Source organism: Tyto alba, unplaced genomic scaffold (genome assembly GCF_018691265.1).
Source record: "Tyto alba isolate M040663 unplaced genomic scaffold, T.alba_DEE_v4.0 Super-Scaffold_2, whole genome shotgun sequence".
NCBI classification, from domain to species: domain Eukaryota; kingdom Metazoa; phylum Chordata; class Aves; order Strigiformes; family Tytonidae; genus Tyto; species Tyto alba.
The window spans coordinates 18,261,563-18,333,651 of NW_024881282.1; the positions used below are offsets into that span (position 1 = coordinate 18,261,563).

At 41.3% G+C, this 72,089-nt stretch overlaps 1 protein-coding gene across 1 annotated transcript; it reads left to right on the forward strand.

Annotated features, from left to right (window-relative positions):
* Positions 1 to 25,672: 25,672 nt before the first annotated feature.
* Positions 25,673 to 32,174, forward strand: CUNH11orf87 (chromosome unknown C11orf87 homolog). The gene is made up of 2 exons (XM_032991080.2): positions 25,673 to 25,797; positions 26,199 to 32,174. Exon 2 carries the CDS (start codon positions 26,347 to 26,349, stop codon positions 26,821 to 26,823), a length of 477 nt encoding a protein of 158 aa, XP_032846971.1. The 5' UTR covers positions 25,673 to 25,797; positions 26,199 to 26,346; the 3' UTR covers positions 26,824 to 32,174.
* Positions 32,175 to 72,089: the final 39,915 nt, after the last annotated feature.

The window sequence follows — 72,089 nt, forward strand, 5'->3', positions numbered from 1 at the left end:
GCTTTTATTTTATATTAATAAAAGCTGCAAAGAGCCCTCTTCCCTCCCAGGTGGGAGATGCATTTTCTGCCTGACAAGCTGCAGCGATGTTTGAGAACAAAATGGCTGCAGTGTCTGTGCTTGGGTAAAAAAGCTTGGGAACAGAAATGTAAGTATACGGGCATCAAAAGCTTCGCAGCATTCCTGAGCATCATCCACCACATGGGTCTCTGACATGTAAAACAGTGTAATTCTGTTTATGAGAGACAGAGGAAATTATTCTGCTGCTAATTTTCTCTACATGAAGCCAGGTAATTGGCTGAATGTAAAAGAAGTTGTGCACAATACAGTAAAGGCAATTTGCTGTGTAATTTGTAGCACAATGATTTGACTCTTAAAAAGAAAACTGCTATTTGTTTTACCAAGTGCCTTGTACGTATGACAGAAACTAGAGGGATTTGTGATCTGTTATATGTAGAAAATGTCCTCTTGGAAAGAGCCCCACAAAGTGAAATCTGTCTCAGAATTAAATGAAATATCTCACATAGAAAATCTGACGCTCTCATGTGAAGTATTTCTTTACGTCCCACTGTACTCTGTGATCTGCAGTGACTTCACAGGCAGTGCTCCCAGGGATGGAAGCCTGCACAGCAAACTGTTAAACAAGCTTTTGAATTTTCAAACATGACAACCTACTTTCAGTTTCTTGGCCTAGCACAGAGAAAGGAAAATGGAGAGTGCAAAATCCAGTATCCTAGAACCACTTCTTAGCTACTTTTCCCTCTCTCTTTATCTATGTACAAATAAAACATAACTTATCCTGCAAACAGCAGAAGTATGCAGATACCAACTGGAGTGTTTCTGCTCAAGGCAGTAGACCTTACCATGAGCCGTCTGTTCATTAGATGGAATTCTCTCTCTCAGCTGAATTAAGTACTGCACATAAATACAGGCACACTACAGTGTTACTTAGTGCTTGTGCTGGCGTGGGTGGTGTTCTGCTGGTTCTGGTGGTCACTGGGAGCACAAAGAGTGATTTCTCTCCAGGCTGTTTCAGCACCCCAAGCTGAGATGCTCACACAGATGTCCCATATGGCTCCTAGACTCCTAAACAGAACCTAAACTCATTTTCTCTATTTTTTTTTTTTTCTTTTGATTTGCCCACAGACAACTACATTTTCAGGTCACAGGTAGCTCCTGGAAGTTGTTTCTGTGCAGGCTGCCTTTACCATAACATTTTCCTTAGAAACTTCACTATGTTGTCACTCCCTCTCTCATAATTTCTGTGACTTTTTTCTTGTAGCAGACATTAGGAATTGTTTTATCATATGCTTCTGTTCCTCCAAGTCTTTCTTGAGAAAGGATGTGTTACAGGAATTTTCTCTCCTCAAATTGTTGTACCTTTGTAACTTTAAGATCAATCAGTGAGTTTTCATGGTGCAGAAGTTTCCCTAGGATATTCCCAAGCAGTTTGAGACGTGCTTTACTTGTTACCATGAGATTGCACGTGTGCTCATCAAACTTTCCCTCTGCATTTTCAAAGGAAAATATTCAATTTTTACCATGAGCATGATTTTCCAGTGTATTGGTCTGTTCCACAGCAGATGTCCTTTCAGCAAGTTTGCTCCAAGTGCTGTGGAAGAAGTTTGTGGAAGCATCTTTTGCTCTACTATTTCTCTGATGTCACTGTAAACTTTTACTGCCATTTTGAGAGTGATTGTGTCCTTCACATTTTCAAAGTACTGATTCAGATCTAAACCTTGGTATCACTCATGATGGTTTTGTTCAGTCCTTGGAAAGGTGCTGTGATTTTTGCAGTAATATGAACATAAATATCGAACTGACCAATTTTTTCAGAGGTTTATACTTCTAACTATTTTATTAATTACTCTTACAATGAAAGTTTGGTCTGATGGCTTCTTTTTCTGAGATGTGATTAAAACCAGATATTTCGTACTGATTTGTATTTTATGTTGTTCCATTCTACCTTTTACTCTCATTTCTTGTGAGAACTGACCTAAGTTGAGAAGAGCTTATGGCCATAAATTGCAATTCTTAGCAAATTTGATATTTGACATGAAACTGTCTCCTCACTCTTCTGCAAATCACTTATTTGCCTCAGGTCTTGCAAAAAATCAACTCTATTAACGTCTTCCACTTATCTGGGTCTCTGCCTGCCTCTTGTTCCAAGTCATTGTATATCACTTGCTCCAATACTTTATATGTTTACAATGCCCACTGGAATGGAAAACCAGACAAGACATTGTAAACTAAATAGTTTCGTAATTAACACATTTAATCTAAAACACCCCAGCATCTCAGCCTGGGGTCGGGGGAAGAAAGAGGAAGGAGAAAGGGGAAGGAGAAATGTGTTATCCTTGAAAATGTTCCTCCTGCATTTATCTTCAAGGCACAATTATTTGAAACTATGCAAAAATGTATGTCATAATTGTATCAGAGTAGCTGGAAGGTTGCTCTAACTTATAGCGCTAGACTTCTGCAATAGTTTGAAGTTTGTCTTGCTGTACTCATATCCCTTTCAGTCACAGCTCCTTCCCTTTTCCACTGCACTTTGTTGCTTCCTTTTCAGCCCTTTAAGACCAACTACTATTGTCTTCTTTGTTGCTGCTGCTGAAGCACAGCAAGACTTTGAAACAGTCTCCATGACAATCAGAGATACGCAGCCTGGATCTTAATGGGGGTGATACATGACTGTGCTTGCGTCCTGTGGAGCAGGGGTATGTATATGCTGGTGCTGGAGGATAGGGGTTAAAACCTGCTGGTCCCTCCCTCCTTTTGCAACCCTACCTCGTGGTATGGGGAACGCTCTTTGCTCTATGCATCCACCATATCCCATTTTCTGCAGACGTTCCCCAGGGGCTGATTTTATCTGGTGTGAGGTTTAGAAAGGGATGGGAAATATTAATGGATGAATGATTGTAATGCCATAGAAAATGGAGCTGAAAGTGCAGTGCCTAGAGATTAAAATGAAACACAGTATCTGGCTCTCAGATTTTGTATGATATCAAAAAGGGAATTTATTTCTGCTTTTTAACTTCCTGTTACCTGTGGAGCTGAATTCTGGAAACATTAGTTCCTGCTTATTAGGGCAGTATGCTGTGCTTTATTCAGTGTTTTCATGTAAAATTAAGTTTTAGAATACAAGATGTAATAGTTTTATGGACATCAATCATTCATACAGAACAAAGTATTCATATGCTCTGATTTATAAAGTACTGGATGACACTAGACCATTTTTTTTTTTTTTTGGCCTTAAGATGTACAAATAAGGACAAATGCTGCAAAATGAAAATTAACATGAATTCTCATTCAATTTCAAATTGTCCATGCTGATGTCTTTGCCCATTGTATAAATGTGATAAACCAGATTTAGGCTGATACTGTTTTAGTTACCATAAAAATCCCTCCTCAAGGCAAATTTCAGTCACGTTAGTTTGAGATTCTTTTATTACCAGGTTCTTTGTATTACATTTGAGCCAATAAACATAATCAAAAAAGCATCCTGAATATTGAAATACCAGACATTTGTATGTCAGTTATCAATGGATCACGTGCAAACAGCCATCTAAAGTTAGTGAAGGTGAAAACTGTATAGCATGACATATGGTGAATAAAATTGATAATATTGGAACAGTAATGAGAGCTATGCGATGCTCATGTATCTATTAATATCTGTATCCACATACACCCCCATGTATTCTAAATATATGTACAGTAGCTCTAACCTTCAGCAAGTAAAATGAGAATTCATAATGCAGTAGAATGGAAAGAACATGAAAATGAAAACAAAGGCAAAGCCACAATAAAACTGAAGCAATCAGGGTGAACAAAAGAAGAAAAAAAAGATACTTATTAAAATTCATTCTATAAAAGGAAGATTGTGAATGTAGGGAGCTATTTCCAGTGAGAAAATGTTCGAGGGAAGCTTCCTAGGTTTTCTGCAGCAGATGAAATATCTGACCCTTCATGTGTACTGTGACCATAAAGTCTGTCTCTCAAGAGAAGGGGAATAAGGATAATGTCTGAGCATTTTATAATGAACAAAAAGAATTTTCTTCATCTTTCTTAACATACCCTACCAATGTTAGCCCTAACCCTTTAAAAAATTCTCCATATCTACTTTGACCTTGGCTCCATCTAAATGCTTTGGTCACCTTTTCTAGTGTGCCTGCCCTTATCTTTAATGACTTGTGCCAAACACTCCATAGGCTTCCTCTTTATGTATAATTTCCCTTTTCCTCCAGCACATTCTCTGACAGATTTTAATGTCATTGTGAGGTTTCATCCATTTCTTTTCACCAGACTCACATTCCTTATTTCACTAAGAGCACAACTTTACCTGCAAATTCTGCAATTTCTTTCATGCTCAAAATAGGTTTGCAGAGAATCTCGGTGAGGTCTGTATGAGAAATATCCTGAAAATTCTCTTGAGAGCTTGAAGCAATTCCAATGCAGAAGTGTCTGTAAGTAATGTGTTGCTAGGAGGGGAGAAGGTCCTGTGGAAATAGGTCCTGGTGGGAATGAGGTTTGACCTCCACGTTATAGGATAGTATCTCCAACAAAGAATATGCACACTTGGCTCAAAGCCAAGAGAGATGGTTGGGATCAAGGCCAGGACAATCAGAGTAAGAGCCAGGACACTAAGAACTGAGACTAAGGTGCAACCAAAAAAGTGGGGTAAATAGAAAGACTCAGCAACCCAAGGCTGGCATGGATCTCTAGCCAAGTCCAAGCTGTGTAGATGTTATGTCTATTATACCTATTGTGAGATTGGTCCAGAGATAAAAGTCCTCTAAGGCCCTCTCACAAACCTTTTCTTGATGACTTTTTGTTCCCATTCCTGCCTCTATTTCCACTCTTTTCTTGCTCGCTGATTGCACCTTTTCAATGTTTGTGACACATTCTTAGTCACTGCTCACCAATGCATTTCTAATTTAATCAGTTCTTAGGGACCAATTCCTCTAGCAGTCTTATTTGTGCTGTGATTCTTTGAACTTCCCTGTGACCTGTGAAAATCTTGCTAGAAATGAAGCAATATGTCCCACACGTTACACTTCAGTCTTCCAGGGAGTGACTCTTGATGGTCTGCATTGCTGCATCTTTGCACATACACATACAAATTACATCAATATTTCTACCACCATATTTCTTAGAAGCTTGAAAGTAGCTTGCTGAGTTTTATACTATTAGTCCTTATCAAGTTTCTATCATCCAAGAACCTCCCTCTTAAAGAAACCATTTTTCATGCTAATTTTCCTTTCTCTTGTGTTGACATCCTTCACTATGTTTTTCCAAGGTGATTCTGTTATTTTTGGCCCATGTTACTAATTACTCTAATCCCTTTGTCCTATATCTCTGGCCTCCCTGTTTTTCTTGTCCCTTCTCAATTTAGTATCACCTGTGAATTTCATTAATATGTTTTTTAGTTCTCTTTCTAGTTCATTACTGGAAATACTAAATAAGGCAAGACCCAAGACTAATCTTTAAATATTTACCTGTCCTTCCTATAAATTGGTATTCTGCCATGTGTTTATTAGTCTTGTTTTGGTCCTTCATTCCAGACTTCAGACCAAATGAGATTTTTTTTTTTTTTTGAACAAGAAGGTTCAGTTGAGCTTTTAAAGAATGTTTTTGTAAGACATAGGAAGCAACCTTCTATTCTCATGCTCTCCAGTTTTATGTCAGTGTAGCTGCCTGGCTTTGAGAGAGAGGATGATCAGACCAATTGTTCAAAAAAATATGGCTTAAATCCAAGAGTATTACATTTATTCTGTTCCATTCATCCATTAATTCAGTAATTCCATAAAAAAGTGTTAGCTTTGTCAGGCAAGATCTACTCTTTATAAATCCTGCCTCTTATTGCTCATCATTGCATTATTCTCTACAAATGAAGTGACTATTTCTTAAGACTTTTCCTACTGTTTTTGCCAGGGTTAGAAGCTAAATGTAAAGCATTGTAATTAGTAAGATCTTTCTTCCTTTTATGAATGCTGAGACAGTGCTACATTTGCTTTTCTGTGCAGTGTTGAGAGAAGGGCAGATAAGGGAGTAGTTGTCTCCTTCACCTCTTCGGCACCTCACATGTGATGTGTGATTCCAACCACATGACTGGGCAGGACATGTGGTGCAGTGTGGCCATCACTGCTGCTTCTAAATCTCAAGACTTTGCAAAATAATTTATGATGTTTCTTACAGCAACTTTCAGAGAATCTGGGAAGAATGAGTTGTATCATGTCTGTTTTCTGAGTGTCTTTGGTTTCAGTTTGTCACAACCAACTGACTTTTGCCAGGTGAAGTGCTAAAGGTCCCCAAAAGATGCGTTACCAGAGCATGAATGTCTTATGCCTATATGCCTATAGCAGAAGATGCAGATATAAATGATCAATGTATGCTTAGTTTAAACACTGCTAGAGTTGCCCCACAATTTCTTCCTGACATATTCTGCAGTGGTGTCCAAATTTGAAAGGTAAATTAAGCAATGCTTCTCACATACTTTGAATCTTATTACCACATGAGAAATACAACTGATTTTTCAGTTCCTCTGCTACACCATACCTTTGGCCACTACCAGACATCAGCAAATACAACCTCATTTTCTGTGTAAGATCTTAACTCAGCCATTTAGAAAGTAAAGTAGGGTCATCTTGAGGTAGGGAGATGAAGGTGTCTAAGAGGCACAGTTGACTCCCTGGACTGGTTTGGACTAGTATGTGCTTCAATACATTTGGAAGAACACCCTTCCCTTCTCCTATGAGAAATATTAAAAGGCCTGGAGAGCAAATTCATCCAGGGCTATGTGTCCTAAAATCCTAATCTGGGTTGTTATGGATTTACCTGAGTACTCATTTGAAAAAACAAGGTTTACTTTGGAAAACTAGGTTTATCCCCCAAAATAACTTCCCATGTAAGTAACTTAGCTATCTGTTTTGTTGTTGTTCTTACTTGGTGGTGCCAAGCAGAGCTTTGCACTGGTGTCCACAGCTGTGCAAGCTGCAGCTGGGAAAGGATAAAGGCTTAGGTTTTACTGAGATTCTGTACCTGTGAATGAGTCATGTTTTGTTCTGGGTTTGTGGGTTCTAGACATGACAGATGTTCTCTGAACCATGTCTTGTCATTTACCTCACCATCCAATCAGGAAAACCTACTGCTATTACTAAATTATTTTTGCTTTCTATTATCCCACAGAATAAGAACTGTAACAGCAGAAAATGCTGTTAGCCAGTACATTTAACAATGGATTTAGCTAGGAAGGAGAAGTGATGCCTTTACTTCACATTATAAAGTCTGATCATTCAGAAGTGGATTTACATCTTGCTCTGTTGTACCCTGATGTGGGAAGGACAGGGTACACAACTAATGAAGAACTCACTGCAACAATGTTATCTAAATGTATCAATGACTGTGAACCAAGGCAGACTAGAACCCTGACTTTGAAAATGTTAGAAAGTATCCTTTCTTGTGTCCATGATCTTTCAAATTACATATGTTTATTTCCATTTACATCTACGCATATATCTATATATATTTATCTGAATTTAACTGATTATTAATTAGAATCAATACGTGTTGTCCACATCATTCTGTGTTTCCTCATTTTGCAGTCAAAACCTAAATAAAAGAGGGTTCATTTTTTCTGGTAAGCATATGATCGAAGGAAGATCAAAGCAAAATCTGAGTTCAGGCTCTGTAATTTTTGGCTGATCAGACCCAAATATTTTCCTTTGTGTTGAAACCAAGGTCAAAGGAAGTTAACTAACTGGCTATAACATTTCTTTTGCATTATCAACTGGCAGTTTAAAGGTCTGCTCCCAAATCAGAAATAAACTCTCTTCGCTACCATAGGGCATATTAACCACAGCTGTCCTTGCAAAATAATCTTACAGGCAGAAACAGAGCATTATAGACAGAACCTACCTCAGTCTGACAGTTTGCTTGGGAGTATTTTCTGGCCCATTTGTGTTAGTGGACTTCCAGCTGGGTGGATTGTACTGCAGGTTGGTGGGAAAGTGCAACAAGAGCAGAAGTTGCCTGTGCTGCTTTCTCTAAAGAGGTAGTTGGATCCTAACAAAAGCTGGGAACAGGGATCAGACCTATTGTCAGTCTCCTGCAGTCAGCGGTATGAGGTGATTCAGATGTAAGCATTATGAACTATGCAGTAGGCAGATCATATGGCCCACACATTTGGTATTATTCTAATCTCTGAAAGCTAGATTGTTTTAAGACATGACATTTAACATCCCCCCCCCCCCCCGCTAATGTTGTTAGCATTAACTGTTATAGCCCTGGCTATACTTCTTGTGCAAATAAAAACCTGGTTTCTCCTTTAATCTTGCTAAGTTGCTTAGAGCTCGACAGATGTGAGCAATCCTAGCATTGTAAAGCAATAGTTATTTTATAATCAGGAAGAAATGCATTTTGGTCAGCAAATATATCGAAGTTTAAGCTTCCAAAGAGGTTATAAACAATAACGCATAAAACAGGATATATCTTAAGATGTGTGTATAACAGTAGCTTATAAAATGAACATTTGGAAGTAACTTCTAAATTCTTTTCAGAAGTGGAAACAAAAGTGGTAAAAATGTTTCAGGCTCCACAAATGTGAACGCCACTGATTCAACCAATTAGGAAAACAGCTAGAGGATCGTGAGTAAGTGAAGAGCCTCCAGAATTTGCTTTAAATGCAAAAAGCAGATCACATGTGTACATGTGTAGCGGGAGACCCCAAAATTCTTTAGGGAAAATCAACAGGCAGCATGGTTTCCTGACAGGATTATATTTCCCAGTAAATCCCATCAAACTGCTGAAATCTAATAGAGATCAGTGACTAGAACAAGGATAAAATGTTTCAGGTAAAATGAGCATCCGAAAGTGGACTGGAGCATTACCAAGAGAGTTAATGGTGCTCCCAGAGCAAGGAAAGTGAACAGCTTGTAGCCTGGTATATGGTAAAAGGTCCGCACCTTAAACTTCCTTGAAATGCTAGTCTGAGCTGAGCTGGTGGTTGTTCAACCATCTGTCCCTCTGGTGTAGCTAGAGGTGGTGCCCAGGCTCTGCTCTGAGCTGCTGGGTCTCACACTTTGATACCTGAAAACAGGTTTGTCTCCAGCAGGGTCAGACTTGGAGATGCCAAAAATGTGTCCTTCTCCCTTGTTCTGCCCATGGAGTACAGTCTGACATGCATTCCCATCATGAAGAAGATCCTGTTTACAGGATGTCCTGTGGACATCCAAAATGTGGTTGTGTATGTTTCCCAGGCAATCTCCTTCAGACTACACCTAGGAGGCACAGGTGCAGAGAAGGGATTCTGTATTATCTGGAAGACTCCTAAGATTTCCTGGTAGAAAAATAAGGCCTCATCTACAATAGCAAAAAACTCATAATCTAAGTACATGTGTTAATTAACACTCAGCAAACATGCTTCATAATTCCATTATAGACAATCACCTGTGGAATTTCTGACATTTGCAAACAGAAAAGGCAGCTAAGGCACTTGCCCTGTTCCTGTCACCTCTTCCCCACAGTCAAGAATGGACTTTGGCACTTCAGGGAAAGTGTTCATTTGTATCTTTCAGTACCCAAAGGTAAAAAGTTTGTTGTCGTTTGAGCCTGGTCAGCAGCTGAACGCCAGGCAGTCGCTCACCCACCCTCTCCCCACTTGGGAATGGGGAGGGAATCATAGGGGCAAAGGGAGACTCCCGGGTTGAGATAAAAACAGTTTAATAACAGTAACAGAATAACACGCTGACAGCGGTATTAGCAGGTAACGTACCATACAGCTGCTCACCTCCCACCGACCAACACCCACCTGCTCCCAGCTGGCAATCCCAAACACAAAGGCCCCACAGCCACACTCCCAGAAGTGAGAGCCCCTCCCCACCCCCTCCTGCCTTTATATAGTGAGCACAATGTCACATGACATGGGATATCAGCCAATCGGGGCCCAGCCCTCCAGCTGTGCTCCCCCCGCCCCCGCACACAGGTGAGGGCACTGGGCCCTGGGGAGCCCCTGGGGTCTCAGGGTGCTGCAGCTCCTCCTGCTGCCAGACCAACAGGAGCTCTAGGCCAGCCCCAACTGGGACAAAGTTTTACTAAGAAAGCTGTATGAGAACAGTATACTAAAACCAGAGCAAACCAGAGGATTCAGGCTGTCTGCCACATGTGCTTAAAGAAGCCTGCAGTGTTTAAAATCTATGAAGACTGAATGATTAGAAACACAGCCAGAGCCAGCCAAAACTCCAGGAGGGCACTTTGGTAGAGGACTTAAACTTCCCAATGGAAATAGAAGAGATAGAGTACTTTGCTTACAAAATACAGGCACTAACTGAATGTGATTGGGTCCTGCCACTTAATAAAGTATTGTTCGTCTACTGAGGCTTCATAAGTGTACGTGTGTGTGCTCTTAGCCCTCACTGCCTGTAAGGTAAAAAATGTGTTAACTCAAACCACCTTCACAGAACGGAAGCTGGTGTGTGTTGGTCTTCAGCTCAGCAAGGAACATGTGTACGCTCAGTAACAAGTGGTACCTTGTTAAAGTGCTATGAGCTGTTCACAGATCTCAGCAATAGGTGTACTAGAAGCTGAAGACACAGAAAACTTTCAGTGGGCTAAAAACAGTGCAGCTCTACTGGTCTGATGCCAGTTGAAGATTGAGCCTACCGCACTTAGAGAACAGAAATACCTACTTTAGCTTCTCAAAATAAAACAAAAAGTTCAAAAGAAGTGGTAACTACAGACGCATTTTCTGGCTTTTATTCTAAGACTTGGGAAAGCTGGTGAGGGGTAAATAACAAACACTTGGACAGACACAGATTAGTTAGACACTCTCAGCACAGGCATATAAAAGAAGTTCAAACTTAGTCTTCTTGATGCTGGAGAAATTGAGAATGGAACAGAGTGAATGTGTGGGCATTCTTCACAAGGACTTCTGGACAGCTTTCAATGCCCACAGGGAGAGTAATCTATAAGGTTAACAAATGAACACTGATGATGAAATGCTCAGTTGGTTTGCTAACAGAAACCAGAGATGGTAAATGGGACAGAGGGGTAGAGAGAGACAGTGGGATAAGAGTGACAAGTGGAAATATGTTGAGCCTGTTCTGTTTCTGCTATATATAGGAGATAGCAGTTATCTTACAGAAGGAAATGTAGAACAAGATGTGCGGATTTGGAAATGATGTGGAACTGACAACCTGAGAAATGCCATCCGTAAAGGAAGTAAGTGGAAGATGCTGAGAAATCTGCCTTATGTTTAAGATATGAGGGATGAGCAGGCAATGCAAAGTGAAGATGGAGAAACCAGAATATGGTGGTGTGAACTGTGTTTGTTTGCTCATTTGAAATCTTGATCTTGTTGCGGGGCAGTGGCTGAGAAACCAGAGGGGTCACTGAGGGAAGAAATCCCAGACCAGAATAGGTCACCAGGACACATTTGCAAAGAACTAAAAAGAAGAGCTATAACTTAGTTTTCAGAGAATAAAGAAAGTTATTAGAGTTGAAGAACAAGTGAGTGATCATCCTCGGAGTCCTTAGTCATGCAGAAATATGCCAAATGATTTTTCCATAGTGACAACAGTAATTAAAGGTGCAAAAGCAGCACTGCACTGGAGGCTTGGCAGCCCCCCAGTCCACTAGCATGGATACCTGACAAGAAGATAAGAATGCATTTCAGCTGGCCATGATGGGAGTCTGAAATTGTGTAGCTAATGCTTTCAATGTTTTTTCTTTGATATCAGCATTTTAGGATATCTTTCACCTACACCAGATCATATCTAAAATGCCATTGTTTAATTGAAAAAGCAGTTAATATCTTCTTGAGTGCATATATGCCATTTGCATTAATTTTGTTCCCCAGTGTAATTTCATCTGACTCCACTGCCTTGAAATCACAGACCTTACTCCTTTACAGCTCAACAAATCTGAAGTGTATCCAGGGCTTCAGATACAAACTTTTCAGTGGAAAGATTATCACTGGATGGTGTAAGAGATCCAGTGATGGACGCATGACACATCCAGACTACACAGCTCTCCCATTCACACTGCAGGGATTTGGGCTCAGACACAGGGCCTGGAAACTCATAGGGAGACTCAGCAGTGGCACTGAAAAGGAGGATGGGAACAGTGAGGCCATCTGCCTGCTGAAGACACTAGGAAGAAGGTGAATGAGACCTGCAGAAAGAAGAGAAATAATGACTGACCTATGATAAAGTAAAAGGAGAGCACCTGCCTGGATAGAAAGAAGGGACGACGGATCTTGTGTAAGGCTTTTTACATAAAATACTGACTATGTTCATTTGGATGATGCTCAGCCATCCTCACAAATGAACACGCTCCGTTGACACTGATAATTCTTCGCTTCCCGCTCAGCTTTTCTTAGACAAGGAGGGTTATGGCAAAGTGAGGCTAAAAAAAAGGAAATCTGCCATTTTCCTAGCTGAGAGGAGCAGTGCCAAGATCAATACAGCATGAAACAATCATCAGACATGGCCTAACAGCATTCTCTGTAGCCTTCATTGCAACCCTTTTCTGTGTTTCTGGATCATCTCTGTAAGCGAATGAATGATTTCCTCATTAAAAGACATACTCAACAAAGTGATTTTGATGCAGAAAAGCAAAAATGGTAAAGGAGTTCCAAGGAGCAAATGATGTGAACTCTTATCTCAGGTTCAAATAAGGGAATTGCTGCTTTTAACACTGTGTATCAGGGATCCTCATGTGTTCCTATAGTCCACACTAACCCACAGGCAAAAATCCTGGCAAACTTCGTGTTAGGACAACATCACGAATGGCTTTTTTCTATCCATAAGAGTTTTGTGTTTTTACATTTCATGATTTACGTCAGTTCTGTCTGGGTTTATCCCATTTGTTGTCCTCAGAAAGCTCTCCCAAGATCCTGCTCCCCAGTAATGTCACTAACAAATCAGACACATGCAGTACTTTCTGCTTAATTAAGAACAGAAAAACAACCCTCATCTATGCAATATCTAGCCTGTTGTTATGACTGGTACTGAGCAGTTCATATAGATGTTTAGGAAAGGCTACAACAGGTAGCTACAGAATAACATCTCCATAAAATACATTTCCTCCTGATCTTTGTTATTCAGTAACACATGGTCATTATCCAATAGCATTTGGATTTTTTTTTTAGTTTTTTTTTTTTTTTTTTTTTTTTAATAGATGAAAGCTTCAGCAATCTATGTATCTTCTCTTCTTCACAAATGTGAGCTATTTTTGGACTGCCACAAGATGAAATCTTGTAACACTGAGTGCTGTGCTTGCTGCCCATCCTGTTCTTCCTTCCCTCTAACTCTCCTTTGGACCCTATGTGTTTATTCCCTGTCACCACCTGACTGTTCTCCAACTCTGAAATATTAAATAATGGTATGGAGATGTACCTTTTTGGGAACTGATCTACCAGCCAACTCACTCTTGTGAAATGAGGTGGATGCCACTCCAGTGACCTGACTATCCAGAGATGAGCAGGGCAGTGAGACCTGACATAACAAGGCAGCTAGGTTGGTTACAAAATACTCAGCTTTATAACCTCTTTTAAGTTTGGGCTGGCCTACCAGTTTATGATGCAAGGGTTGTCTTCATGCTCCATATTTACACCACAGATGCTGAAATCCAGGGGCTGCTCTTCTGACACTAACCCTTTCTGTGGCCTTAACTAAACTGCTTTACATTCCTGGTTCTTTAACTGAATTGTGTTCTTGTAGATCCCCCTCTAATGTTTCAGCATCATGACGTTGACTTGAAGGGGACTTTTAACATCATAATATAATTAGTAATAACAAAATGTAACTAGCTTAGAAGGATCAAGCAGTTTTCTTACAGTCTTGGCTTAAAACATTTTCCATTCCATGATGGTCTGAGAGCTTGCCATGTTTTTGAGGAAAATATAAATGGATTTGTAATGTCATGCACTGGAAAATCTTTCAGAATAATGTATGCTTACACAAACACTTTTAATATTACTTCATTCTTCATGTTCCTGTAGTCTGACAGTTTTACACAAATCTAGCCCCGTCTAATTTTTTCCTACAAAACAAGCTGTTAATGGAAGATGTTGTTCCTGCTCCTTTGCACTTATCATTTGTTTGCGCACAATGTTTACTTACAGACTGTTCTTTTTTTTAGCCAATTTAATTTGTTTAAAAAATCTAATTGATTATATAAAAGAAAGAGACCATTGTACCTTTACAGATGCCTTTGACCTGTTTTGCAGAACTATATTGTGCTGTGGTGTCCAAAGTTCTGTAATTTGTATGTTTGCTTTTCATTATTATTCTAACTTTGGTTGCTTATATAACCTTTTCAAAACTACTCTTTCATTTGTGTTTCAGCAAGGGAGACTTCACCTTTTCCAAGTATCGTACCCATATATTTACTAGGTTTCTGTTCTAATGCAACCCATTATTTTCAACGACTTTCAACAAGCAGAAGAATACCACTGTGCTCAGAATAGACATCTAAACTGGTTAGGAAAATGATAATTGGGATTATATTTGAACATTTTCAGAGATGTTGTCAGGGTATAAGAAAATCTTGAAGTTCACCCATGCCTCAAGAATTCAGCTTTCACTAAGGCTCTGAACCTCTTCTCCTTGTTCACATGCTCATGTTCTCCTGCCTGTCATATAAATGCAACGTTACACATATCTACAAAGAAGAGAATACTACAGGACAAATTGTAGTCAGTAGTCACAGTGACGAGAGTATTTTGAACTGTCTTTAAAGTTTCTCATGTTAATGACTGGCAATTAGCTAAGTCTTCTTAAAAGCCTGGGTCCAATACAATGTAAAGACAACTGTGAAACATAATGATTCCCCAAATAAACTATTAAAGCAGAGGAGTTGCGGTCTCTCAGATGTACAAAGTTCACCTGTCTTTTATTTCTAAAAGTCCAAAGAATGTACAAACTGTGCAAGCTTGTAGTCCCTTGCGAATTGTACTTCGTGTTTATATAGCAGCTCTGTCTCAAAGCCCTCTCCAAACATTAAGACTCATAGCAGTTCTTTTATGTAGGTATTATTATCCCTGTCATTATCATTATCACATTTTCCATTTTATAGGTGGTAAATGAGCAAAACCACACTGTGAGTCAGTAGCTGAATTGGGAATAGAATACTGTAGTCCTGACTTTGTCCCTTGCTTTAATTACTCACTAACATGATTGTTATTTGTGGGTTGAAGTGATACAGATTGTGTTCAGCGTAAAATCTCAGCAAATAAGCAGGATTCTTTTGATTTGCAAGGCTTTTATTCGTATAGCTTTCACATTAATATTTTTCAGCTGTTGGTCTGGATTTAAGTAGCTAATAAGAGATGCTGTCATCTTCCAATTAAGTAAGTATCAATACATTTTGTTTAATATGATACATTTTGCATAATAGACCGGAACATCTCAAATGAAGCTTAGTCTATCAAGCAATGAAGTATTTAGGTACTTAGGTTGTGACTTATTCAAGTCATAGTAAAAATCATTATGGAAATCTATGTAGAAATGTACTTTTGTAAAGTAGCTGTGTTTTAAATGACAGCTGTTATTAATTAGTCTTTTTTTTTTTTAATGTGAAAATAACATATGTGATGACTAAATTAAGTTAAAGCCACTTGTCAAATTAATATTTTTTTTTTAAATTGGAACAAATACTGGCTGATATGAAACACACAAATGTGTTCAGTTGAAACTTTAAGAAGTAGACAGTTAACCTCATTTTCTCCTTTTCCAGGACTGTTTTAACCTGGAAAGACAATGTAATCACTTCATTGGCTCAAACATAGGTAACTTAGTTTCAAAACATCCAACTACTAGCATCTCATTCCTTTGTTTCTCTGTCATCAAATGTCTTAAGAAATAATAGAATAAAAAATAAAAATTCTCATGAGCAGTTACTCAGAAGACCACAAGGTGCAGTCCTGTGAGAAACTGAAGATGCCATAAGAACTGAAAACATGGTCCTCCTGGAAAGAACTGTAAGACACTCAACAAGACATCATGATTGTACAGGACTCCAGTAAAGGCCACTACTAGCAAAGGACATTTAATATCACAAGATACACTGATACTAGCAAGCAACTAGTGGCCTTGTATGAACTTTTGCCCTCCTCTCTAATGTACCATCTGCTGGGAACAGTCCTTGGCCTCAACACTGTGGTGGCACATTTGTGTTTGTGAGGGTGTTAGTCATCACAGGCCTAAATTATGCTGCACACTAGCAATGAATCTATATGGACAGCCAAGCCCATATCCTTGTCCCTGTCTACTGCTCCAATGAGTAGATTCACATCCAGAGAGGATTCCAACTGGCCTTTTCAAAGAGCTCTATGCTTCTGCCACTTCTGGATGCTAATGATCTTCCTTCCTTCCTTCCTTCCTTCCTTCCTTCCTTCCTTCCTTCCTTCCTTCCTTCCTTCCTTCCTTCCTTCCTTCCTTCCTTCCTTCCTTCCTTCCTTCCTTCCTTCCTTCCTTCCTTCCTTCCTTCCTTCCTTCCTTCCTTCCTTCCTTCCTTCCTTCCTTCCTTCCTTCCTTCCTTCCTTCCTTCCTTCCTTCCTTCCTTCCTTCCTTCCTTCCTTCCTTCCTTCCTTCCTTCCTTCCTTCCTTCCTTCCTTCCTTCCTTCCTTCCTTCCTTCCTTCCTTCCTTCCTTCCTTCCTTCCTTCCTTCCTTCCTTCCTTCCTTCCTTCCTTCCTTCCTTCCTTCCTTCCTTCCTTCCTTCCTTCCTTCCTTCCTTCCTTCCTTCCTTCCTTCCTTCCTTCCTTCCTTCCTTCCTTCCTTCCTTCCTTCCTTCCTTCCTTCCTTCCTTCCTTCCTTCCTTCCTTCCTTCCTTCCTTCCTTCCTTCCTTCCTTCCTTCCTTCCTTCCTTCCTTCCTTCCTTCCTTCCTTCCTTCCTTCCTTCCTTCCTTCCTTCCTTCCTTCCTTCCTTCCTTCCTTCCTTCCTTCCTTCCTTCCTTCCTTCCTTCCTTCCTTCCTTCCTTCCTTCCTTCCTTCCTTCCTTCCTTCCTTCCTTCCTTCCTTCCTTCCTTCCTTCCTTCCTTCCTTCCTTCCTTCCTTCCTTCCTTCCTTCCTTCCTTCCTTCCTTCCTTCCTTCCTTCCTTCCTTCCTTCCTTCCTTCCTTCCTTCCTTCCTTCCTTCCTTCCTTCCTTCCTTCCTTCCTTCCTTCCTTCCTTCCTTCCTTCCTTCCTTCCTTCCTTCCTTCCTTCCTTCCTTCCTTCCTTCCTTCCTTCCTTCCTTCCTTCCTTCCTTCCTTCCTTCCTTCCTTCCTTCCTTCCTTCCTTCCTTCCTTCCTTCCTTCCTTCCTTCCTTCCTTCCTTCCTTCCTTCCTTCCTTCCTTCCTTCCTTCCTTCCTTCCTTCCTTCCTTCCTTCCTTCCTTCCTTCCTTCCTTCCTTCCTTCCTTCCTTCCTTCCTTCCTTCCTTCCTTCCTTCCTTCCTTCCTTCCTTCCTTCCTTCCTTCCTTCCTTCCTTCCTTCCTTCCTTCCTTCCTTCCTTCCTTCCTTCCTTCCTTCCTTCCTTCCTTCCTTCCTTCCTTCCTTCCTTCCTTCCTTCCTTCCTTCCTTCCTTCCTTCCTTCCTTCCTTCCTTCCTTCCTTCCTTCCTTCCTTCCTTCCTTCCTTCCTTCCTTCCTTCCTTCCTTCCTTCCTTCCTTCCTTCCTTCCTTCCTTCCTTCCTTCCTTCCTTCCTTCCTTCCTTCCTTCCTTCCTTCCTTCCTTCCTTCCTTCCTTCCTTCCTTCCTTCCTTCCTTCCTTCCTTCCTTCCTTCCTTCCTTCCTTCCTTCCTTCCTTCCTTCCTTCCTTCCTTCCTTCCTTCCTTCCTTCCTTCCTTCCTTCCTTCCTTCCTTCCTTCCTTCCTTCCTTCCTTCCTTCCTTCCTTCCTTCCTTCCTTCCTTCCTTCCTTCCTTCCTTCCTTCCTTCCTTCCTTCCTTCCTTCCTTCCTTCCTTCCTTCCTTCCTTCCTTCCTTCCTTCCTTCCTTCCTTCCTTCCTTCCTTCCTTCCTTCCTTCCTTCCTTCCTTCCTTCCTTCCTTCCTTCCTTCCTTCCTTCCTTCCTTCCTTCCTTCCTTCCTTCCTTCCTTCCTTCCTTCCTTCCTTCCTTCCTTCCTTCCTTCCTTCCTTCCTTCCTTCCTTCCTTCCTTCCTTCCTTCCTTCCTTCCTTCCTTCCTTCCTTCCTTCCTTCCTTCCTTCCTTCCTTCCTTCCTTCCTTCCTTCCTTCCTTCCTTCCTTCCTTCCTTCCTTCCTTCCTTCCTTCCTTCCTTCCTTCCTTCCTTCCTTTTTTTTTCTTGCCTCTCCCTTTCCATTCTTTTCATATGATTCTATGAAACCTAAATGCAATACAGTTTCTTATTCAATCTCTGCTGTGTTTCTACATTTCCTCTAATTAAGAAGACAATCTGTTCTTCTAGTACCTGTCCCTGAGAGTTTATGACATGCTGTAACGCACAATTTGTGGTAAATGTCCAACTCTTTTTCAACCTCATGGAGTAAATATGACAGAGTGGAAAGGACTTCATAGGACTGAAAGTGCCAGGTGATATATATATCTATATATAAATGAGAAATACTATAACATTTCACATTTTTTTCATGATATCACAGTTTACAGAATTTTAAAATGTGCATTCTCAAAAGGATTATTAGATACCTCTCTAGTTAGAGCAGCTGAAACTGCATTTAGTATTAGGTCCTTATAGGCCTGTGATTGAAATGAGAAATGATGTTTTTATGTTGTATAATTTTCAGTTATGTAATTCCAATTTCTTGCAATCTCTCTTCTCACTGTTATGTGTTGCTCCCCAAATAATAGCTATTTACAACTGTCACCTCTACACTGTATCTTTTATGTTCCAACTGCTCTTTTTTATTCTATAAAATTAATTCTCATGTCCATTTTTGCCTATTCTTTTGTATTCTGTTCTGTAGACTGTCTTCCCTTTGCTTTTCAAGTTTCTCTTCATATTGATGCTACTCCAGCATGACCCACAAAGGTGGTGAGAGGTGGGTTAGCTAAACTATACTCCTGGGATCCTCGAGGCAAGCAAAAATATTTGTATCATAGCAATGATTTAGAGACCTAATTTTAACTTCTGAGCCACTGAGGTCAGAAGTAGGAAGCAGTGCTGGCAGGAAAGAATGGCTATAGGCAGGATGCCTCCCAGTTCTATATGCTACAGACACATCTTATCTTAAGTATACAGAGAAAAGTTATGATATCAATACTTTCTTTGAGCATGTGCAAAACAGCTAAAAAGCCTCCTGCTATCATGCCAGAGCATTGCTACATCCAAGTATATTCCTGTAGGACTTTTAAAAAAATGGTGACTTTTGTTGAGTGTTTATGGCATTATTACTTTCTCCTTATTTCCAGCTGCTGCTGCAGTTGTTTTTATTTTATTGTGGAGAGAGCTTGATGTTCTCTCTGAGCATCTCCTGATAAAAATCAGATAATTTGGTTGCTTTCCCAAAGTGTTCTCAGTCTAATTTCAGATATGACATGGCGAAGAGCATAACAAAACTTAGCAGAAAGAAGCAGAGAGAGAGAAACCCAAGAGTTCAGTAATGAGAGATTACATGGTTCTCCAGTAGAGTCTAATACACTCTATGGTGAAGCAAGTTTAAAATGAAAACACAGTAAACAATTAATTTCTTGCTGATATCATTAGGAAAATAAGCACTACTAAGACAAATGATGTTATTTTTGTACAAATGGATTATTCACAAGCACATCCTACATGATATCAGGTAAATGCCAGGAATAACAAAGTGAAAACCTTGAGCTCATTTGTCTGTCAGAGCCTTTTCTCTTTTAAAAGCTGATCGTATCATCACTCATAAGACAGAGGACACTCGACATGGAAGGGACCATCCCTTCTGCAGCTGGGGCAGCTCCATTTGCCACCAGGGTTTTGTGGAAAGAGGGAGAAATGCCTGCAAGGGGTTGTTGCTGAAAGATGCTTGATCCAATCCAACAAGCAATTAGTGACACAGTTTTACCTTTCCTATGGGCGGATGTTTGTATCCTGGGTTGGATTTGACTACAGGGAATGGCACCTCACAGAATAAGTCCTTCACATTTCTATTCCTAGTTTAGAAAATATGAGCATAAAGATATCTTGTGCTTATGAAGTTTGGGATTAATCCTGTAATTAAAAATTAATATCCTTTCCCCCCCTCTGCCCTCAGAAGAAAAAAGCTGAAGTGGTATAAATCTAGTAAGAATTAGTTTTATGATTAAATAAAATTCCTAAAATGAATTAAAATTTCTGTAAGAGGAGTGGTATAGGAGATGTCTGCTTGTTAACATCCTGGCTACAAGTGGGGTGACAGACAAGTCAAAAGAACAGGGCTGTCCACAAAGGCATTCAACTATGCAACAACATGAGAAAAAGGTATTTCCAGCAGCTGGTATCAGGATTTCTTTTACTATTGTGATAGTGAAAAAGTGGGGATAAAACTATGGGTCTCTTGCGTGCTTGAGGCCCAGGAGACAAGAGCAGAACAGAATAATGAGTGCTACTAACTTCCTTCTTCACACAGTAGTTGATTAAAAAAAAAGGATTATAAAAGGCGCTGGGCAAAATTTGAGCTATGTACTTCACTGATGAACAGCGCAGTGAGCCTAGAGTTGACTGAGCATGGATTTTTTCTGGGAGAGCTAGTGGTAAATGGCTTTGTCATCCATTACACTTTCCCAGCTTTCTTAGATTTCCTCCCTGGAACAAAGCCAGGACATTACGGGGAGTGGGACGGTTGTTATGTGTGTGGAATGAACAAGAAAATCTCCTGTCTCAGGCTGAGCCGTGCACTGCCTGGAGATGAAGGACCCAAATTCAAGTCCCTTCTCTACCAGCCTCCTGTCTGCACACAACAGCCACCGGACTGTTACCCTGCATGTCCCTTTCACATTGCTGCTGTTCCAGTTTGTCTAAATATCCAGATGGATCATACTAGCATCTGTCAGGACCGCTGTCTTCCTGGCCCACGGAATAACCTATGGAAGGTGGGGTTGTTTCTTTCTCTCCCTTGGAAGTTCCCCCCTTGTCACCTACCGGTGGGATGGGAAAGTGCCCTGGATCACACGGTGCTGATGCAGGCTGCACAAAGCCACCATCCTCTGGGGTTGGATCTGACCCTGTCACGAACAGAATTTGACCGAACAAGTGCTTTATCCCTTACTAAAAGATGGAGTGAATGATATGCTGAATTAGCTCTGAAATGCATTCAAACTGTGCAAGGGGAAGTAGGTGAAGGGCTGTTAACATGAAATCAGATTTAAATTGTGGACCATTATGCTTCAACCTGTCTCCAGTCTAACTAAGAAATACACCTTTCTTTTTTCTCTGTCAGTGACAGCCACTGGTACAGTCAGGTTATGTTTCACCAACCACTAGCACTAAATATTCTCTATTTAAAAAAATACAATTAAAGTCTGGTCCTCTGAATTCTCTGAAAACTCTGTAAACTATTAAGAAGAGCAAGAAGATTAAATCTGAAAGGTCATTACTCTGATTTTGCCTTTCTAAAATGTATTTCTAATGAAAAAATAAATAGCATTTTTAACGTACAGTTACAGATAAAATCCTGCCCTTCTTTCCTCCCTTTGTATTAATTTTACCCAGATATGCTGCTCATTAGTAGATGTATGTATGTTGCAGCTTTAGAATTCTGTTGTTATAATTAAACTGAAGATCTGTGTGCTCATTCAGGCATGTCCAATATTGTCTATTTATTTCTTCATAGTCTGGACCCATATTCTACTCTTGGTGCCATTTAACACCCTCTTGAATTCAGCAAAAGCTTAATAAATGATCCTCAGTCGGCATCACATGCATCCTTTTTTTCTCCTCTTCTTGCCATCCCATGTGGTAGGTTTTTCCTTTACCGGAACAAGAAAAGAATATTTTTCTAAAGTAAGAATAGAAACAAAATATGTAAAATTGTCCTTAAATTTCATAAGGAATCATATTCTGAAAATGAAGTAATTATGAGTCCACATCACTGAGACTACCCTCCTGCAGAAGGTGTGGGGGAAAGAAAGAAAAAGAATATCTGCCTCTGAGCTGGGTAGCCTGGCAAGCAGCATTGTCAGCCCCAGTTAAGCTATTTCCAATCAAACTCTCTCAAGGACACTTACAGTATCTTCGCAAGACAAATGTTTACATGGGCAGGATCTTAGCTGACCTACCAGTGCATATGAAATACAAATCTATTTTATTTTAATTTTAAAATTCATTCTGTCTACAGTGCTAGGCTTTTGGACCAGGTTTAAATCACTGGGCTTCACCTATAGTACTAGGAGTATGTAGAGTCCTAAAAGACTTCTATACAGGTGGCCTTAATCCCATGAGGAGACTGCAAATTCATACGAGGGTCATTGACATTCATCGAGTACTTGGTCTGTCTGGCAAATGATGACATCAATCTTGGTGCAAAAAGGATCATGCATTATTCTATATGCAGCCAACTGCTAAATTTAAACTGTGGTGGGACAATAAATTTTTTTTCAAGAAGGGCCATTAATAGCCAAGCGCCTGAACCATCAAACCTTTACTTACATGAACAGTCTTTGCTCACACATGTTGTCTCATTAGGCAACTGCCTTGGCTAAAAGGGGCCTTGTAATACAGGGTTTGAGGAATTAGCATCTGAAGGAACAACTGTAATTAACAGATTAAAAAAATATCCATGTACAAAGGTCCATTTGGAGGATCTGCAAATATGTATGCTGTCTGCTTAACAATGTGAATCCAGAGAAAGTTTGGAGTTATCAAGGTTGTAATGAGTACAAATGTTGTTGTAAAATCCAAAACCTATCCCCTTAATATAATACCCTCTATTGCACAGCAGCCAATCCTACTTGGGCAAGAAACCTAACCTCCATAAATGTCATACTGCATATATACTGTGGGGAAATTCTCTACAACTAATGAGCAATTTATTCCTGAAAGAGGGCACTCCTGAAGATATCATATCCTTTATTTTCATGCTAAATAAAGGAAGGGATTTTCATGACCACATTATCTATTGGAGATTTTTTTTTGTATTTTTGTATTAAAATTTAATTATATCACTTAAGCAAAGCAAAGGAATAACGCACAGTCTACTGGTCCATAGCAACATAGATTTTTTTTTCCCTGATTTCTGAAACTCCCTGTATTCTGATCATGGGTATTGGAATCCATATCCTTTGGCTGGCTGTCAGCCAGTATGAACCAGAATGCCAAGGTATATATAATTACAGTACAGTTATTTCCCCTCTTCTCCACAATGCTTCTCTTCTGTCTCTCTCATTAAAGACTGTAAAATTAGTTACCAGCAAGAGCAAGAACTGCTTTTCGTTTCTTTTAGCTGAAGTAGAAATATTCAGAAATTGTACATGAACACAGACAGAAAAGGGGCTGAGACAGTAGGGAAAGAGTTAAACATTTGCTGAGGTCTCTGCCCTTCTCCACTCCCTGGACCCATGTTTCATTCCCTACAGTTTAGGAAAAAACTTAGACTTGGAATAATTATCATACAAATATACAAGACACATTTTCACTATTTGCTAATTCTGAAAGCAAGGAATAATGTGAGTAGCATTTTGAAAATAATAAGTAAAACATACATGAATCATTCTGGTCATTTCAGCCCCCTGGTCTGGGTGAAAGTGGATGAGTAGGGACAGGGGCAGGAGAGACGGGAAGAGGCAGCTTGGGACACAAGGAAGGCAAATGGTCAGATGGCAGAAGACAGCAGATGAAAACAGTACAGAAAAGATTTTAAATTTATTTAAGGCAATTTAACTTTCAGTAGCTTTGTGTTGCCTCTTCTGACAAGCAAAACCTGAAGACATAGTCAAAAATTCTAGTGCAATAACTAAGTGGTCCTATATATTAACTTCTGCAATAACCACATCATGAGTTAGTAAATTATTTGTCTTTGAAGTTTATTCAATCCACAATTTTGTTATTTCTGCCATAAATAGGGCTGATATCCTAAGATATCTTTATGCCTGTATTACAGCTGCCAATGCTGTTTTCTGTGCAAAAGACCATTCTTATGTTCTTTTTTTTTTTTTTTCTGGGGAGAAAAAAAAAAAAAATTCATCATCTGGTAACTCCTGAATGGTACTCTCAGATCAGCTTCTACAACTTCAAAATCTAACCCATACTTTTGGGATTAAGTGGTATCCTTATCCCACCTTCAGTTTAGGCTAAAGGATTCAACAGAGCCCAGCCAGGGAGACCAGTGCTACTGGTTTATCTGACACCCTTAGTTGCTTCTGAGTGGGATCAGAGATGCTCTCCAGTGGCACAGGCCCCGTTGAGTGACCCTCATGCCCCCCACCCTGTTTTGCAGCCCCCCACCCAGCTGTTGCTTTGCAGAGAACAAGTGGAGGAAAGAGGGAATGGCCTGAAGGTTGCTTTGCTGTTTCAGCCTTCGGTCTTTGTTTTCCCCCCTCAGGCAGTGCGCATAGAGCATATACATTAATGCAGACCTCAGATGTGCACGTTGGAGAAAGGTATGGTGGAAGAAAGGGGTGTGGGCACAATGACAGTGAGGATAAGGAGGTCTGGCTGGTGTGCAAGAGCGTGTGTGTGAGTGTGCAAGGAATGCTAGTCTGAGAATGCACCGGGGAGGTGTGTTTTGGGCAGACGCTGGGTATGTACCTGAGGGAGCTGAATGAGAGGAGCAGTGGGTAAACGAGTGGGCAAGGGTTTGTCTTGCAGTTCTGGACCAAACTTCTTTCCTCTCCGTGCAGCCTCTGCAGCACCCCTCTAAAGCATCGGACTGTATCATTCTGGGGAGTGGAAGGACTAATGGGAACCTCCATTCCTCTGGTTTCAGAGGAAACCTTAAATTGCAGTCCCTTTGCAAATGATTGGGACTATCCGAACCGGGTTGAATGTAATTCATTCCCTGTGGTGTGAGACTTTTGCTGGAACAATCATAGAGTTATTAGTCACTGGCCAAATTTCACAAGCTGTGGTGCATTTATTAGAGAGAAAAGCAGTACAGAATAAATCTATCTTGAAACAATAAAGTGCTTAAGTGCATGGTTTAGCAGTTCCTACCCACCTCTGAGAGAGGTTCTTGGCTATCAGGGTCAATAGATCTAACAGGTCTCTGTTCTTGAATGAAGGTTTTCCCAACTCACGTCAGAGCACATCTTGTACAGGTTTTTCTCCAGGCTTTTCAGGTGTCTTCAGGCCACCAGAAAAGACTGACATTTCCTATTTTTCCTTGAAGTCTTGTTACTCAGATTAGGGTTTACTCTGCCCGCAGTGCCCGGGATTAGTCTGGCCACGGCGCGTCTGTGTGGTCGGGGACGCGGGTAGAGGCGCTGGCTGCGGCGCACGGGGCTGGCGGGTATTTGGGGGGGAAGAGGGGGCATGGGCCGGTCTCAGCGTCTGGGCACGCAAAGAGCAACGGCGGGGCGAGGCGGGACGGGATGGGGGGGTGCTGGACCGCGGCGGGGACAGTGGCGGCGCGCGGGGGGGCGCCGGTGGCGGGGGGGGGAGGGGAAGGGGCGGCGCGGGGGGGCGCCGGTGCCTGCGAGGCCCGTCCGGGGGCCGCCCCCGCCGCTCCCCCCGCCCCCGCGGAGCCGTGCGGGGCGGCGGCGGCGAGCGGGCCCGGCCGCGCTGCCTGACGTCACCGGCCGGGGCGGCTATAGGCTGCGGGCGGCTATAGGCTGCGGGCGGCTATAGGCTGCGGGCGGCGCTCCCCGAAGCGGCGGCGGCTCCGCTCTGCGCGCTCACTCCGCGCTGCCGCAGCCCCCCGCGCCCGCGGCGCCCGGGCGCTCCCTCGCTGCCTCCGCCGGCGCAGGTAAGGGGCTCCGGGGCGGGCGACCGGCACCGCGGGGCTCGGCCCCGCCCGGCTCCGGCAGCCTGGCCCCGCCGGGGTGCGGGGGGTCTGGCAGCGGGGCCGCCGCTCCCCCTCTCCCCCGCTCCCTTCCCGCGGCAACTAGTCGGGGTGAGCGGCCGGGCGGTGCTGCCCGGGATGCCGAGTGAGGTGCCAAGTCGGTGTGGCGGCGCGCTGCCCCGTCGCTGCCCCCGTCCCGCCGCCCCGCTGCCGCCCCCCGGGCGGGGCGCCGGGGCGGCTCGGAGCGCGGCCGGGGCGGGGCGCGGGGAGGAGGCTGCCGCAGCCGCCGGCGCGGGGTTTTGGGGAGGGGGGAGCTGCGCAGGGTGGGTGCCTCGGAGCGCTGATGTGTCCGGCTCCCTTTGCAGGCTGCTCTGTCACTTTAGAGCGAGCGTCAGGCTGAGCCGGCGGCATCCCGGGCATTTCCAGGCAGCGCCCGCCGACAGCCCGGCACCGGTTGAAATCTCGGCGTCTTCAGAGAGGGGAGGAAGATCCTTGTCTTCCAAAGCCTCCTCAATGAGTGCCAAGCTCTCCAAGGAGTTGAGGCTGTCCCTGCCACCTTGTCTCCTGAACAGGACATCTGCCACCTTAAACACCAGCAGCACCTGCATCACACAAGTGGGTCAACTCTTCCAGTCCTTCTCATCCACCCTGGTTTTAATTGTCCTAGTCACCCTCATCTTCTGCCTGATCCTCCTCTCCCTCACCACCTTCCACATCCACAAGAGGAAGATGAAGAAGCGGAAAATGCAAAAGGCTCAGGAGGAGTACGAACGGGACCACTGCACCCGCAGCAACAATAGCAGCAGCCAGCACCCTGGGACGGGGGTGCAGGGAGAGGCACCCCAACGAAGAGACAGCCGGATGGGAAGACCCCCCCAGGACTCGGAGATCCAGCGCCCCTCTCCCTCGGCAGCCCCGAGCTCACAGCAGGCACGGGCTTGTTTGGACACAGCTGGTGTGGGGCTCCTGCAGACAGTGATTTTGTCATGATGGTTTGGGGGAGACCCCACGAAGGGACTGGTTGGTGTTTGTAAATACCTGAGTGATTATTCTAGTCCCCGAAGAAGAAGAAAATGTTGCTAATTCAACTGAACGAACAAGCCCATGATCTAAGCGCATGACAGATCACATTGCGTTTCTCATTGACTGTGCAAGGAAAGGATGCGTCTTTTTACTGGAGAAGGAGCTGCACACAGCTACCAAATATCAAGTCATCCACCTGGAGGAGAGGGTCAGGGGTGGGGGGGTTTCTTTTCCCTGGACATCAGTACCCCAAGGACCAGGATGATCCCACTCTCTCGGGATTCCTGCTGCACCCTGGGTCACCATTGCATGGCATGGTTTGGGGAGCGGGTGAGTGGCATGGGGGGAGAGGCAGGTCTGGCGGGTGCCTTGGAACCCCCTGTCCCCTTGAAGGAGGGCGACAGTCTGCTGTAGTCGCTCCTTTTGTGCTAGGACCTATCCCCCTATCCTACCCCTCTTGCTCCTTCCCAGGACTGGATATTGTTTTGTGTAGAAATGGCCACCCCTGGTTGGGCTTAACTGCAAGCCTGCGGTCCCCCGGCCCCGTGCCCCAAAGCTGCAGTGCTGCGCGCCCCACTGTCTGGGGGGATGGAGCCAGCTGTCTGCACAGAGCGATGCCTGAGCTGCTCTCTCCCCTCAGATCCCTTTATCTTCTAATGCCCCCCCCCCCCCCCCTCATCCCCATCCCCACGCCACGAAACCTAAAGCCCAAACCCAGTACGGATTGGTGTGTCAGGGCAAGGTGATGTGCAGTAAGGTGCCCGTCCTCTCCCAGGGGAGGGGGTCCTTGTAATTCCTGTTGGTCCTGAAATAAATCCAGTTCTGCACCGGGCACCCTGTGCTGAACACCTGCGTTTACAGCTTCGCCTCCCAGCAAGGAATCCTGTAGTACAGAGCTGGCTTCTACTTTTTTAGGCTGATACATATTTTTAACCCTCCTAATCTAGTAGACAGTTAGGGACAGACAACAAGTTTCTCCCCTTTTTCCTCTTGGGGGTACAAACCACACAGTTGTGCAAGACGTCTGCTCCTAAACCCTGGCAAATATTTATTTCCAAAGTGGCTGGTGTAGTTTCTCCCTGGCAAGCACCAGGAGTTTTTTGTCTGTGGAGGCAGGTGTGAGTGGCTGCTGGCACTGTGTGTGTTGGAGGAAGCAGCGCCGGGTACAGAAAATGCGGCTTTGCTTAGCAATTAAATCAATGACCATTACTTGAAGGTGCCTTAACAGAGTGCCATATCCAAACTTTGAAACATCTTATGTGGTATCGTAGCAGAGGCAGCCCTCTACTGTGCATATTAGCATCTAAAAAATACAGCAAAGAAAAAGCGATCCCAAGGGATTTCTTCTTTTTTTTTTTTTTTTTTTTTCCCTTTCTATCCTGGCATTCAAAGTGATCTGAGGAGATAGTGATAGTCCACAGTTTTTAATGTTTTGTATCCACTTATTCTCTCTCTGCTGTACTCTGCCTCCCAGGGTGGCTGTTAGGCTAGAAAAATCCCAGGCACATGCACCAGGAGGTCTGGGGCCCTAAGCCAGGAGTGAATGCCAGTAACCAATTTAAAACGTGGAAAGAGGGTGGCTGAAGTGCTCCATAATTGTCTAATAGCCCCAAAATGCAGGGGTTTCGGGACAGTGGTTCTTGTTACCCAGTTTTATCCCTTTCCAATCTTGCCTGGTCTGAAGGGAAATTGCTGTTGAGTTTGGATCTGTGCCTCTGGCGTTTTAGGCAAGTACTGTATCATCCAGCTCAAGGAGCTGCTCCACCCGCTGAGGTTCGTGTGGCAAGCTACCTGCGGCCGAGCGGTGTTTTTGCACGTTGCGGTTTGATGGGAGCGATGGCTGACTCTGGCCGCCAGCCGGTACGGTCAGATGCTAATGGCTACTTCGTTGTTGCTGGGCAAGGAAATTGGCTTTGTTTTGTTTCCCCTAATAAAGGATGCATGAACTTTTGTGTTTAACCTCCTTATGCAACTGCAGCACAGTATTGCACCACAGGGAATAGATTTAGGACAACGAAGAGTGTTCAGTGAACAGTAATGGAGTTTCCTGATCATTGATCTCCACTAAATAGAGAGATATTACTTTCCCCTTTATTTTGTGCCTTTAAAAAACAAAACAAAACAAAACAACAACAAAACACAGCAGTGTATAATTTTGAGTTTTATAAAAGCAATAAGATGTTCTAAATCACTCCAGTGCATTTCTGGTTGATGATTCCACTTCTTTGGTGTCTGAAGTCAGACACTCTTCCTTCTGCCTTATGCACTCAAGGCATGCAATAATTCCCCAGAAGTGTACTGCTTGTCACATCTCATTGCAGTTATAAAATTGCCCTATTTTTGAAAAAAAACAAAAAACAAAAAACAAAGAAGGATGGAGACATATATATATATCTTTATATATATTATGGATATACAGGTATATATATTATTTATATAATCTCATGACACTAAAAGTAGTTGCAAAAATGTAACTAGAATTAAAATATGTTATCATGTAAAACTCTATCCTCTGTTAATTAGCTTTGATTTAATACTTTAATATCTCTGTATTTATGTAAATCTGTGTAAATTATGTGGTCTATAAGTAAAATTTCATACTGAATTTAATTTTCTCAGAACTGTGAGCTTCTTGTGGTGTCATTTAAGGTTTTTTATTTCTAAAGTCAAATTATACAAGATATGAGAAGTTATAAATTCCTATTATCACACGGAAATACTGCAATAAGTTTTGTGCATACTCCCAATACACAATCCTATCTTGAAGTATTGCAAGCCTATGAGGTTTAATTGAATGGTCTCAGGAGATCTGGCTGATACAAGCAGGACATGTAGGTTTTCATTTTCATGAAACAATAAGCAATCTAGGGAATAGATGTGGATTTTTAAAAGAGAGTTTATGCTTGGAGGTTCTGTCAAATCAATTGCTTCAAAACCCTACAGCTACAGCTAAACTTCTGCACTTAGCATTCAGTATTAATAAGGCTGATGCTTCTTTCCCCTCCCCCCTTCTACTTAAACTAGAAGTGTAGGAAATTGTTCATATTTCTAAAGCATACATTTTCAGCTAACTGTGAAACTGCCCAAAGGGTTCTGAATATACATATTTTATGCAAGTGTAATATCTATGTATCTGTATCCATATATTTAAATATTTTTGTGTAACCTTTTCTACGATATTTGATAGAGATGTTGGGTAAATGCTTGTACCATTCTTGTATGTAAGGAAGGATTTATACCCTCTCAATGCGGACATTCTTTTTCCTGTGTATTTGCACTGCTTTCGGCAAGTTACGATGGAGACTGGGCAGCTGAGTGCTGACTGCTGGAAGCACAGACAGCCTCTCCTCTGTTCAGGGGCACATCCTCTGGCTGGATTTTCCTGCTTACGAATCGGAGCTGGTTGCCCACTAGCATCCTGCATGTGTAAGAATAAGAAGTGCTGTGGTGCTCAGCAGTTCCTGTACGGTCCAGCCGTCGTCCCGTGGAAGAAGCACGACAGCAGCAACTTGTTCTGTAGATCCTAGTGAGAACTGCGAGCCTGCTGGGCGATGCAGTGGCAGTGCCGGGGCTGGACTGGAGAATCGGCGATGCCTTGTCCTGCATTCCCATCCTTGGAGGCTGCTGTTGCTCCAGGGCTTCACCAGCTCCCACCCTTATCAACAGGAGTGGCTTCCACTGACCGACAAGGGACTTGAATCCCATCTGTGGACCACATGGAGGGTGACACCTCTCCACCACCGCTGGCCCTGCTCTCCGCATCCATCTCTGCCGTCTCCGTGGGGATGGAAACCAGTGCATCCCACAAGGGCTGGGATGCTTCAGCCTGGCAGCACTGGGGAACCGGCGCTGCTGCTGTCAGACCCCTTCTGCGGACTGAGGTGTTTAGGTTTCTACATGGATCCTATGCGGATCATGGACAGGGAATGTCATTTCATTAAGCCGTGTCATTGCATCATTTGGTTTTTGTGGGGGTTTGTCTACTGCAAATATAGTCTCAGATGAAATTTGCAGGCTCTCCATCCAGACGTGATTTAGCTTTTGATACATTTCTCTCAGACATATATCTGTATATATAGATATATATCTTGAAAGAAGTGCTGGACAAAAAGCAAAGAACAGAGACTCCACATTATAGACAAAGCTGTCCTATGACTGAAAACTGGGGAGGGGTGTTTGCTTTTATTTTAAATTAATTTTAATGATCACTATCTTTAATGTAAATAGCAAATTACTCTGTGATTAATGTTTTCCATAGCATTTCTGAGTAGTTGCTGTCTTGTTTCTGGAAAACTATGTCCAGTGTTATGAAGCAACTGTGCTTTTCTTCTTCTATTGTTATGAATACGAGTGCAGCTTTTATGTAGGGAGGAAAAAAAATATGATTTGACTCTTTAAACAGGGCTGAATTATTTTAAATCCAGTTATAGGACTTGGTTGCTTTTTTTCTTTCTAGTGGTTATTCTCTCTGCACGTTTGTATTTTTTCTATGGGTACTTGAAACCCTACATTTTAATAAGTATGCAAGATATGAAGGGAAAGAGGAAAAATGAAGTAGGAAACTTTGTTTTTCCTCTTTTGTGTAAATAGCAAAATTTATAATGACTTAGATACCATTTCATTATATCTCTCATCTACATAGAAGTTGGCATGACGCATACACAAAACTTTAATAACACTTTCATTTATGTTAAAAATTAGAATTACTTTTATCCAGGACTGACTTTCTCATCTCTTTCTGTTATCTAACTCTTTTTTCCCCTGAAGCCAAGTTTTCCATCTGATTGCTAAATAAATTTCTAGTAGAACAGAGCCTCCTTCTGTTTTTAGTCTTTTACATGTAGGTCTCTGGTCTGAATCCAACCAAACTCAATAGTGCAGAAAGTGTGTTACAAACTTGCAAAAACTGGATGGTGTATGAGCCTTGAGGAGAGAGGTGACTATGACCAGCAAACAGATGAAATGCCTGGCAATGGTAATAGCTTTTCTGTTTTGAGTTGTGGAAGTGTAACCTTCCCATCCACTGGATGGACCTGGGTGAAGGGGGACCCATTTGAGCCACAGCAGAGGCAAGTATCAATCACCTTCCTGATACCGTTGCTCTAAAACATCATTTTCTATATGACACCAAATCTCATTTCTGTAAATTATATGTAATATATTTCTTATTCAAATCAAAGAAGTTTTCATTGCTTCATTGGTACTATATGTTCTCAGTGGATAACTAGAATAATTCATTTTCCAATCCTTTCAACCTAATGCCTCCACAAGCATCAATTTTGTATGAGTTAGGAAATGAATAAATATTTGGATCAGAACACTGTCAGTAAAAATTGCCTTTATTTATATAATCCGATGTTCCAGTTGGCTTTTCTTTGTTGTTTTCTTCCTTGAAATTGAGTAATATAATCTGTTTATTATTTTACTTTTCTAAAGAGGACAAAGAATCTGAAGCGAGCACTGTAAAATACACCTATACAAACAGAAAAAGATTTAACATTGTATGGCAGAACAAAATCATGTAGGTTTTGTTGGTTTCACAGTAATTCTTTGCCCTCTGTTTTTCCGACCCCCTCCAATCAGGCAAAATTTTTACGTAAAATCTTCTGAAAGAACTTACATATAAGAGGTAGATTGCTTTTCTTTAATGTTTTTAGCTTTGCTTACTACACAGTCAATGAAAAAGTACAGGTTAAAACTTTTCAAACATATTGTAAAGTAAAAATAATGAAGTATCCTAGGGGATTATGAGTATTGTAAATAAGGGGTGAGTAAAGATGGTTAGAATCAGAAAACATTAGCTCTATAACACAATAAAAGCAGCATGTGCTGGAGGATGAATTCATGATTGTAAACAAGCGCCTTTACATTATATTCCTGGCTCTGTCACTCACACATTGTGAGGCTCTCCACTTCCAAGCTACTTACGTAGTCAGCGATATATAACTTATCTATTAAACAAGGACATGGAACCTGCAAATATACAGCCATGAAATTAATAAATTAAGCGTCATATACATTTAAAAAATACTGATACCGTAACACAAATTAAAAGAGTCTTTATGCTAATCACCTAGCTTGGATTATTCAAGTGCTTTCATTTGGCAGCGAGGTCCAAGTGATACACTGCACAGCTGTGAGATGGATGGCTGTTCAGGCTGCTTGAACAGTCACACCGAGAGGCTTAATTTAATTTTTAAGTTGAAGTGGAATACATATTATGAAGGAGAGCCAAGGCAACTAATGTTTATTTTACCATTTCATCACTCATAACACTTTTTTTTACCGTGCAGAAAACAGCCTTGTGTGGTTTTGAGCGGTGTGCTGACTAAGGTAATAAGAATATAGGAAAAGAAAGTTCTTGTGAGTAAACCCATCACTGACGAAATTCATGGCAAAACCTCCCCAAATTTGGTGGGGCCTGGACTATGTCCAAGATGATACCACATCTCACTCCCTGCTGGCTGTTCATCCCTCGCCAGGGTCATCAAACTCTTGATTTCTGCAGTTAGTATTTCTAGGGCACATGGATGTTCTTGCCTTTTGACTTATGGTCCACACCCAGATCCTGTGGGGGACAGCAGAGGATCACGTCATGGGGGGTATCTATATGTGACATGTTCATGTTCACTTTTCTTTAGCTGTAGTTGTGTCCTGCTATTGTCTCTGAATCTGACTCCCCACTAGAGAGCCTGTCTGGTTAGTCTTTCCATAGGATGGGCTAAATTGGCCAGGCCTCCCTCTTTCTTCCTTCCAATGGGTAATCTCAGCCTACCTCTGACGTTATAAAATTTCTCTCTTTAAATGATCAGTTGGTTTGATATCTGCAAAGATACTGTAGGACTTTGCCCTCATCTTGATCTCGTATTGTCACACATTTACCCATAGCCTAACCATATTGAAATAGTATCAAAATCTTTGTAACAAGGCAGAAGCTTTTGAGAAAGTGCTGGGCTTCAAACAGACTGAGAAATCCCAGCATGCTTCCCAACATGGTCCACTGGATCTTGGACAACATCACATTTCCTGATTAAGCTGCCAGCCCTAGACTACAGACTGAAACTTTGGAGAAATCATAATTCTTTTATATCAAGAACACCACTGTGAGGAAAAGTATCAGTTACTACAGAGGGGAAACTAAATAAATGAGAGGATGTGATGATAATATGGTTATTGCATATGCAAATATATATGTAAAGCATGTGAGACAGACAAGGTCAACTGAATATCTAGTAACAGCTGACCACCCGGTCCATTTTTTCTTCTTTTAAATCAGATTATCACAGTCCATTCTTTTACTTGTGTTCTTGATTGCTATTAGGCATATTCTTTTTCTTTGCTACTCATCTGGAAGTATCAGTCAGTCAGCCTCTGATTCTCTATGAATACCAGCTGAACTCTTTAAAGTCTATTTGTTTTCATTATAGAAATACAGTTTCTATTAAGCCATCCTTTTGACAGGCCTCAGCAATAGCATAGAGGATCCTTTGCTTCCAGCATGTGTTAGAGCTTGTTCAGTCTGGCAAAGGTGATGTGTAAAGGAAGACAACTGTCCAGATGATCATATGGTGTCACTGCAAAAATCCGTAAACAGTGATTGCATTTGAATAGAAAGCAAGAAACATGTAAACCTTGACAGCCATGACTTTTTACCTATCTACAGTGAAGCAAGTTCAAAACACCTCTGATCACCACTTGAATTCACTTATATACCTCTAGAACTGAGCTGACTATAAGGTCCATTACCTGTGTGACAGAGCTTCTCTAAAGTCAATTCCTCTTGGGGTAAAGGGATGATGATGAACCCAGTGGAGGAGTGGGACAGCTTCCAGAAAAACTCTTGAGATTGCTATGCTCCAATTAGGCCTCCTCTGTTTTTTTTTTTTTCAGAATATTTCTTCTAATGCTCTGGAAAGAAGAATCTCAAATTATGTCAAAATAAAGTGAGCAACATGACATCATAATCCATGTGAGAAAGCTGTGCTTCTGAAAGACACCAGGTTGACAAATCTTTATTTGTTCATAGCCTGGGGACTTCACCACCAGAGAGTCATGCTGCTTCTCCAGTGATGTGCACCAGTTGTTGCAGTGAGGGCCCAGGAGGAGGAATTCAGATTCCCTGGGCACACAGTCCTCATTCAGCTCCTTCAGACTGATGGAAGTGGTGAACTTGCAATGGCAATAGCTGTCAACAGGAAGATGGAGAGAAAACACTCACTTTCCATCATGTAAGGCATGGAAAAAAAAACAACTTCTGGAAACGCAAAGATCTTGCTGGGTTAGCACTGGTCATTCAGTAAGGAAAATCTTCAGACCTTAGCTTGAGTAACATCTCAGCTTAAGGAGGTTTCCTTTCACCTCCCTGTCCCCTGTCCACTGCCAGCACTCTTCCAGACCACTTTATCCTAATTCAGTTTTAGGTCTTTGCTAATTTATTTTACTCTGAAGCAAGTTATGGTACACTTGCATGGATGTATAGTGAATGAGTTAGAGAATCACAAGGGAGCAACAACCACTCCATGTGGCAATGGAGTAGCATCAGCAAGGGGAAGGATGCAGGGATACTAAACCCTTCAGCACAGTTTTTGAGCAATGGCTTAAAAGTCCCATTTAGTCTATGTGGTGCTTAATATCCATGTCGTGGACTTCTGACATTAGAATACAGATAGCCTGCTGTTACTGTGGAGCTTCACTTGGCTCTTGGGTACTGTCACAATGCCCACAGCCTTCTTCACACCCCATGGTGTCCAGCTGCATTAGCTTACTTTCTCCCTCTACTGTTTAAATGAGATCCCTCATGTTTCCCCAAAAATCCTCCTGCTCCCCTGTATGTCCAGCCCCATACAATGTCTGCAGCTCCCACTCATGACCTTATGGGCTTGCATGTGGCATATGTGGAGCCGCATGGATGATCAGTGCACACAAGGTCTCAGTTATCCCTGCCTTCCTCCCTGGGCAGCCACCAGCATGGGCTTGACCCCCAACCCAGCAACTCACAGATCTTGTATGGAGTCAACACCATTCAGGTGTCTGCTTTTCCATTAAACATAGTTGAAATTAGACAATGAATGCAAAACCTGTTGAGGGAGGACAACTGACAGGCAGTTGGGCAGCGAATGTGCCTGCACAATAATGCAGGCGTTAGTGAAGTAAGTTATTTTTTATATCTCATGAATTGTAAGTAAATTTCAAGACTTTTCTGGTGCTTGACTCATAATTTTGAAATGTTTGGATTTGGCAATGCTGCTCAACAATATCTTTGAAGCCCATCTGTGCTGTTTATATTCTCTTTCTTCAACCCCCAGGCATTGTCTGTTTCCTTTGGTTTTCCAGACTGTAATCTTTTGAAGCAATAAATTAGGGGTTTGTTTGATAATTGTGATGGTTGTGTGGAGCTTGTTCAGAAGGTGAATCATAGATTTCTAACACTAAAAGGGGATCTGGAGGCTTATAGCTACAACATTATCTACAGTCTGTCACAAACAGGATTTTAATCCAGTAATTCACATCTCCTGCCTGGCAGGTCCAGTGGCACAGAAGCATTCATTTTTTAGAGAGAGAGTCGTAGCTGATTTCCAGCTTGCAAATGCTGGTGAATCCAGTTCATACTTTCATAAGTTGTTTTAGTGATTACAAAAGTAGCCTAAGAATAAAGGGTTTGTCCCTTCAAGGCAGTATTTTTTAATATATAGAATGAAGTTCGAATATGCATTAGTTATTAAGACACTGTTAAAAACAGACATCTGGCAAGAAAGGTAAGCCATCTGTGAAAATACAGTTCCTATTACATGTAGTAACCCAAACAATGTCTCAGCTATAAATTCACAGCACTGGGAATATAAACAGAACTGTGTCTTGGGGGAAAAATATGGGGAAGTGTTATATATGCAACCATGTACCTACTCAGAAGGTGTCAGCTGAAATAAATGAGATGTTTGTGGTTGCTGTGGAATTTTGCCTCACAAAATAAACTGGTTTTATAGATTTACCCTTCCTTCCCCTCATTGTTTCCCCCTTATTCCAATGTCTCTTTAGCAAAAAATTTTTGTGCTGAACCTCCAAATATTTGTCTGTGCTTCACTAACAGCAAAGCAAGATGAGGTTTTTTTGACCTGACACTGAATTGAGTGGATCAAGGGCTGGACTGAAACCCTACCAAAGTTAATAGGAAGTTTACATCCATTCCAATGGGATTTGGATTATATCAGAAATATTCCTGATGAATACCTCATAGTTTTTAGGGTCTAGTGTGCAACAAGCTTGTCATATTTGCAAGTTCAAATAGCTTTTTACAGTTAAGAACTATTTTGTCTGTAGATTATACAAATTTATCTTCCAAAGAAGACTTAAGAACATAGAATTGTCTCATTAGATTTCTTAAAATTAAGCCTGCCATTTTATGACACTTTTTAGGATAAAGTTACAGGGATCTGTAATTGTAGAGGAGAAACAAATAAAATATAGTAATATGACTTCCCAACGTTGCAGACAATTTCATTTTGTCTGAGAGTATGCAGGTTTCTTCTCATCCTTCCTCCTATGAACAGTGCAGTGGTTGTAGTGCTAGCAATTGAAAATTTTATTCATGGATTTAAGGGGTTTTGCAAAATAAAACCATCAGGTTCTAGGGCTTTGTTGCAAATGAATGTCCAATCCTTTCTTGCCTTTGAAGACAAAGTCACATTGGTCTTGGTGACCAGGGAGAGGCCCAGCAGCCACCAGTTTGACGACCTGGGTAAAAAGCATGATGCAGAAACTTAGGGTTCTCCAGACTGACTGGATGTGGGCTGGTGATTTTGGACTTGAATTGGCCATCCGGAGAGTCAAGACACTTCTGTTCAAAATTAAACAATCTTATTATTTCAAAGATCACTGCAGTCGAAAGTTCCTTAGTGGGCTGCATGAAAAGACAGGGGCCACATACGGTCCATAGATTTTTGCCTTTACCTAATTATAAATATAACTTTAAATGTAAATATAAATGTAAATATAAATAAATATATATAAAATAAATTGTATGATATATATATGTGCATGTATGTATATCATTGGTATGCATATATATATGTATAAATTCTCACACACAGATGTGAGAGACTTCTCTTGAAGCCCAAGATTTCAATTTTCAAGTTTTCAGAATAGTTTGGGGTTATTTGTTCTTTTCTAGCTGCTACCATCTGTATTCTCAATAAAGAATCATCAGTTGTTGAAACTTCTGGCTTTTTATAAGAGTTTAAGCAAGTGGCATCAAAATAATTCTCTTCCAGCTTAGGCTGAGAAGTAATATTCATTTTGGTTTGTCCTAAGAGAAAGAGAATATCATTCATGCTTATCAATTAATATTTCCTAGGGTGTCTGATAGAAACAAGTCAATGTACTGAAGCAAGCTGGCATTTTTCTTTTAATTGGTAAATAATTCAGAAAATAGCCACAGGATAGTTCAGGAAACATGCCTTCTAGTGAGAATCTAAAAAACTCAATCTGTTCTACTTATCCAAGAAAAAGCTGAAAGGTGATTTCAGCACAGTCCTATATGGGAAAGATATTTTTCATGGGGGGTAATTGGTTAGAATAGAACAGAATATCCTGATGTGACACAAAGTGTGGAAGCTGGTGCTGTATAATATAGAGAATATTTTTGATAGTAGATATAATGAATTTGGCTTTGGTAAATTCTTATTGTTTGAACTGTCTAAATCCACATGCTATTCTAAAATGTCATTATTTCTAAAGAAGTTACAAGGCTGATGCAAAGATTTTTGGTTAATGATATTCCTCAGATGGATTTCTACAGGAGATTGGACAAGATGTTTATATCACTTTCCTTTAGCATTCAATCCACAAAATATATTTTTCACCAGAAAATAAACTTTTCGTGTAAAGGATGTTTTTTGTTTGGTTGGCTGTTTTTTTTTTTTTGTTTTGTTTTGTTTTGTTTTTTCCCAGAAAATTTCACAGAAACTGACAATTAAAAGAAAAAAAATTTCCACATTTTTATGTCACATGCATTTTTGTTATAAGGCTAGCATTTCCTGGCGGTGAGGGTTTATCCTTTCTTTCTCCTAACAGAACTTCATAACACATGCGAGTGATAGAGGACTTTCCATATGCTTGACAAACGCTTTTAGGTGGATAATGGTAAAGGCTGCCTCAGACAATACTCCTGTCTCTGCTCCTGCACACTTCATTTCAAAAGATGAACTGAAAGGTTAAAAAATGTGTAAAGAAGTCCATTTGGAGCAAGAGGATATCACTGGATTAACTCAGGGTTTTCAATTATAATTAAGGTTGATCATAAACTGAAAATATTGTGGATTCAGAAACAGCCTTTCTATAGATTGAAGACCAAACTTTACAGTTTACTGGGTAGGAACAGGATAACAGCCCTCCAAAAGTCATCTAGTGACACTCTCTGTGTGCTCTTGGAAATCTCCCAGATCAGCAGGATGTATATATATACAGCTAAGATTGAAGTTTTTATGCAGAGTTGTTCCCATGGTTGTCTGGGCCCAAGTAGCCTGTGTTCTTCCTTTGCATGATGTTTGTTGTACAGAGAGAAAAAGGTATGACCCAACATCACACTGGAAGAAAATGGCCACCTGTCCTATAAAAGTGGACTTGTTAGTACGTATAAATTCATGTGAACTAAATCCAGTAGTCTGCATTAAGTGCTCTTAAGACTTTTGCTGCATCAGCTAACCTCATGGATAGATGCAGGAGTTGCTTCATAAGTCCTGAGTGATGCAGGTCAGCTTCAAAGAGCTAAAGCACTGAACATGTTGGAGTAATGGAAGAAGTTACTAAAAGACTCAAAGCCTTTGTGCTGTGGGGGTGTGGTGTTAAGTGGAAAGGAAGCTATGAAATGAAGAACAAAAAAAAAAAATGGGTGGGAAACTTCTTCCAGGCTTTGCTTTTCCTGATGATGTCTCTGAGCCACTGGTAGTGTCTCATGACTGTTGGCAGGAGCAGCAGACTCTGAGAACTTGGGAAACATAACACAACAGCTTAATTCTTAATGCATATCCAGGGTTAAGCAGCAACTAGATGTGGGAATTTAGATATGCCTTTGGGACCACTGCCCGCTTTAGCCACATAAATCATTTGTTGGATGTAGACCAATTACTACAGTAGCAGGCAAGACCCAAAACTTGCAGTGTCCAGGTCTTTTATTTGATGTAGCTTTAAACATCGCCCCAGTGTTTGACTTCGTGAAAATTGTCTCCACCCCCACTCAGTTCTATATTATAGCAGATACACTTATTAAGAGTGGCTTATATCCTTGCATAACCTCATATCCTAGCTCAGATTCCCTTGCAAAACAGATGTATTCACTCCCCACGGTTTTGTCTTGCCTGATTCCTTTTTAGATCAAATCTATAACAAGTTTATAATGATGTGGTTATCTATCTGTATAATTTAAACTATAAGTTCCTTGGGGTAGTGACTTTGTTCACATGTACCAGGCACACAAATGGTGCTGTGTAAACACAGAGGACATGCCAGTAATTAATAACATCTCATTTCAGTTCCAAGGACAACTTATACAAGTGGGGGGTATTTTAATACTAGCTGTTTGCTCTGAGGACTGTCTTCTATGTAATGCAAAGTGAGAAGATCGTTCTAAGTGTATGGAATTGTTTGTGACATTAATTCAGTCCCAGATGTGTGGAATTGTTCCAATATGCTAGACTGAGAAGCTGAAGCCATTGAAAATTAATATGGTGGGTTTTTAATGTGCTTGATTATAAGGGAATTATAACACTTGCTGAAATGTTGTCAGCTGAGTTTAGTTTCCAGTGGATTTGTTAAGCAGGAAACTCATGGATGAGACTGTATTGTCCTGGACTTTGCTTTTCCAGCAACATTTTATTTCCACTACAATATTACCACTACAGGTGATATTTTTTGCTCACCAAAAACAACAAAACATTTGTAAACGTCACTGTCTGTGGGACAGTGATGTGCTCTTTTAAAGGTTCTTTTCTATAATGAGAGTGATCTCAATGTCTGTCACTGCTCATAAATGACACAGCTTACAAGCTGTCCGTTCTGCTGTAGCATTGCCAGCAGTGGCAAAACTATCTGTATTCAGATGTAAAAACATGTGGTGTGTTGCCCTTGAAGACACAGAATAACGGTGACATTGGTCTGTAAATCACTTAAATAATGTAAAAAACACTGCAGATTTTAGTGTGAACTGTAGGCAGATGATATATTCACAGCTCGGGAGACTGAAGTCTTCAGTCACTTCACTTGGCTGCTGCAGCTTGTAGCTGCTCTGTGGAAACTAGCTGACAGCACATCTGGTATGGTAGAAGGGCATCCACTTTTGGTGTCTAACCCAGGACAGTGGGTGAAGAAAAAGTTCAGATCTTCTGCTTAAGGCCAGTTTGGGCTTACAGATTTCTCAATTATAGAACAGAATCATACAATGGTTTGGGTTGGAAGGGACGTTAAAAATCCTCTAGTTCCAACCCCCCTGCCACGGGCAGGGACACCTTCCACTAGATCAGGTCGCTCAAAGTCCCGTCCAGCCTGGCCTTGAACCCTTCCAGGGAGGGGGGCAGCCACAATTCCTCTGGGCACCCTGGGCCAGTGTTTCTCTACCCTCACTGGAAAGAATTTATTCCTTATATCTAATCTAAACCTACCCTCTTTCAGTTTAGAACTGTTACCCCTTGTCTTATCCCTACACTCCCCGATAGAGTCCCTCCTCATCTTTCCTGCAGGCCCCCTTTGAGTACTGGAAGGCTGCTATAAGTTGTCCCTGGAGCCTTCTCTTCTCCAGGCTGAACAACCCCAACTCTCTCAACCTGCCTTCATAAGAGAGGTAGGTGCTCCAGCCCTCTGACTGTCTCTGTGGCCCTCCTCTGGACCTGGTCCGTGTCTTTTTTATGCCAGAGGCCCCAGAGATGAACACAGTACTCCAGGTGGAGTCTCACGAGAGTGGAGTAGAAAGGGAGAATCACCTCCCTCAACCTGCTGGCCACACTTCTCTTGATGCAGCTCAGGATACAGTTGGTTTTCTGGGCTGTAAGTGCATGTTGCTGGCTCGTATTCAGTTTTACATCCACTAATAATACCCCCAAGTCCTTCTCTGCAGGGCTGCTCTCAATCCACTCATCCCCCAGACTGGATTTGTGCTTGGAATTGCCTCAACCCATATGCAGGACCTTGAACTTGGCCTTGTTGAACTTAATGAAGTTTGCACAGGCCCACCTCTGAAGCCTGTCAAGGTCCCTCTGGATGGCATCCCTTCCATCCAGTGTGTCGACTGCACCACGCAGCTTGGTGTCATCGGCAAACTTGCTGAGGCTGCTCTCAATCCTACTGTCCATGCTGCCAACAAAGATATTAAAAACACTGGTCCCAATACTGTCCCTTGAGGAATGCCACTTGTCACTGCTCTCCACTCAGACATTTTGCTGTTGACCACAACTCTTTGAGTGCGACCATCCAGCCAATTCCTTATCCATAGAGTGGTCTATCTGTCAAATCCATGTGTCCCCAATTTAGAGACCAGGATGTTGTGTGAGACAGTGTCAAATGCCTTGCACAAGTCCAGATAGACTTATTTCTGAGACTCTCCTACTGACAAATCATCTGCACCCACTATTGACCTCACCTTGAGTCAGCTGCAGAGGACTAGCGCCATTGAGCCCTTGAGCTCCGATACTATTGTATTTAGCCTCATGTTTTTGCATTGGTCATCTGGCAGAATGAAGAGATGCATAAAAATGGGTGCTGTAAAAGCTACTGATCTGGATGAGACATCCCAAACTATCTAGCTGCAAATACTAAGAAGGACTTAGAACACACCTTCATTGCATGCTGTAGTCCTCAGAAAAGTTTTAGCCATGTGTCAACTCTTCCACCATTAAATCATGTCCCTGAAGGGAAAGAGAGAGAGGTGAAGATAGTCACAGTGGAGACAGGGATGGGAAAAGATGAAGGTAGGATGAGTAAATGACCAGCAAGCTTCTTCTCACAAACACATTGTAATTGAAACCAGACGCTGGTGCAATAATAGGAGTTTCTTATGTAATGCTAAATACTACTATTTTACTCTAATTTTGATTATAACTTTTCTGTTTTGCTGAACACTGTGCAGAAAGCTTCTTACAAATGAGCTCTTAAGTGCATCACGTAAAATTTGAGCATGCCAGAATAATCTGCTCATTTCAAAGGATCCGATGTACTGAGGCTTTTTTCTTCCTAACTGCCCATGCAGTGCTTCGGATTGCTTATTAGAGCAGTTATATAGAATATTAATAAGAAATGTCATGCTTTTCTATTAAATTAAACTAGCAGTTTAAAATTCAGATACTTTGTATTATATTGTTTTTTGAATTGTGGGCTGCTAATGAAGGAAACATATTCAAAGTGATTTTTAGATCATTTTTACAAGACAGCTAATGCTAAAAGACAAGAACTTGAATCATTGCATTTCAGTACAATGTTAATGCAGATACTGTTCTGGATGGTCATAAAATGAGCATATATATAGAGACAAGCTGTAAGATTATGGCACTGTAACTGCCAAATTTAAAATCTGAATGGTAAACAAAGGAACTTGTTTCAGGCCTTGATAAAAAACTGTTCTAAAAGGACAACTGTAATGAGAACAAATGTTCATAGATCTGCCCATAGATCTGTTCTGTATGCATGGATTTTCCATATGTGATAGAGGAGTATAACCATGGAACAACAGAAACTAGGCCTGAAAAAAATATAATCAGCTCATCAAACCTGTGCCCCTTTCCTCCTGTATCAGAATGAGGGACATATCTTTCATTGGTGAGCAGTTCATTAATCACTGATCACATATTATCACACTTGGTTGTTCTAATATCATGTATAAATTCTTCCATAATTAACATGATTAAACTGCACGGCTTCATAGAAGTTTGAAGTGCATTTTTATGTGCCTTTTTCAAGGACAACGCAACAGTCCCTATTTGCAAGTGGCACTCAGCTTTGACAAAAGTGTCCCTGAGGAACTGAAACCAATTTGAAAGGTAGTGTGTTACAGGTTCTTGTCAGAGTTGATCAACAGAGCTGTAAGACTTTCCTATTGTAGTTCTGGGGTCAGTGCAGCTTCCTGCCAGCCTGGGGGGGTTCAAAAGTGATTTCTCATTTCAGTCCCTGAATATCTGAAGTCTGGACTACCTGAAAAGAGTTGTAGATTTTACATAGTTTCTGAGGGAAAAGAAAACTGTTGACATCATCTCACCCTTGTACATAATAAGGGGTGAGGACTCACATTTGGGAGGAAGACGTGAGGTCTTCACAGCTATTCACACTAAGACTGTCAGTGGGACTTTCAGTGTGACTTTCAACGGACTGCAAATTAGATTTATGTACATTTAAAGGGTAATGTCAGAGGTGTAAAGACTCTTAATGTAAATGGAATTTCTCTGATCAGGTGTGATGCCTCAGTCTGTATATGACACACACAGAGCGCATGCATGATTTCTTAATATGTCCCATGATAGACTCTGACAGCATTAACTGAGTCTGAAGACAGTACAGCTACTCTTCATAAGTCACTCATTTCTTGACTTTTTCTCTGCATATCAGTGGGTTTTGATCACTTCCTGATCATGCTGCACAGGTTTCATTGGGACTATATGAGATGTTGTGCAATAAAATCTCCTGATCCTCTACAGTACCTTCACCTGAAGCTTGCCTTTCCTCCAAGTCACCTTCAGGCCATGGAGAGCTTTCAGTCCTGAGTTCCCTCTAACTCTTGCTCTGTTACTATCAAGAACTATCCCAACCAGCCCTCTCTGCTTACATCCTTAAGGGGAAGAGCCTTGGGAAAGGCCAATTCTTCTGAAGAAACTTGGTCCTCTGGGCATGGATTCTAGTCGTCGTATCTGGTTATCTATAAAAACACAGTCCTTGTAGCAGAAAGTTCATAATCTAAGCAGACAGAAGAGTTAAAAGGTGGGCAGAGAGACAGGACATGGAATTGGAAAATCATCTGTCTAAGGTCACAAAAACGATCAGTGCTAGAAGTGGGAATGAGAAAATAACATCCTGGGCTCTCTATCTCAGTGTGTAGGTGACCTGCCAGGGCTTTTGCAGATGTCTAAACATCAAGTACATTTTAAAATGGATTTTTCCACCAGAAAATAGTTTCCCAGTCTCCTCAGGTTCTTATACTTCCTCCAACCTAGGCTTTTCATTTTTACCATCAAGTTGCAAGATCCAGTCTACCTAACACAAACACATAAAAACAATAGTACAAATACGTAAAGAGAGTACCCACAGACATTGGTGCTTCTTCCCTAAAGAAGTGCTGGAGTGAGATGCCTGTTTGGATTGCTTTTGACCTGTTTTGTCTGTAGTCAATGAAGGTGATAGCTATCAGAAGGGTGATTCAGCCTCAGATTTGAGACAGTTTAGGTAAATGCCACAATTTAAGTGAGATGAATTTGGGTTCTGTCATAAGAAGGGTGCTTTGGATCTCTGCACAGTGAAGAGAGAGGTGACCACTTCCAAAATGCTTATCACGACCAAATGCTTATCACGACAGAGCGTGACTGATAGATATGAAACATATTAACTGGCATTCTTTACAATTAAAAGAAAAAAATATTGAAGAGTGATGACATCTTTTTCCTCCTCAAGATTTTGTCCTTCTTCAGTGGTGTAAGACAAAAGGAAACAGCCAACCAGTTCAAATCCACATGGCCATAAAAAAATTTGTAAACTGGTCAGAGGACTCATCTGCTGGAAGGATCCTACGTGGTTTCCCTTTGTTTTCTTAAAATGTTCAGCACTGTCAATTGATTTAAGTGATGATAAAACTGTTCCTGAAGCCTTCAGCATATTGGCTGCAAACCAGATCCAGTGCTGTGTTTCATAAAATGGCCGTGTTTCAATGATAAACATAGCCAAAGGGGAACATTTTGGTTCAAGTATTTTACAAAAAAACAGTGTATTTTTTCTAATTAGTTGAAATCTGCTTTAATAGCACAAGGTGATTTTTTCACAAAGGTTTTCTTCTAGTTGACAACTTTCTTTGGGTCTTACAGGGGTGGTCTGAAAGACCCCCTCCATTCTTGGCTGACCATTTAGAGTTAGAGTCAAAATAATGACAAATGCTTTAATCATATTGAAGTCAACAGAGATAGGAGGATTTGGGGTGTCCTCTGGATTTGCCCTGATGTGTTTGGCTGTTGGCCAATATGGCCTGAAGCTGGAGAATTATGAGTGTCCCCAGGCACAGGAGCTTGTGGGGTCTGGGAAACAAAGGGTGAGGACACAGAAACTTTAGGGACATTTGTGGTAAAGAAGAAAATCTGGGTTACTTGTACAAGAGAAAGGAAAGTGGGGAGTAATGGAAAGCATGGGATTCTTTGAGAAGGAATGACAGAGCAGCACAGCAGCACTGATGGACCGAAGCAGAAGGAAGAGTGAGAATGGCACCATTCTACTTATGGGGGCAGGAGGGAGAGCAGAACAGGTGAAAGGAAGTCTTTACCATTCCATCCAAGACAGAGGGCTACTAAACCCCAAACCTCTCCCCTACTTCAGCATGCTACCAGTGCCCCCCTTACTGGTGCTGTCAGTCAAGCTCAAGTCTGTGCTCCTTCTGATTGTGTACAAGATCACACTCCAGTGCAGACTGTGGGTGAGCTCTGGGCCACTCTGGCAGGGAGAGCCCAAGTTCTCTGTGTACAGTAGGGCTTTTGCTCAGCAACAGGATTAGCACAGCCAAGACTCCTTTCATTCATTTCTCTTTTAGCTACCTCGAGCTCAGCTCTTCTGAAACACAGTGCAGAGGTATTGAACCTGAGGGTGCCGTTTCATGGTCCCTTTGATGTGACTAATCCATTTGCTAAGTTGTTTTTTTCTGGGTTTTCAGCTAGATCAGTTCCCTGATCTGACCCACCATGCATCTACACAGCACCTTGTGCTGGCACAAGGGAGGGAACATGTCTGGGATCAGAGAGCAGGGGGTAGAACTATCCCTGTAGATAACAACACAGATTTAGGTCAGCTCAGCTCAGTTATGAAGCCAGAACTGGATCTTCAGGGACTCACAGTCTGCTCCATGGACGCAACATGGGTGTTGGCTTCTCAGTGTGAAAATATTGTCCTCAATCACTGCCTATGTCAGTTTTGTCACACGTCAGGCATAGTTGATCAATGTTTGTGAAATGACAGATGCCACAGAAATCTGGATAAAGATGTATCAATTTAGATTAGCTTTGAGTAAGACACTTAGCAAAGCATCAAATTCTTGTGTATTCTATCACTTAAGCTTTTCAAGCAACCCACTCATTGTGTGGCAGGTTATACTTTACAATGATACTAATGCCAGAAGTATTCAAAAGAACCTCTGGGAGGTGGGTTCATGCTCTCAAAATCCTTTGCAGTGACTTGACCCCCCAAGTTTGCAATCTGCTTTTTTGTGTTTCTGGAGTGCTGAGCACAATGGGTCTGTAATTGAACAGCATAACTTCTGTGTATAAGCTGATGCAGTAACAGTCATAAATAATAGTAAAAATAAACTCAGGTTCTTAATGGCCTGCAGACAATAACACATTACAGTGCAATATCCTACAGTATATGAAGTAGGAAAATTAGAGACCTTCCTTTTCCCTATCTTCCATTTTTCTCATGAGGGAAAAAATTATATGGATTTTCATATGTCTTACACATAAAACACTGGGCTCACATTTTTTGTGGCAGTGGTTTAATTCAATTCCTCTTGGAGATGAGATGACACCGGTGGATATAGAAATCTCACCAGGGGAAGGAGCTGCAGCTGTTGACTATGCTGTGAGAGATGCATTTTGATAATGATTATATACTAAAAGTACAAGAGTGATTAGATTACATGAAATACCATTTCTTTTTATATGAAATTCTAAAAATGAAAGGAAACTTCCATTTATTCCTATTTTTTCTTTCTTCCCGCATGTTAAGCTCAGACTTTGCAAGACTTGGAGTGTGAAGGTAGAGTGATTATTGGCATGTAAAATACAGTATGACAAACTGACATTACCATAGAACAATAATAGAGGAAAGTACATCTTGATCTTCAAGTCAAGATCCCTCCTATTGCAGGCAAACATGTCTTTTTCTCTCTTTTGTAAGCATATCAAGCTCAGATGGTTTGTTGGTGAAAGCAGGTGGGAGAAATAGAAAAAAACTGTAGTGTAGCTGAATGTTCCATTGTTCATTAAACCATCATTCATAATTTAATGGTAATGATTAGAATGGTTGGTAACAGGAGTTTGGGAAACATATCAAAACAGAAATGACAGATAAAAGAAAATCTAAACAGAAAGCAAAATCACAGGCTATATTTTTTACAATACCACAGAATGGCTGTGAGATTTTTGTTCAACTTCTTTCTTGCAGGTAGAATTTCTTAGTTCTAAGCAAATGAAAAATTCAAAGAAAAATTTTATATTATATTTACAAATGAATAGGATTATTGATACTTAGACCTGCCAAAGGAAATCAGTTATCTAATCTAACCAATATACTGTATGATCCTTTTTCCATGGCTAAGATGTCTGGTGGAAATATAGCTGAAATATAAATCCAGCAGCTCAGATTCAGGAAAGAAAATTAAGGAGTTGTTGGTGGCCTTCTGTTAGTCCCAGCAGTTGCCTGGTAACTGTCTAACATTTAACTGTGTATCACCTGGCTTCTAAGGACCGTGGCATCACTAGGAAACCTGGCATCTGCCATGCTTTACATTGAAAAGCAGAACTTCATGGCTGGGTTATTATGATTTTTTGTCATAATCAGGGAAGATATTTGGCTACACAGCTGAGATGCTTATGGATGCTTATGGTAAAGAAATTTAAAATATTGTATAAACTACAAAACAAACTTGTTTTAAAGTATGAATATTTCACATAAACTATTTCTGCTGTTACAATGTGGTATTCTACAGTTTCTTCTTTCTTTGGGTGGTGTAGGTATTGTCTTTAATTTCTTTCCTAATATCTGCACCTTCTGAGCTCCACCCAAGCTTGACATGAGACTAGTACCCGAAAACAAAATGCATTGACAGAAGCTGTGATATGGATACTCCTGAAATTGAAATCTGTCAGGCATACCTATATCATGAAATAAACCTTGACCAGATTCATAAAAGAAACTGGGTTCAAAACTTCCCAGGGTGCTTGATGCTCCATTTTGAACAGATTTTAGGGACTGTTTGTACCTGCTATTCTAATGGCAGTGCTGCGAAGGCTGTGAATATGTAGATGGATATAGATGGGAATACATGACATAGGTATTTAACTGGGTGAAATCTGTGTTCTACTAACCACAAAATCATAGAATTATTTAGATTGGAAAAGAACCTTAAGATCACCAAGTCCAACTGTAAATGATTCTATTGAATTGAGCAATTAACCCAGGGCTGCAAGCTGCTCCCCTCTTTTATCTTCTGGCCACTGAACACTGAATCTGAAGGCACTGCTGCAAAACTTATTTTGGTGCATTGGAAAATCTGGCCTGAGGTGAGGGTTTTTTCAAACTGTTCACTTACAGATGCTGTGTCAGGTTACTGTGTAATAGTCATCCTAACATTAATTTTCTGTTCTTATAGTGGTCTGCTTTGCAGAACCTCAGAGAGGCCTGAACACACCAGTTAATTAAGCTTCACAATACCCATGTGGGTGCATTGTTTTATTGTCTTAATTGTACAAAAGAGAGAAGAGAATCACAGAGAGATTAAGCAACCTAACCAAGGTCACTTTGTTAATTAACATTAAAAGTTTATTTTAAAAAAGAAGGCAAGCACATCACAAAGGTAAGTGAAGAAAAACAAAGGTAAGCTTAGGTTTATTTGCCATCACAAAACTACTTGAAAACTCTTAAACTTAGGGATTTGGTTTAGGTAAGCTCCTGAAGGGGGAGCAGAATCAGAGTGCTGATTTTCCTCACTACAAATTTTACTCAGCTCTCTTGATACTAGAAAGATCTTGACTCTTCCTGTACTCTGTGTGGGCTGACTGGAGGAAGCAGCCTATATGAAGACCAGATAAACTTATAGCTATGCGTTATGTTAGAGCGTCATTGGGCACAATGGCAGGGGAGGTAGTCCCAGTAACCTACTGAGAGACATGAGCATCTCCCCAGACTTCGACTGTCACAGGGAACCCTCAGCCCCGGGGGGCTGAGGGACACCCATGGCGAGAGGCTTTCCAGAGCACTTTTTGGGCTGAGAGGCTCATTGACTATGGAGTGGGTATGAGACAACACGGGATGCTGGGGAAGAATGTTTTAGGATGATACAAGATTTTTTATCAGATATTCAGGGGAGGAACCCAAGGTGGGGGATGGGAAGGATCAAGGTGGTCTGGGGAGGAATGAATGTGCAAAAATAAAGGGGAAGTAGATAAAAAGATTATGTGTGTCAGAACACTTGTCTGGCACCTGGTCAGAACAGCCTGACCTGACTTCTCATTGAACTTTATTTCTAACTGTTTTCTTGATTGAGGGACTGTGTATTCTGTGTGCATGGGGGTGTCACTGCCAGCCATCAGTCGGACCATGCATCAGTGTCCATGTGTCTGTGGTGCCATCAATGGGAGTGAGTGAGGGTACATATGTTTGTGGGGGATTGCTAGTGAAGATCAAGCTGGACTAGCTGGTGAGGAGGTGACATGATCTGGGAGCCAGGGGGTTGTATGTCTGGAGGTGAGACAGCATGAAGAGTTGGCCACTGGAGGGGCCAGGGAGTCCAGGCCAACCACGCAAGAGGCCACAGGGAAAGATTCACATCTTACATATTTAAACATTTTTCCTACTAACAGACCTTCACCCTGAGCAGCCAGAGAGGGGAACAACATAAGGCTGTTGCTGTTGAGTGTGTCTCTTGTTGTATGTGGCTGGCAGTATATATGTACATATGTGTTGTATACGTGTGTGTGTGCCTATGGGAATAAACACTCAGCCTCTCTACTGGCTGGGATTGGGGGCATGGAGCTGCAGCAGCCTCACCTCCATTGAAATACTGATTCAGCAGCCCCTGACAATAAATATGTGTATGTGTATGCATAACTATATATGTATATGTGTGTATACATGCATGTGCATTTATATGTGAGACACAATTCTGCTTGTGAGTATTCCTGTCACTCAGCTGCATTTTTCAGATGGGAAGAGGGGAGAAAACTGAAAATTAGGGGCATATGGGAAATCCAATCAGCCATTACTGCTGACACCAAGGATGTCTATACACAGCTGAGCTATCTGTCATCAAAAAAGGTGGCATCAAAGGACACAGATAGTAATTTGTTTCAGAAAGGTCAAATATTGGCATGTGTGGTCCTTCAGGAAGCTAAAAAAGCCTCATTCTGCAGCACTAGGAGCCAATCTTTTATATGGCTTATAAAGCTTTCCAAGCACTATTTTCTAGCATCGCAAACAGCACTCATCTAAAATGCTTGGAGAGGGAAAACTTTTGTCAGCAAGCTTTTTCTCACATCAAACCAAAAGCAAGCAAGCAGAACATTTTTACATTTTGACGCCTGCACTTTATGTGCAGGGCAGGGAGTATGTTGGAAAAAAATGAAGAATACTTTTTTTTTCTCAGACAGAGAATAGAAATCCAAATTGTGCACATTCTTGCATCTTTTAAATTGGTAGCTGTGAGGTCAAAACCCACTAATCATTATTATCTTGAAGCTGGGAATTCCATGTGTATCAGTACAAGTTTTTTTACGTATTCTTTGCACAAAACCACTGCTGACAATCTATGCAATAGATAAATTGCATCCCACTCATTTTGATTACAGCTTTCCATTTCTCTTTTGGAGTGACTGCTCCAGTACTTTCACAAGAGTGAACTAAAGGGCTGGAAAAGACAAACAGCTAAGGGAAAAATAACAGAGCAACAGAAATGGTGACTGCAAATTGACACAGTGAGTGAAGGAGGGTCATTCCCCATCACTGTGTTGGTCTCTGTGGACACCGACTTGAAACAGTTCGAGAAGAAAAGGAATAGGCCGCTTCGTACTGGTTCTGTGCTATGAGCAAACTTCTTGTTTACTAAGTATAGCCCTAAATTTACATCCCCTTTAGGACTTCTGTGTGTTGCCGTAGTCCATATAGTACATACAGTAAAGGCCTTTATAACACAAGATCTTTTGTAAAATGAGAATGAGAGTTGTTATAAAACTATTTCAAATGATCTGGTTTCTGTTAGAAGAAAATCCCCCTAGAGAAAAGTATCCCAAGGTCACACACTAGGACTGAGCTGTTAGAAAATAATTGATTGGCAATAAATTGAGTAGAGCAGATGCGCAACACAGGTCTGTGGGGCCATGCAGTGATGTCCCAGAGCACCTCATGCTGAGTATGCTGCAAAAGCTGCATGGTGGCTGATCAGCCATGTCGCGATGGGACACTGTCTCTGATTTGAGCTGTGACTCGGCTGGGTTGCCCTTCTGGCCTGGCTCAGGTCCTTGGGAATATGCCCACAGCACAGCACAGGCATTGGTAGGAACAGCCATCATAGCTGTAACCAGCTATGACAAATTCTCTCATGGTCATCAGCTGGTGGAACTGTAATAAGCCAGGTGGACCTGGAAAAACAGAGCTTGCATTAGCATTACAGAAATGGGATATCTATATCTTTGACATTTAGGCTTATTATTAAAATTTTGATGGTTCCCTCCCACTCTGTCAACACTCGGATGAATTACTGATTATTTTACAAGTCCCAGTTTTCACTTTGCAGTATTAATATTACCCATCACTAATTCCTGGCAGATTCTTGTAGAACTCTGTTGAAATTTGCCTCATATTAAATGCATAGCAAAGTGATGAATCAAGGCCTAATGAAGTTTCTGTGCTACCTTTCTTAATTCTATCCAGCATTTATGGCCACCTGGCATGGAAAAGCAGCCTCTGCCCCAATGCAGAAGAGTTTGAGACTGTGCATGACAAATTCAAAAACATGTAATAAAAGTCTTTTTGGTCTGTTTGGTTTTTGAAACAGGAAAGATGCCATTTCCCCACACAGGCTTTTTAAAATACCAGTAAAAAACCTGGACCTACTCAAGGCAAAGTTGTTGCAATGCCATGTTTGAGTGGCATCATTTTCTTACAGTCATTTACCTACAAGCAGTATACCACAGCTTGGGAGACAAGAGGCAGGTGTATGTTGGAAGAACCCACTTTTCCACTTGCTAAGTTTATTTTAAATGTACGTAGCATAAACAGGCTTGCAGTCCAGCTGGAGTGTCACAGTCAGTATGGCAAAGCAGATGACTTTAATTTTTTAAAGAAGCAACAGATGGAAAATGGCCCCAGCAGACTAAGGGAAATTTATCAGATCTTGGCCAAAAATGTTGATGATTTTTGTTTAATACACTAAACTGTTAGCAATAAAAATGTTGGTGTTGTTTTGGTGAGAAGCCCATCTTGGGAAATGGTCAAGGACGTTTCTGACCAACATAGGTTAGAAGGCACACTCACAGCCTAAAGATCATTTTTATTTCCTTGAACTTTTCCTCCAATTCCCCTGCCAAAGAATGACCCATATTGGTGCAGGTTTGCTCCACAAAACCCATTTCTAGTATCTCAGTCACATGCAGCCAAAACTAGATTTATGGACAATAGACACCTAGACACCTAGGTGACACCTGGATTTAGGACAGCATCCTGTGTTCACAGCAGTATCTAAGAAGGTGGCAAATGGGAGTGTTAGGTGACTTTGATAACAACGTAAGGAGAAAACCATCTTATTATTATCTGACACTTCTCAATGCATCTTGTCTACTATCTGTCATTTGGGTTATACACTTTTTGTCACAGAGATTGTATATATTCTGGTTATAATACTGAGTCAAACACATTGCTGATGTTATAATTTCAATTATATATATTTAAATGTTGATGAAGTGGAGAATATGCTTTTTAAATTTTCAGATGACAAAGATGTGAGAATGTGAAAGTGCACAGAGGCTGGGAACAGAATTCAGGATTGCATGGGTACATTGGAGGAAAGTTCTTAATATAGATGGAGGTCCTGTATTCATAAAGTACTAATATGTTACTTTGAAACTGAATGAAGGAAACACAGGTTAAATACCATTTCTACATAAAGGAACTTAGGGTTTCTACAGAAAGGAACTTTCCATGGTTTATAAGATAACTACGAGTCAATAATTTAGGCTATAACAGAAAACCCCAAGCATCTGATTGGAATGTAAAAAGAGATGTCTGGAAATAGTCCTTCTATTCAAATTGGATGTAGTGTTTAGTCTGGGGCTCTGTATTTTGAGAAAGATGTGGAGAAATTGCAAGAGACTTCTGAGTGATGTGGCCTGAGACAGATTAAGGAATTGTGACTCTTTATTCCAGAGAAGAGAAGGCAAGGAAATGATACGACAGCAGTCTTCAAGCATGGAAAATATTGTTGTAGAGAAGAAGACAAAGTGTTGTCTTTTATGTTCTCTCTATAGACAGAATAAGGAACAGTGGGCTTTAATTTCAGTGAGAGGAATTCAAATTAAAGAGAGACTCTCTAAGGCCTTTTCTATAGTGAGAATTAATCCCACTTTCAGCAGCAGGTGGCCTGCTGATAATGTTGTCTGGTACAATCCCAGAGCGGAGACATGGCAAAGCCTAATTTCCACCAGTGGAGCTTACTCCTGTTAGTAACTGTTGATATCAGGGGTACATCCCAAAGCAGACAATTCATTTTGGCTACCTTGGACCTTTTTCTTTTCAATTTTAAGCCATTTGACTTTAGGAAAATGACCTATGAAACACTCAGATAGGCTGACAATGACCATGGTAGCCTGATGTGATTCTAAATTACCTTGAACACTAAAGCAGGGATTTCTCAGAGGACAGCCAACTCAACCTTAATTGTAGTGAAGGTAATGGTGTTGTTTTCATGCCAGCAGAACATATCCTACATTCTCCACTGAAGTGATGGATCCAAGGCAGTGAATAGCTGGTCATGCCTGGTAGTTATGGCAGCCTCAGGCTACACTTGCTGTGAAGGGATTATGCAATCCAAAATGCTATGCCGTATGTGCAGCTGACACTACACTAAACTGTAACAAATATGCCATCTTAAATGCCAGCTCTCCATGGAAAGTAGATTTTTTTTTTTTTTGTGAAATCGTGTTGATCTAATTTTTATCTGCTAAATTAGGGTGAATCCAGACTTCATTAGATAACTATAGTTGATCTGTTCCCTTTTTAATGTACGAGTTAACTCAGCAAAGATAAATAACAGTTGCTAATCTCATCAGAGCAGTCTGTAACAACACAAGGGACTGTGGCTAACTTGGGAGTTTGCAGTCAGCAGCTCTAGCATGGCTGGATATCAGCAGTCTAGGAAAGTCAACCTGACCTCTCAGTCAGGTCTCAAACATTTTGCAATTCCTTTTAGGATTTTTAAATTTTCCTGCTAGCAACTGTCATGTTATACTGCTGGGAAAATACATCAGAGACATCCTTGAGGCAACTGCATTTTGGGGGCACCCTGAAGAGGGAGGAACAGCAAAAATATCCCAAGCCTTTTATTTTATTTTTTTTTTTTTATGTGACCAGGAGAATAATATCAATACATTAATTTTCTTGTCTTTACCTCACTTCTCATTTAATTTTAGGTCTGCTTCAAAGTCTAAATTTAATTTTAAGTTCATCTTTAACTGACCTAATTGAAAAAGATGAATAATGTGTATGATTAATGCTAAGCATTTGCTCAGGTACTACTCTGAACGTTGGCATCAAATACCAAAGCTTTGACCCACCAAAAATTTGAGCTTGCGCATTGGTGTTAGAGGTCCTGTTAAATGCAGGACGACTATTATCAGTGTATCACAGCTACCCATTCACAGTGACCTCCAGAGACTTCACTGGGATTAGCCACACACTTGAATCAGAGTTGAAGCATGTCACTGGATTCACAGCATCATCGGTGTTTTTTTTCCCTCTCTTCCCTAAAATTGACTTTGGTATCCTTATCTCTCAAAAACATTTTACCAGGGTACCCATGCTGAGACATGGTAGGGGTTGACACAGAGCCTTCCAGAGAGGCAGGGACACAGGGATGGAGGAAGTCCCTGAGACTGTGCTTCTCACCACTCAACTTGATTAGGGTGCTGGGTTTGTGTGTGTGGTGGGGGCTTTTGGTAGCGGGGAAACAGGCTACAGCAGTGGCCCCCTGTGAGAAGCCTGTTGAAGCTCCCCCAGCTTCAAGTTAGACGCACCCCTGTGCCAAGGCCAAGCCAATTAGCGATGGTGGCTGTGCCTCTGTGATAACGTATTTAAGAAGGGGAACCTGGGAAAAGGAGTTGGAGTTGGGAGGAGGAGTTGCAAGGAGGACACCTATGCAAACACTGAGGTCAGTGGAAGAAAGGAGGAGGAAGGCGGGGAGGTGTGCCAGTGGAGAGATCCCCTTTTCAGATCGTGGCGAGATGGCAGGGCTTCCCCCCTGCCACCCGTGGACGTCCATGGTGGAGCAGATGCTGATCTGCAGCCCGTGGAGGATCCCTTGCTGGATCAGGTACCTGTACCAGAAGAAGGCCAAGATTCTATGGGAAGAAGCCCCCACTACTGTAGTTTGGTGCTGGGAGGATTGTAACATGTAGAGGGGACCCAAGCTGGAGCATCTTGAGAAGAATGTATCCGGCAGGAAGGAGTCATGTTGAAGAAATCTCATGGAGGACTGTCTCGTGTGAGAGGGACACCACACTGGAACAGGGGAAGAATGAGAGGAGTCCTCCTCCTGAAGAGGAAGAAGTGTCAGGACTGACTGCACCTCCATTCCCTGCCCCCTGCACTGCTGAGGGGCAGGAGGTAGAAATATCAGGAGCAGAGCTGAGCTCAGGAAGAAGGGAGGGGTGGTGGGGGAAGGTGTTTTCAAGATGTGGAATGCTTCTCATGGTCCTGTGCTGTCTGTTAAATCTTGTTGTTAGTGTTTGAATTAAATTTATGTTCTTTCTCTTCCCCTAACAAGTCTGTCTTTTGCCTATGACCATAAGAGGCGAGTCATCTCTCCCTGTCCTCATCTCGATTCCAGAGCCTTTTGCTTTACTTTCTCCTTCCCAATCCTGAGGAGGATGGGGGGGAGTGAATGGCTGCGCTGTGCTCAGTTACCCTCTGGGCTCAAACCATGACAACAAGTTTTTGCAAAGGTGCACTTTGCCTTAAAACACTGTCTGTGAAGTGAGCTAAATAAATCACAGTAATTCAACAGAAATTAAAATCGCTTTACTATAACTGAGGTCACTTCATACATCTGGCAGTATAACAAGGCTTGTGGACTGGTAAAGTTAATTTGGTAAGAATCAGGCCTATGTATCTAAAAAGTAATTGCTCTGTGTGTTCATTCTCCCTTTTCTCTCCAAATCTATTTTTTCTCTTCTTAATATAAATGATCAGGACCATAGCTGCAGTATGTTCACACTGCCATTCAGAAGTATGGCTGCAGATTGTGGTTGCATATCAGAGATACCTTTACTCTATTAAGCTGGATACGTCCAATTACAGAGTTAAAATAGAACCGTCCTCAGCCTCTAAATACATATAAAGGGTCCCAGATGCCCCTGCACTCTTTTTTTTTTTTTTTGTGTACATGCCAAACACTGCTGGCATGAAAAGATGAGGCAATTGAAAGTAAACTTGGAAATGGTAGGGAATAAATATGGCAATACTGTATCTGCCATTAAATTGTTCTAAGCATGAAAAATCCCATAAAGAACCACTGACCCTACAAAATTATGAATTTCTATTTTAAAACAGAAGCTGTTGTCTGCTATTCCTTAATTACCACATGAGATTGTGAAATGATCAGTATTGTCTTGAGATCTGTTAATTTCTTTTACAGATCTGAAAAGGGAGCCTGGGAATAGCAATTAGTATAGGCATCCAGTGGATGCTGTATCTTCCTGAAGAAGCTTTCTGGCATTGAGTGTCTCCATCTTGAAGTGCACCGTGTCTCTTAAGGAAAAGATATAGAGTAGGAAGAGAATAAATGTGATAGAAAACATAAACAAGCCTCAGGAAGAAGAGATGCACAGGACTTCCTGGGTCAGAAAGCCTTGTCCCTCCCCAAACAGCATTTAATGACTTTTTCAGATGCTAGGCTCCCCACAAGACTGACCTAGCAGCACCAGTGACTTTATGGGTGGCTACATGCAAATTGCTCGATTGATATTCAGACATTCAAATTCCTTATTTAACCTCTTTAGGAATTAGAAGATGTTCTGGCCTTAATGTCTTTAGATGAGCAGTTGCTGTCTTCAGAATAACTCCTAAAAGTGAATAAATGTCTCAATTGCTTCTTTCATATTTCCGTGTCTAGAGTTCACTGTTTAATTCTGGATTATAATTGCATATTTTTTCTGAGCTTTTATCAGTTCCTTGCACTTCCCCGAGCTCTGGGTGACTACAGCTAGTTGAATTTAAATGGTCCAGTTAATTTTGCAAAGTAGCTGAGTGCAAGTGAAGGTCGTCCCTGAAGCATTGTTCTTAGCCTGCAGTAGGCCCAGGTATGACAGGAAAGTGGTGCAGTGGCTTGAGGAAAATCCTTTCCCCTTTCTGGACAGTGCTGTTCATTGGCTTTCGATTTCAGTTGGCAAAGTTTCTGAGGTGCATAGTAGTGATGCCTGGTCTAGAAGGAGCTCAGTTTATTTCAGTGTATGGCTGTTGGGTCATTTTGGGCACAGAAAATATTCATATTACATATAGCACATTACATACAAGATATGGTTACCTATGCATTTTTTTTCTGGTTTTCAGAAGATTTCAGTGGAGGCAGAAACCACAAAAAATGAACTCCCCAAAATGGAAACCTAAATGGTGGGTGTTGCATGTGCTTTTACACAAATGCCCTACAATGTACTTCTGTTATTTCCCTTAGTGGACAGGTCTTTTTATGTCCTTACAGCTAGTTGTTGAGGATGAAACGGTTGATGGCTTAGCTGCAGGCAGGCCTCAACCGCAGTTGCTTTGCAAGCAACATCCAGCTGCTAATCGGGGACAGCAACACACATCTGTGAGGGGGCAACTCGTGTTATGTCTCTAAACTTCTTGTGACTGGCCAAAGCATAAATCAGGTCATTGAGTTGGATGCTAGTCTTTACAACAAGGTATGTTTCCTCCTGGACAATATAGATGTGCTTGATTTATGCCAGGGCACTACAGAAACTTGGAGTGCAGTGTTCTCTTTTATCAGCTAGTTTTGCTCCTCTTTTTTGAGTCAAATGCTTGAAAATCCATGTCTGTTGTAATCCATAGCTAGCATTCATTTACTTTGAATTGAACGATGACCTGTATTGCCTCCTGAAGTCACATCCAACCCAGTCATCTGCAATCCATGCCATGAAATTGCCCAGACTACCTGTTTAATACACCAGGGGTTTTGCCTGTAACAAATACAAAGCCCGGTTCTGCTCCTGTCCTGTAATCAGCTGAAAATGAGCAGTTGCTTTGCCACAAATAGTCGGTGCTTTGGTTGTTTAATAAGCACTGTGAACATATCTTTTTAAAGTTCACTAATCTACATATGAAGATTATACCTTTATTGGCTGTTTCAAAACTTGAAACTACATTGGAATAAATTTCTTGTCTTGCACTTTGATGATTTTTATTACATGGACTATTTATAGTGAAATAACTTTTTGTTTTCTTAAGATTTTTACAAAGATAAGCAAATGTTTATTTTAATAAACAGCAAGGTTCACATCACATAGCTATCCTGCATGCACTGTTTGTTTTGTGTGTATAGACATAAATGTATTCATTATTTTTGGGACGTGTTAAGTCTCTCAAATGAGATGAAAAAATGTTTGAGTTTTCTTAATGGCAATTCACATATAAAAAGCTTATGTTAAAATGGAATCAGTTTTCCTACAGTCTATAAATCAACATTTAAGAAAATTTGTTCTGTAAATATTCCTCCTTCTGCTCACAGTTTGGAAATAACAAGTATTTTTGCCTTCCAGGTTGTTGTAGAAATTTTAACTAAAGGCTAAGTAGTACTGTGGATTATGTAGTTTAACTATTTATATAACACTGCAGGCACAACTCCGATCACACTGGTGTCCATGGAATAAGAACCACGGACTTTGGCAGTAAATAATTTTAATCTTATGCAAGTACAAATAAAAATGGGTGATCTTGTAAACTGCTGACTACCTTAAAAACCTATTGAAAAAGTCCCATACAAGTTTATTTGAATTAATACTTCATTGCGTCTGGGTCTGATTTAGTATCTAGAGATAGCTATCTTGAAATTGATGGTATTTGTCACAATTGTTTTTAAATTTGAAACTATGGTAATACTCAGTGTTTTAGGCAACCATGTAAACACCATCTGTGCAAAATATTTGTAATTATTTACAAACAGAAAAATCTGAGGGAAGTTTTTTCACAGCACCAAGCTGGCACACTAATCTAGCAGAATGTGTCCCTGAGTCCTGTCCATATGCTGGTTGCTCTTAGGTCAGTGATGTCCACTGCGGTTCCCAGCTGTTTTGTTTGTGCATATAATTATTTTGGTTTCATGAACAAATAAAGAAGGCTCAAGGTCTGTGCCAACCTGTACAAAGGGAAATACCTGGTCTTCCCTAAATCAATGCTCTTCTTTGGTCCATGGAGAAGTTTTTACTGTCTAGGCAGCACACAGTTGAAGGATATGCTTACCCTTGAAGGATATGTTTACCCTTGGAGTGGCAAAAGGTGTCCCTCCATCTGAAGAGTTATGTGATTGCCTTTGGGTGAGGGGGCACAGAACTAAACCAAATGCTGTGCTTGAAAAATCCCTAGGTCATGGGGCCATGTGTCACCAGAAGAGAAGTATTTATGTGCACCACCTGTTCTGCCTGGAGTTTGTTCTCAAAAGTCAGTGGGAGGTCAACATCCCACCCACAAACATCTTTAAATACATGTCACTGGATGGCCATGGCATCACACTCATAAAGTCTTATCTGTGATTTTCTGGGCATCCCATTTGAAAGGCTGACTCGCAATTTGCAGTATTTTATAGGTGTTTACAGAAAGCAACCTTCTTCTAGAATTTCACTGTCAATAATAACAGTGAAAAGCATCCACATGCCAACGCACAAATCTCAACTTGTGGTACAGGTAAATCGTGAAGCCGCATCTGTCCAGGACTTAACTGTGTTCAGCATTTCCAGATGCAGAAGGGCCAGTGACCTGGCTGCTGACCTAGCTGCTTCTGCTAGTCTGGCCCTGGATCCAGAGGGATGTACCAAGTGCCAGCAGGATCATAGGCACCAGGAGGGATGAGGGAGGGCTGCAGCAGTCTGTGCTGCTTATCCAGCGTGTAGCCCTTCGCATGGTGAGGTTTTTTTCCTCCGCTCTTGGTCTTGCCAGAGGTAAGGAGATGTTTGTAGTCCTACTAGCCTGTGCCAGTCTCCTCATTTCAAGCTGCCACTCAAGGAAGGGCAGCTGGAGCCTTTGGCTGCAGAATCATTACTGAATTATATAACTGCCTGCAGTAATTTCCCAGTGCTGTGGGCCCAATCCAAAGCTAGTGGCAGTTGATGAGATCCCCAGAGTGAATCATGCACCATCTGTGCCTGTGGGCTGTTTGTGTATGTAAAGTGTTGGGTAAATATGTAGCCACAGCACAGAAAGGCAAATCCCCCTCACTTGTGTGTAGAGGGGCAAGTGTCTGTACCCTTTTCATGGGTCCAAACAGGTAGGGCAGGTTATGATGGGGTGTGTGTTGCTAGCCTGAAAGCTCATAGGTGCTGCTGGTCATGCTGGGTGTGAAGGGATGTATTTGTAGTGCTGGCAGCAGGTATGGGTGTTTCTCACTGAAAACTTATCAAAAACAGAAGGGGGATTAGACAGAGTCAAAGCTACTTCTGTGTCTACTCTCAGAGTAGTCTGAATGAAGGAGCCAGGTAAGGAGGAAACTCTTGTTTCCTTCAGTGAAGAATATGGAACAGGAGTAGAGGAAGGCATGCCTGGTTTCTGTCCCCCAGCTCTGACCTGCTTTGCCCACTTTCTGGGCATGGGGATGGCTACAAGGTGGTTCCTTGGTGTTGGATCATTGTTTTGACACAGGAGGCAGTATGATGAGAGAGAGTCCAGGGGAAAAAAATTAGGGGGAAGGGGATTGCAGCCATCTTTATGGCAAGTAGGCTGTGGCAGTCATGGCATGAGCCAGAGAAGTGCCAAGTGGTGGTGTGTACTGCCTGGGCCTGTACCGGATAGATGCAAAGGCATAGGGGACAGTTTGCATGGCCCCACTGTGCTTTTGCTGAGTCCTAGCACAGATATGACCATAGAAATTACTTCCATGCTCTAAAGAGGAACCCAAAGCCTCTCCAGTGTGGACATGGGCAGGTACACCTGCAAATCTGGGTGAGTCTGCTAGAGAATGTAGCCAAAGCTTCCCTAAGTAGTTCACTGCTTTCATCACTATGTAATGGGCTCACCTTCACTTTACAGTAATAAAGGTTTCCTTTTATTCCCACTAAATCACAGCTAGGTGACCAAAGGTAAATGCAAATATCCAAATAATTTTGTGTGCTACTTCACAATAAGCATATGAGCAGCCAATCAGGGATACCAAAATAAGTGAGGTTTTTGAAACATAAAGAAGTTAAATGCATTATTTTTATTTCCATCTGGAGTCTTCTCTTATTTGTTTTACACAACATCCTAAGACCATGGATAGCTTTCAGGATGAATGATAAGATACGGAGTCTTCCGTACCGAAGTCACGGGTCTAACTATGACCCTTAATACCCAGGCAAATAGGGATTACAAATGACTAACATATATCAATGACTTTGTGATCTCGCTAAAGTGAACTGATAGGATGGGTTCAGACTGTTTTCTAAAAGGTGTATATATCACTGCCCCAAAACCTAAGTATGACTTGCATTCAGACAGTCAGAGATGACATCTAGAAATGATGCATTTGAGATATCTATCATAAGTTGTTCGAACTGACTGGGTATAAAAGAAGATGTATTGATTTTCTGTTGAACTTCTCAGCTTTGGGTGTGGGGTGAGAATATGGATATGGGTTTACATGCGATCAGAAGGGGCTTAGGCAAACTCCATGTAGAAAAGCCTATTGAAGATTATTAAATATATAAAGCCCTCTCTGGCTGAGAAAATGACCCTCTGGAAAGACCACTGGACACACTGGGAAATTATTCTAGGAAAATACCTTTATATATGCTTATTGGTAATTATATCCAAGATGAGCTACTAGGCTAAATGCATTGGTCTCATTCAATACAACTACACTTATCTTCTTATGCTGTTAGGCCTCATGGAAATAGCAGCTCTAGGTTACAGTTAAGGCAAATTAGTGGTAGGTGTCCAAGATTGCAAGACAGCAACTCTTGGTGTTGGCTCCGGTGCCCAGCGCGGTTCCTCAGGCACCTGCAGGTTTTGATGCAGGAAGAGTGGGTAGAAGGAGCTACTGAATGCAGATGAGAGGGAGGAAGAGGGAAGGAGATTAAGGTGAGGACAAATCATGCAAATGGTGCTCCCCTGCAAACAGCTTGCCTCTCTGAGGCAGGAATGGAGGGACTTATCTTCCCCTTTAAGTACTGCCATGGGATGCTGGGCACTTGGACAAAATGTTATGTCAGCTGTGTAGCTCCTTTTGGTCTGCTGTCTCCTGGCTGGATGTAGGGGTAGATCAAGTCCCTGTGCTACCAGAGACAGCGTAGTCACTAGAGCAGACATACCCTCAGCTACAGGAGACCTCAGTGCAGTCCCCCCAGCCCCTGTGGGTCCCTACCTTGTCAAACCCTCCCACAGATAGTCCAGGACCATTTTTGCATCCCTTCTTCTCTCTCTCTGGGCCGGACCTCAGACCTCCCCCACAGACCCCCAGCAGAGCCCTCTCCTACTGCCTCCCGCCCAGACACCCCCAGGAAATCCCAGCAGCGGGGCTCTCTCAGGTGTGGGCCCTTGTCAAGGGAGTCCAGGAGCCCATTTCTGGGCACTGTGGCTACCCACACACCCATGGATGTACCCTGGGTGCTGAGACCAGCACCACTTCTCTCCCGGTTCACTCCAGGGGCAGAGAAGCAGGAGATGCTGTGGCTGGGGGTGATATATATATCTTCAGTGATTTAGGGTAGTAGATCTTCTAGACCACGAAGGCTGCAGGGTTTCCATGATCAAGAAGCCATCTCAGATCCTCTCCTACTTCAAGCCCGAATATTTTCACAGCCAGACCCACAGTTGTGCTCCCGATGGGATCCCAGGTGCATGCTAATCCAAATGTGGCTGGGAGTTAGGGATTAGGAGGGCAGGGACTAGAGCTGTGGTCTGCTGTGTCCCACCATGAACAGAAGGGCATGCTGCCTGGGAACAGCCTGTTTAAACTGAGGTGAAGCGTTTTCCTGTCATCCTCTTGGGAGTTTCTCAGCTTCTAGATGAATGCACAATTCTTAAATTGTGATAGATGGAGAATACCAGCCTCTGGGCTTCTGTCACTAAACTATTACAAACAAATATACTGTAGAGGAGACAAAACATTAAGGAAAGAATTAATTGCTTATTCTTGCATCTGAATTATTTCTCCTTTGCTAGGTTAATTTCTGTCCGGCTATAGGCAGTAATTGGGGAATATAGGATAATGGAAACAGTGATACAGATTAATAGAAATACAGTGAAAAAGATCAAGTATGTCCTTATATTAAACTGCCTATACTTCATTCAAGTTCACTTTTAAATCATTGGAACAAGAGATATTACAGACATTCCTCTGGGAAATTATTCTTCAGTCGGGAAAATTTCATCATTAGGAATCTTTTCCCGATATTCTTTCTAAAGTCTTGTTTGGTTAGTATCCTCCTATTTCTTCAGATGCCTTCTCTAATCAATTTCTTATGCTTCTCTTTGTTCAAATCCTTTAGATACTTGCAAACACCGGTAATAGTGGGGGCAGATTTGACAACTTGCAGCCCTTAAGCACTGCTCAACTGTTTAATTTTAATTTTGTCTGCTTCTGTATTTTTTCCTCATTTATCTTAAAACTGTGACAAACTGGCAAATTCAATAATAATAATGGATACCCACCCTGCTTTGTCTTTAAATAACAAATCGCATGTTTAAAATGGAAATCTCTTGTGTTAAATGTCATGGGAGAAACCAGTAGCTGTGCTTTGGAATATATGCATTGCTCAGCCATTCATAACAGCAGGTTTTGTATTAGAAAATTTAATCACTACATTTAATCATGCCATAAACTCCCAGAGCTGCTCATAAATACAGTGCTATTTTCAGAACTGTATCATCTATATCTTTTCATAATTTCATGAGTCAGCATATATATGCTACCAATAACAGATGTTTAAAGGTTACTTCTTTCTAATAGATTCAGTTCTCACCTGTCTTCTTTTCCTGGACTAAATGAAAACAATTACAGGAATTAGGGCTGTAGAAATTCTGCTTAGTGTGGAGATTGTAAAAAGAGCAAAAATGTTAGATAGTGATTCCCAGTACTGTTACAAGGACTGGGTTTACAAATCAGCTTTTGCACTTTTGATAATGTTTTACTTTGTTCTTAATTTTAATCCATAAATTGAAACTTAGCTTCCTGGTATTTTTCCATCACAGCAACTTTCTACAACCTCTCAACTCCCCAGTCTAAATGAAAAGGTCATTATTGGATGGGAAGAAACCACTGGCAACAGAAAGAGGGCTCTATCCTTCACTCCTTGTGTAACTTTCATCTCAGTGGACTTCCCTAGAAGTCTTAACGCATAATGCAAGATCTAGCAGGCAGACAATAATATTGCTCAGGCAGCAAACAAAGAAAAGACCAACCAAACAAAGATGGATTGTTTTTTTACACAGTACCTAATTCAGCTGAGGAACTTGTGGCTGCAATGAGTTCTGAAAGGGATGGAGAAAACTCAGGGGGGAAGTCCATTAGGGTTATAAAATATAGCCCAACAGAGATGTTCCTCTGTTGAAAGCAGACTACTGAGAGACTTGGAGAGAAAGAGAAAAGTTTACTTTTTACTAATAATATTTGTTTCTGAATTCAGCTGCTTGGATTGTTCAAGCTGATTGCATGCAGGTGAATTAAAAAGAAGTGTGGGCTAAACTGGGTGCAGACTGAAGCAATGGGCAGTGACACACCACCTCCAAAGTAAGAAGCTTTAAGATAGCAAGGTTACTGAGGCCGGGCCAGGTAGATTTGTACAGCTGATTCACTTAAGACTGGAGGCCTAAGGTCAAAGATGCAAAGTCAAAGATCTCGTACCTTCCCGTTTTTCCAGTTGCTTTCCTCTCTCCATGTTTCCTTATCTCAATTAATTCTTTGAATTAGATCCTTGCAAAGAACAATGCTTTTTGTGCTTCTCTCAAGTCACACCAATGCTGCAGTTATGTACAATCAGCTGAGAACATTGCATAATTTATTGTCAGAAAGCATATTTTCTTGTAGTGGCTGTGGTACTCTTGCATTAGAGTCAGGAATCTGTCCTGGTCTTTTTTATTCCCTACTTTTATTTTTCACTACATCGACCATATCTCAAATTTATTGGAATTAAGTCCCAAGGTGCTGAATATCAACCTTTGATCACAGAAGTTGGCACAAGTTAAGTTTCTTGTCAAGTTGTTGTTTTCTTTCTTGGCTAGAGCAACTGCTTGGGAGATTGTTAATGAAACCTCCTATTCTGCACTGTTATTTCCTTATTCACCTGCTCACTCCAGTTAAAGGGATATGCCAATGTGTTCTGTACCATCCCTTCAGCTTCTGCTCCTCAGAATTACAAACTCTAGGTTGTCAGAGAGCTGTGTAGAGAACAGCATGATGCAACAGCTCCTCCTCACTGCCTCTTCTTCTCCAGCTGTACTCGGCATTTACACACTTTGGGAGAAGGCATGTTGTTGATGCCAGGAACAGGCACAGGAGATTGGCCACAGTAGATGGTGTTCAGTGAATCCTACATCAACCAAGAGGCACCTACTTTCAATAGCAGAAGAGTGACACAGAGCTGCCCATCAGGATCCAAATTCTGGCAGAACCAGATTATTGATGAGTCAGTCCTCTAGAGTAGCTTGAAAGTCTTCAACCTCTGTCTTCTTTTCCATATAATCGGACCATGGTAAAGATCTTGCTGCAGGACAGAGAAGTCAGGTCACTCACAAGCATCAGTAACATTATTTATTATTTATTGAGTTCAGACATCACATCAACATGCAGCAGTTGAAATGAGACTAGAAAAATTCAGGCATTATTAAACCTATTACTTTTTCTGTGATTGAGTTATGCTGAAACCTGGCTTTGACTTTTGTTTTTTTTTTTTTTTTTTTTTTCCACTCCAAAATGTTTCTTTAGTCTAAGATATTTCAAGAGATCAGAAAAGATTTTATTTTCTTTCAGAGAAATGTGAAATTAGACAAATATTTTTTTAGTGTTTTTTTCACCTTCAGTGATTCTCACTGCAGCAATTCTGTGGTCTGTGAAGCTCAGTACAGAAAGGCGAGAAGGAGAATTTACCCCTAGGGTGTTCATTGTCTCTGATCCCATCCAATCATCAATCCTATTGCTGGGACTGGCTACTGGCTTGCCAGTTCATACCTATCTGGATGGCAGGATCTTTCATGCAAACATCTGTTTAGGAAAATGCATGAGGGGCAAATTTTCCAAGGTGTGTAGGGACCCAGAGCTGCAGACAGGCACTCCATGCATTTTCAAGAGCATGTAGGTCTTTTTAAATATCACCGTAAACCTGAAATTGGTATACTGGAATCAAATGAATTACACTAAGATCTTATTTCTGAGTTTTAGGTGTTAAACACCTTGAAAAATTTGGCTCCAAATAATTTCTTGAGGGGAATTAAATCCAAATATGTAGATGTAGAAGATTCATTGTTTTCAGAATAATTCTCTTACAGACCTCAGAACTCTTTTCCACTCAGGTGTCTTGACCACCTCTAAAGTAACCTGTACAGAGCTAATGACATTGCATTACTTTCTACAGCAACAGCTGTTTCTGAGAAAAGATAGAAGAAACCGAATAAATTCAATTATGTTCTATGGATGACCATTCATGTCATGTCAGGTAATTGAGTCTGCAAAAAATGTTGAATGACGTTTCCTGTCTTTATGACAGAATACAGAAAGCATGAAGAACCTCCTCGCCAATTACAAATAAATATGGGAATATTGAAAGGAACACAAGATTAAATCTGATCTAGGCAATTGCTTCCATGTATCTTTATCGGTGTGCTATGACAATTCATGAACACTTACCTAAAAAGGTATTTAACAGCTGTTTCCAAATATGACCTAGGGTGTTAAGTGGTTTTATTCACAGTGTCTCCTTTTTCAGCAGTATCCACTGAAAAAAACTCTCAGACAATATGAAGATTCTTTAGAAAAATCTGTGCTGGGATAGCTTCTTAGACTGCTTTCTCACTGAATCAAGAAGTGTGTTTCTGAAAGAGCTAGAAGGGAAAAGCACAGCCTTAGGATCAGGTTCCTGGAGGCTGGAGACACAGTCTAAAATGAGGTGATCTGAGCCAAGATTAGGGATTCTGTTTTATAGATGCTACTTTTGCAGTACATTTCTATCAGTGACTCTCAGATAGCCAGTGTTTCCTAGAGCAGTGGAGCCGTTTCTCCTCTTTCATAGAATCATCGAATCATGGAATGGTTTGGGTTGGAAGGGACCTTGAAGATCATCTAGTTCCAAGCCCCCTGTCATGGGCAGGGACACCTTCCCCCAGCCCAGGTTGCTCAAATCCCCGTCCAACCTGGCCTTGAACCCTTCCAGGGAGGGGGCAGCCACAGCTTCTCTGGGCACCCTGTGCCAGTGACTCACCACTCTCCTGGCTTAATAACAAAACAGAGATTTGCACAGTCCCTAAAGATGTTTCTACTCCCATCCTTATGAATCCTTATGAACCACAAAGTCAGCAAAATCCAAAGTAATGGGTGGGCTAAATCTACAGCAAAAAGCTGAGCTCAGCTTTTACTTTTTTTTGAGTATGAAGCCTCAGGTGAGCTTCATCCACTTGTAGAGTGGCAGCACGGAGAAATACAGCTACAGGGAAATATGATTTCATAAAAACATTATGGAAATCCTACTGATAACACAACAATAACTCCTCTGAATATAATGCAAAGGGATTTACATATTGTCCTTTTCATTTCTGAGATCATCATATACTACCTTCAGTCTCCAAAAAAAGTTCTGCCACCAGGTGAGAATCAGGATTCCTGGTTAAGTGCCATACCACTCGTGCAGGAACACAGCATGCCTATGACTCCAGAAATGTCAAGTCACAAGAACATTCCTTCCTTTTTCTTTGTATTACAAAGGAAAACAAAACCAGATTTGCTGTGGATATTGTAGCTGCAAGCTTAAACATAGAGGTGCTATTATTTCTCCATAGTAAATGTGAAATATAAATCTCTGAGCTATTGGATGTTGTTAAATTATCTCATTCTATCTAGCAAGTTATATGATGACATTCATTTATATAGTAATTTAAAGACTTCTTTATTCCATTTTCTACTGCAAATGACTAATTCATCCCTCTGGCAATTAGAAACATGCTGGTATTTTTTATTTTTTTTTTTTAAACTGCAAGGAAACTGAAAGCAGCAATTGTATTTGACTGTTCTGTTCTGCTTTTAGGAACAAGAATCAGTCAACGAGTTTGCAAATGTTCTGTTTAGAAGGTTCCTATAATTCTAAAAATCATTGCCTGGCATTTTAAAATTATTCTTGAACATTGTAGCCTGGGTATTGTAATAAATTGGAACCCTGTTTGCCTCAAAGTTTTAATTATGTCTAATCCTTGTTTCTTTGTTTGACTTTTGAGGGAGAGGATAACAGAGTTTAAAGAAAAAACTGCACACTAACAAAACCTGTCTTAAGCACTGATGGATGATTTACCAAGATTTTTTTATAGCTCCTAGATTCAAAGCCAAGGCCTATCTCTGTTTTATAACCTCAGTACATTGAAAATATTGCATGTAACAGATAGCAGTGATGGCTATGAAAATCATTGCACCTTAGTGAAACAATCAAGAGCTCCTCAATGTTCAGTCACAGAAATGTGGTAAGTTAGTAAAAGTTGGGCTATAGCCTGACGTACAAAAAAGAGAAAATAACTCTACTTTCCTTTTTCTCCGTTCCTTTTTTTTCTCCCTGAAGGTCTGTACACTCTTCATACATTGGAGTAATACTCTAAATAATAATATGTGAATGCAATAATTCAGTTCAGCGATTTCAAGTTTTCTCTGAGACATGCCAAACTGTGTTGCAGTTTATTGAGCAGCTTTAATATCTTGTTTAATTTGCATTTTTGATAAAGAATTGAAGGCTTGCTCTCATAAATCATTGCCTTTAACACTAAGACCTATTTGAACTATCTATGAAAGTACAGGATATAAATTATCTGCCAGCAAGAGTGAGGGGGAATATGATGGATGAACTAATAGGAAGAAATAGAGGAACGAAAGGAGGAAGAACTGAGGGGGCTAAAAAACCCCAACTTACTTCACTGATACTCTAAGACTTAATGAGGTTCATGGTATGTTAGGGTTGAGAACAGACCTCTGCTCTCTGGCATGACAGAGGCTGAGCGAAAACACTGGTGACAGGATCTCATGGGGCAGTTATCTTCTCTCAGGGGAGCAGGTCTAAAAAAATCAGTGACACTGGCTTCTTCAGAGTCTGGATGGCTGGTGAATGGGAGGAAGCTCTTCTCCATGAGCTGGAGCACTGATTTCACCTGCATGGTAGTGGTAGTTCCTTTGTGTTCCAATGTGTGCTACAGTTTCTCTATCATTAAGGAGTGTAGGAGAGCCTTACATCATTTTTCTTTCTTCTTAATATTCCCTATCACACAGTTGTAGAGTAAATCAGTAATTTCAACCTTTTTTTTTTGTGGACAACTTAACAATTTCCTGGGAAATGTGAGGACCCTGTTCAAGGACTCTGTGTGACCTGATGGTAGGCTGCCTTTTCTTAGCTCTTTTCCTGGACCTCCTAGAAATAGATCCTGGACCTCCAAAGAGTCTGTAGAACAAAGATGTAAGTTTTTGAGGTGAAGTTTTTTTTTGGTTCTATAACTAAAATCTTAGCATAAAAGAGCCCAAATGTCTGTTTGCGAGTGGTCGTAGTTGTACAGTTTATAAATAATCACTGCTAAAGCAAGTAGAAAGGCACTGAAAAGAGAGAACAACCAGAGAGAAACAAGCAGTTCTAACAAAAAGCAGACAGCAAAATGCTGCTTTTTACATGGGGAGTCTCTGAGTTTATTATGGTCCCAGTTCAATTAACAGTGATAGCTTCCAGCTCAACTGGCAACAGAAGAAATAAACTCTGCTGAGTAACATGGTAAAGGAGGAATCCATCTGTCTCCTCCTGGTGTTTTAATTGCCATGGGAGAAGATTCACAGGCTTAGATTCAAGGAGCCTCTTCAGGAAGGTGGTGCTGGCTCCCAGTGCTCTTCCCAGGTTTGCTGTTAGGCTGCTTTTCTGCCATTTGACCCTAAGGTTCACCTACTGAGGTTCCCAGTGGACTGTTTGGCTAATCACCCAGGTTGTGTGCTCCCCCGAGACATCCATGGGGAACTATCCAGGGACCTGATTATTTTCTGATGCTGATCTGAATTCTGATCAGATCCCAAAACCAGAAGAAAAATGCATCTCTAATTTAAATTCAAGACTAGCTCTGTGAGCTGATAAATCTCTGAGTGCTGTAAGGAATCTGCTGTTGAAAAGTCCCATGTCCAAAGCTGGTAGTTAATAATGACACAGAACAATAATGAAAAGGGGGGGGGAGGGGGGCGGGGAGGGCGGAAATCAATGTTTACAGATCTTAATTAGATGACAACAAAAAAGTATAACTAGCCTATTTTCCCTTTTCCCCTCATATATTTTGAAAAATATCAGTCATCTACAAATGTATAGTTTTAAGACCTGAATTCAATTTTTATTCTGAATAATAGAAGTAAAACTCTCTTTGAAATAACTGAAATTCCATTCTATGCTGTTATCAAGACATAGCTCAGGAAGGTCAGACCATAATCATGTCACTCTGTACCAGCTTTACTTCTTACATCCTCTCTTTGCCCCTGCTCACTGTCACAGACAGGACACTGGGCTGTGTGGACCTTCAAGTCTGACACACAAGTGCTTCTATGTTATGTTCTTGAGATGTATTCCCTCCTCATTTGGTGTCATACAAATATTTGTTTGCTTCAAATGACCTAGCTATTGACCCCAGGAAAGAGAAGGACA

Bases quoted from the DNA above. Each gene is read 5' to 3' on its own strand.
- CUNH11orf87 (XM_032991080.2), top strand. From the start codon at position 26,347: ATGAGTGCCAAGCTCTCCAAGGAGTTGAGGCTGTCCCTGCCACCTTGT.